This window comes from Oryza glaberrima, chromosome 8 (assembly GCF_000147395.1).
Source record: "Oryza glaberrima chromosome 8, OglaRS2, whole genome shotgun sequence".
In the NCBI taxonomy this organism is placed as follows: Eukaryota; Viridiplantae; Streptophyta; class Magnoliopsida; order Poales; family Poaceae; genus Oryza; species Oryza glaberrima.
Window position 1 is genome coordinate 21417473 of NC_068333.1, and position 68911 is coordinate 21486383.

Genomic DNA, 68911 nt, shown 5'->3' on the forward strand with positions numbered 1-68911 from the left:
CCCTTCCCCGCATCCTTCGCTCTCTTCATTTGAGAGAGAGAGAGAGAGAGAGAAACGGCGTGTCTGTCATCCCCAATCTCTCATTAGCGCCAAATTTTTCTCAGGGGAGAGCGCGACACACATTGGGGGGAACGCCAGGAGCGCACGCAAGAGGGAGGAAAACATAAATAAGCTGGTGTTAGTTTAACAAAAGGGACCACTTTTAGTTTTGGAGATAAAATTTAGGATTTCTCTTGGAAAGATATGTTTTTCGACTACCTATTTTCAGTTTAGGAAACCCGAAAATAAATTTTTGGAGAGAGATTATACGTGATTTCTTGGTGATGCTCTTAACAATGATTTTGAGAGAAAAATGAAGAGAAAGAGGGCAAAGATGGGGAGCGAGTGATGTTGAGAAGAAAAGGGACAAACAACCCAAGACAAATTTTTATTGGGTTAAGGGCTGATTAGTCCGAAAGAGATAAGGCACGAACGCTTGTGCTTTCCCTTTTTTTTTCCCTACCACACGGTTTTGTTTTCCCGTAAGCTTATACACCAAAAGTTTGTCCAATCCTGAATCCAGTTTCGATTTTGATTCGAATTCGGATTCAAATACTTTTATATAGAAAGTTTCTATACTAAAAATCTCTACATATAAGATTTACCATTATTAACTTTCTAGGACAATTTGTCTTATTGGATCAGTATAAATTTCTACACATAAGATTTACCATCCGCGCGGCTCAAACACCACTGTCAACCACTGTCAGTGCCTCGTCGCTTGCCCATATCCAATTCACACAGCCGGACCGTCTCTCACGACCATTCCTCTAAGCTCGATGATACCCCCTATCCCAATCTGGGAATCTAAACCCTATTCCATTAGGTTCTTCATAGTCACCGAAACTAGAAAGGAAAGGGTCGTCGCAGATGGAGAAGAAGGAACTGGGGTTGTCAGAGCACGGATCATAAAGCAAGTCGTAAGGGTAGAAATCTGAAAGAAAAAAGAACATTTTGTCAAATGTGATTTAGCAATCCCATTATAAATTAGCTACGGTTGATTAAGTTAGTGCGTACTCCTTCCGTACTCGTAAAAGAAGTCGTTTAGGACAGCGACACGGTCTCCAAAACACAACTTTGACTTCTTTTTTCTATAAAAATATTTATTGAAAAGTGATATATGTATACTTTTATGAAGTATTTTTCAAGATAAATCTATTTATATAATTTTTATATTTTCAAACTAAAGATCTTAAGAGTTATTTATGATTTATATTATCAAGATTTGACTTAAATATTGTTCTAAACGACTTATAAATATGGAAGAAGTACTTACCTCCCAGCCCCAGTAATCCCGGTCTAGTTTTACTCGAAGCCCAAGCTTTAATCTCACAGGCAGACAGGCGTCACCGGTCACCGCGCCCGGTTCCTTGCTAGACGGCGACTCCTCCACCGATCGCTTCGGCACCACAGTCCATCCATGGTACGCCCGGGGCCGCGCGTTGCATCTGCACGGCGAGCACCTACGCGTTTGTCACAAGCGGGGGGCAGTTTGTCTCCTTCAGCCCGCGCGCGCCCGCATCGCGTGATGAAATCCAACGCGGCGTCTCGGCCGGATGCCCTGCCCCTTCCATCCGCTGTCGGTGGCCGCACCACACCCGTCGCCGTCCTGAAAAGAATTTCGCTTCACAACCCACGCTTCTCGTCGCGTGGACGGGTCGCGAGCAACGGCAACGTGCTATTACTGCTGCTGCTAAACACAACGGCCATGGAAGCTGGCAGACTGGACAACGACGTTGCATTACAATATTTCTACAACTGCATATATGTTCAAAAGAAAAAAGGGAGGAACTATAGTACTTACTATATAATTAAGAAACAAAATAGCAGGGGAGCTGACGAGGCAATGTACAATTGTCGTGAATGCGTGTCTTCGGGCACTAGCTAGGTGGTGTGTGTTTTGCCCATTGTCCCCACGTCAATTATGTGGGCGAATAGGTACAAACGTTGGCGATCCGTAGCATAATTAGACTCACTATTCATTACGTCCTGCAAGTTGCCGTGCAGGGGACCTCCGGTTCTTCGTCCACAATCCATTCCAGTGTCGGCCATTGATTCTTTGCCTTACTCGTTGGCAAGCTAGCGCTAATTTTATGCTGTTTAATTGCGATGATTAACAAGTCAAGAGTGTGTTCTTTTGTTTCTTTTCCTAACTTTTCGTTATTGTTTTTCATGTACACGTTTTTCGCATGGTTAAACGATACAATTAATTTTTTTAAGTATTTTTCTTATGAAAATTGCTTTTCAAAAAATATTAATCAATTTTTATTTTTTAACTAATACCTAATTAATCATATGCTAATTCTCCACATGGTTTTATATCTAGGAGAAAAGAGTTTCCAACATTTTTAAAAGAACACGACCCAAGATTAAGTGATCACTTGGGATGTTCGTGGTGGTTTGGAGTCATTTTTTTTGCTCTATCAAAATTTCGACAACTTCTATAGTAGCAAACGAATGCCTTTTTTTTTTACCAAATTTATCCACACTGGTCCAAATTCTGTACTATAGGTAGTTCCAAACATTTTTGACACTATTAAAATTTTGGTACTGCAAAACTTAACTTTAAACCAAAGAAGCTCTATGAGCCAAAGTTGTTGCTGAAAATAGCTTTCTGAAATAGTACCCGCTCTAATTAAAGCGAGGGTAAGTTTGCAATGTATAATTTCTACCCCAATATTCGTCCAAGTCAACTGTTAGGAGATACCGAAATGGGGAATGGTATTTGATCATTGGTTCAAGGTTCAAGTGGAGGGGTCTTTGCGCAAACTTTTTTAAACCCAATATAATAAGCTGTTTATATCACAGTAATTGCGCTAGGAATAGGATAGGATGTCATAAAAGTGGGAAAAAAACATTTATGCCCTTTCCGATTTAAAGAAAAAATCATAGAAATTTTGGAATTTTCGTTCATTATATGATTTTTTTCATATATAGCCTTTTGAATAAAAGGAATACATCATATGAAATCCTATGGAATACCACATTTTATACAAGTTTTGGAGAAAATTTAATATGAAATAGAACCTCATGGAAAGTTTCTTTAGTCTCTTTATCTGTCATAAATTCATCTGTTTTTTCTACGGTCCAATCAAACGATCATTCATGTGTTTTGCAATATAATATTTTGCACTTACATTTCTGTCAAAATCCTTTATTTTTTTATTTCTCTGTTTACGATTTAAAATGATCCTTATAAGTTTAAAACTCATGGGACAACCTCCTCCATTTAAAAAACACAAAAGACCGAAGAACATCACCACACTGACCCTCTCCACTCTCAATATCATTCCCAAACACCATCAACTAATAAAAAAATGAGCAATTACAATATAACAAGAGGACATCAATCTGTCGGAAAAAAGAGAATAAGAAAATGACACGAAGACCTGAATTAAAATATAACAAAAGAACAAGGAATGACCAAATCACAATTTTTTTACATGACAGAATCTATAATAGAAGCAAAGGGGAGAAAATGGAAGGGCAATCCACGATATTCCGGCTTAACCCCAAGGGTACCTCCATTACAAAGCCAGCTCACCTCCCACTCTGTTTTACACTCATCATCAGTCATCACTACACGGCTCCCACTTCCCTCACTCCCACGCAGACACATCCCACACGCTAGGCACAATGCGCCACCTCCGCCTCGCCGCCGCGCTCCTCCTCGTCGTCCTCCTCCCCCTCGCCGTCTCCGCCGCCGACGGCAAGGCGGCGGCGGCGCCGGCGAAGGCGAAAGCGCCCGCGGCGCCCCCGCCAGCCCCGCCGAACATCACGGCGTCGATGGCGAAGGGCGGCTGCAAGGCGTTCGCGGCGCTGGTGGCGGCCTCGCCCGACGCGCTGTCCACGTTCCAGTCGGCCGCCGACGGCGGCATGACGGCGTTCTGCCCCACCGACGACGCCATGAGGGCGTTCGTGCCCACGTACAAGAACCTCACCGCCGACGGCAAGGCGTCGCTGCTGCTCTTCCACGCCGTCCCGGTCTACTACTCGCTGCGGAGCCTCAAGTCCAACAACGGCGTCATGAACACCCTCGCCACCGACGGCTCCGCCAAGAACTTCAACTTCACGGTGCAGAACGAGGGCGACAAGGTGACCATCAAGACGGACGCCTCCGACGGCGTCGCGCGGATCAAGGACACGGTGTACGACAAGGACCCCATCGCCATCTACGCGGTGGACACGGTGCTCGAGCCGGTGGAGCTCTTCGAGCCCGCCGAGTCCCCGGCGCCGGCGCCCGCCCCGGTCGCCGACGCGCCCAAGGCCTCCAAGTCCAAGAAGGCGTCCCACCGGCACGTGGCGGACGCGCCCGGGCCGGCCGGCGACGACGCGCCGCCCGCCGACCAGAGGAAGAGCTCCAAGAAGAACGACGCCGCCGCCGGCGCCTCGTGCCTGCGGTGGCTCGCCGCCCTGCCCGTCGCCGTCGCCGTGGCCGCCGCCTTGGCTTAGCGGCGCTCACATTTCGAGGTGGATCTGCAGGAGAGGGTGGCGGCGGCGCGCGGAGTGTCGGTGGGCGGTGTCAGTGCGTGTTCTAGTGGCGTGTGCGTGTGAGACTTGTGTTTTTTTTTCTTGGATGGAAACTGCATAAAAATTTGTTTGTTTTTCTTCTTTGTTCTTTCTTACTCCTCCATTGATGTTGTTAGCATGAAAAAGAAAAATCAAATATTGATGTGGCATGGATATTCGAACAGTTTGATCAGAATTTGGGAAACTCAAATATCCCAAATGTTCATGTACATTTTCACAGCTACTACTACTGAATTACTACATAATGTAGGGATTATACTTGTCACGCACTCACGCAAATACTCCTATGGGAACTGGAATGCTGCTGTGTTGGTGGCGCTCACCTAATTTTGTCCGATATTTAAAATGGGTTTGTTGAGCTGAGCCTGATGCAGGGCTGGCTGGAGCGTTCTGTAGCTGCAGAGGCCAAGAAACAAAGGCGTGAAAAAGCCGAACGGGTGTCGCATGATTAAATAAATCGGAATTACTAAATGGCACTTGCCGCTCTAGGAACGTACTACCTGCTGCTTGAGTTGTCGGTGGGTGTAAAGCTCCATTTCTGCACTCCTTCAGTGATTGCTCCTGAGACCACTGGATGATCTACGAGGGAGAAAATGTCTACTGTTCTGTAAACATCTCCCTGTACTATACTAGCGATAAATTTTACTACCGCAGAATGCTGTTCCGTTTTAAAAGAGAGTATCCGAAGAGAATTCGCTGCCCAATTCAGAAGGAGAGCAACACAACACACCCGAATCCAAGGCTAGCCTAGTTGTATTGCATGCAGTTAACCCAGTTATGCACGGAATGGCAGGACCACCGTGTAATAATGGTCCAGACTCCAGACTCCATCCATAGTCGTGACGGGCCTCCTCTCCCCCAGATTTAACCAACACCTTATTACAATCTCTTTCCTCGGCGCGGGACGATACGCATCGCTTTGCAACCGTGCACGCGACCGAGACCGGACCGGGCACCGGGCGCTCCTCTCGTTTCCTGGCCCATCATCCGTCACCCACGAGAAAATTCCCCACGCGCACACGTCGGTCGGTCGGTCGAACCGGCCGTGCAGCGCGCGCGGGTGGCTGCGCCGCCACCACCTCGCGGCTCTCGCGTAGTCGCGTTTTACGTACGTACGTTACCTACTCCCTCCTACCCCTACCACCAACGTCGCATGCATCATGCAAAAACACCGAAGCGAGCGCAACCGCCAAGAATAGCCGCGCCGCGCCGCGCGCGCGGCCGCCAATTTCTCCGCGCATATCGCCGGACTGTTATTTATGCCGGATCCGTAGCAAACGATTGATCACAATCCACGCATCGTGCCTCTCTCGCCACGGATCTTTTAGGCGCAGGACCAACGGACAACAACGATGGCTCGTGGCCTCGCCGTTGCGTCGCTGCTGCTGGTCGCCCTCGCCGTGGTAGCACGGCCGCCGCTCGCCCTGGCAGTGAAGGATTACCCGGCCGACGCGTCGGCGGTGGCTAAGAAATCCCCAGCCGATAAGGCTGACACGCCTACCACGGGTAAAGAATCCGTCGCTGGCAAGACCGACGTGGTCACGGTGGCTAAGAAATCTCCAGCTGGTAAGGCAGACACGTCTGCCACATGTAAGGAATACGCCGCTGCAAAGGCCGACGCGGTCACGGTGACTAAGAAATCCCCAGCCGCCAAGGCTGACACGCCTACCACGGGTAAGGAATCTGCCGCTGGCAAGGCCAACGCGGCCACGGTGGCTAAGAAATCTCCAGCTGATAAGGCAGACACGTCGGCCACTGCCACAGGTAAGGAATACGCCGCTGCCAAGGCCGACGCGGTCACGGTGGCTAAGAAATCACCAGCCGCCAAGGCTGACATGCCTGCCACGGGTAAGGAATCCATTGCCAAGGTCGACGCGGCCACGGTGGCTAAGGAATCCACCGCCGGCAAGACCGGCAAGAAGGCTGCGGCAAAGGAATCCACGGCGTCCGGCAAGACCAACACTGAGGCCGACGCGGCCACGGTGGCTAAGAAATCCCTAGCCGTTAAGGCTGGCACGCCTGCCACGGGTAAGAAATACGCCGTTACCAAGGCCGACGCAGCCACGGTGGCTAAGAAATCTCCAGCCGATAAGACGGGTAAGGAGTCTGTCGTTGCCAAGGCCGACACGGCTACGGTGACAAAGGAATCCACAGCTGGCAAGACCGGCAAGATGGTTGTGGCAAAGGAATCCACGGCGTCCCACAAGACCAGCATGGAGGCCGCAGCAAAGAAATCCACTGCTAGCAAGACCGGCATGGAGACCGCAGCAAAGGAATCCACGGCATCCGGCAAGACCGACACAGAAACCGCGGCAAAAGAATCTACAGCGCCCGGCAAGACCGACGCGACGGCCGCGGTCAAGGAATCTACAGCCGGCAAAGGCGATGCACCCGCCATGGCTGAGAAATCCGCGGCAGGTAAGGCCGAGGCATCCGCCGCGGCAAAGGAATCCCCAACAAACAAGGCCGACGCAGCGGCGGCCGGCCCTACCAGTGGAGGCTACCAATACGTCAATTTCGTCATAAAGAATCCAGTCAAAGCCAAGGAAAAATCGAGTGACCGTGCCGATGGCCTTCCTATCGATCCGACGCCCGACGGCCAGATGATGCACTAACAACCCTAAATCCCCAATGTACGATTGATTTGATTTTGATGTGTACTGCGTTTGTATTTGATTTTGTACATTTGCCACATTTGAGTTTTGTGGCGCCCAACTTGGGCAAATCAAGTGCTCGTTTCATACAGTTTTCGAAGCAAACCAACAGAAGGGGTTGTAAAGGAATATAAAGAGGGTTGTGCTTGGAGAAAGTATTCTTTAACACCTACCCATATGGTTTGCTCATACAAATATGATATAAATAGTTAGAACAAAAAATTGTATATTATGATAATACAAGTGTTGACGGAAAGTTTGCGCTCGGCCGATGGCGATGGAACTGTGTTGGAACGAACTAAGTCGACGAACACAACGACCTGGGAGATCCACTTAACTCTAGTGCAGGTCCAAAGGTTGATAAGATGTGGACGTGCCAGTCAGTTTGATCATGCAACTGACAAGATATATACAAATAGCAAATTAATTAGTCGATCGACTGACAAGCTAATGGAGTAATTTCAGCCCATGCTAGTACTAACCAATAGCAATAAGATTTTCAGCTATCGGCTATATGGTTGATGTAGAATCTGACACTGGGTATAAATAAAGACAATTGGCTAATAATAATGTAATACTTTCAATTGACGTTAATGTAGAATCTGTCAGATTTTTTGTTTTTTTGTTACGGCTAAAATATAATGAATTTGACGTTAAGATTTTAACCCTAGGTGTAATACAATTGAAAGTATGTGTATGATTTTTTATAGATTTTTTGGTGACATTTTTTAGTTTGTGTGCACGTGTGTACACGTGAGGGCATGTGTGCATAGAATATGTTGCCTAGTTAAAATGAGCTGACTCAAGCGCTATGTTAGCTAATAATGACGGAGTGGTAAATTACGAAACTTATAGTCCAATTTAAAAGAACTTTATAATAAGTCACTGTAAACGTTAGGGTTAATATGATCAATATCATTATATTGTGCCGAATTAAGAAAAATATCATTACTATTTACGATATTAACTTAGTGCCACTGAAATTTTGTATAATTAACGTTTTTCATCCAATTCTGCTAGCTCTCTCCCTCTTCCTCCCTCATATTTGGAAGGTGGTGAGGCGAGCCAATGATCTTGGATCGATGAGTGACAAGCGGCAAGTGGTAGCAGGACTGGCGAGCGACGTGACGTGGTCACCCACCACGAGGAGATCGACGGCATGTTTGAGAAGCTTGTCGGTGAGGCCACCAAGCTCGCCCGGTACAACAAGAAGCCCACCATCACCTCCAGGGAGATCCAGACCTCTGTCCGCCTCGTCCTCCTCGGTGAGCTCGCCAAGCATGCCGTCTCCGAGGGTGCCAAGGCCGTCACCAAGTTCACTAGCTCTTAGGCGCTCTAGGGTCTAATAGTTCTTGGCGATTCTCTTTCGTTGTAGCGAGTTTCTGGCAGCGATGGTAGTTGCCCTGCCTATCTCTGATTTCTATCTCGGGTGTTTAGTGTTTGTGTCTAGTGCTGGCTGAATTCTAGGGTATGTACAATCAAGGACACTCATCCTTACTAACTGAGGACACTCTCTGGGAAACTCCCTCAAAGGAGGATACCCCTAGTAGCCCAACAAATGTCTCTAACCCAAAAAAGCCCATGTAGGTATTTTACTATACCACCCCTCTTCTCCCTCTCTCTCTCTTCCCCTCATTTACTCTCGCGTGCTCGCCACCAAGGAGGAGACACGCGACGCCTCGACGCCTCCGCCGGCTCGACGCCTCTCACCCTCTCTCTCCTGTCTCGAGGCTCGGTGGCGGGCACGGCGCCGGTGGAGGAGGGCGGGGAGGACGGTGCGACGCTCCCTCCGCCCGTTGCTGTCGCGGGGTTGTCACCGAGTCATCTCCATTGCCGGAAGTTGCAGGGTCGTCGCCAGATCTAGTGCACCGCCTCTCTCTCCCTCTTCGTCCCACCTCCATCCTCGTCCTCCCTGCCTTCGGCATCACCGCGCTAGCCGCCGGCGCCTCCTCCTGCTCCTCCGGTTCAAGGGGAACGAGAGAGAAAGAGAGGGGAGAGGATGGAAGGGGAATATGGAGGTGGATAACCCGTTGCCGCAGCGCGTGGCTCGAGCCCGTCCCTTGTCCGAAAAGGAAGAGGAGACGCGTCGCCTAGGTGGGGGTCGCGTAGCGTTGTGGGGAGCCGGCTCTGGCGGAAAGGCTAACGGCGAGCGGATGGAGCAGGGCGGGGGGACGGACTGGGGATACGTATTGCTGATGCCCTAAGAAGCTCGTGGTTATGCCTGTTAAATTCCGATCTTGAATATCAATGTTGACGGTTTGCAACCTCTGGTTGCCGAACTGTTGTCATGTATCGTGTCATTTTTGTGTGGAATTTCAGATGCGGTGGTATTGAACATATGTTCAGTTTTTGTTGTTCTGGATTTGCTTCAGTGCTCGTTTCACGTCTTGTAAAGTTACTGAATCTGAATTATTCAGTTCTTACATTTTTTTTTTTGGTTTGAAGATTTTTATTTTATTTTTATGGAGTTTTACTGGTATTTGGATACAGCCACTTGCACAGTTTCGAAATTTTTATCTTGGGAACAATACTGAGATTGGGCACCGCTCATCATCAGCTAAACTGTTCAAACCAAGAGCAGAGAGATCATACTCGGTGGCTTGAGTTTGGTTTAATTCGAATTGTGGCTGCGGGGATAGGCGCTTTGTAGTTTTGGCGGGCTTTGAAAATTTTCAATTGGGTATTCGATTCCACGGGATCGTGTGGGCGGGAGCTTCAGAAATTTGGTGGGACTGAGAAAAGCCGCTTGAAAATTGAAGGGTCGAAGCGTGATCACGTTGTTTGCTTTTGGCGGGAGCCTAAATTTTGGGGAACTTGTTTACGTTTCGCAAACTGAACTTGAAAAATTGAGGTTGGAGCTTGAAAACTGAGGTTTGGTGGGATCTTGTTTTGATTTTGAGTTTGGGCGGATTGACAAGTGATACTCCTGAAATTTCAAGAAAAGAAGTGATACTCCTGGTCTACTACATTGTACTAGTACTCCCTCCGTCCAAAAAAACAGACAAACCCTAGGTTTCCGTGTAACGTTTGACTGTCCGTCTTATATGAATTCTTTTTATAATTAATATTTTCATTGTTGTTAGATGATAAAACATGATTAATACTTTATGCGTGACTTATCTTTTTAATTTTTTTATATATATTTTTTAAATAAGATAGACGGTCAAACGTTGGACACGAAAATCAGGGTTTATCTTTTTTTAGACGGAGGGAATATGACTGTAGGAGAATGTCAGAAAAAAAATCACTGGAAATATTATCAGGACACCGATGAGCGAGGGACCAACGAATTCGCAGCTGTCTTCCTTGATCTTATTTTCTGATAACCATGACAATATCCTGTTAAATTTGCTGGAATAAAATAAGCATATATTAGTATTCATCTTGGCCATTTAATTTCAGATTCCAAAATGCAAGCTATGCCTCTTGAATTGGCTTACTAAAGTCCAGCTTACACAAATGACCGAAAGTCGAAATTGGTTGATTGATTCCACCATCCTAGGCTGTGTTTAGTTCCGTGCTAAAATTAGAAGTTTAAAGAAAAAAGTTAGAAGTTTACGTGTGTAGGAAAGTTTTGATGTGATGGAAAAGTTGAAAGTTTGAAAAAAAAGTTAGGAACTAAACTCGGCCCTAATATTACTCTCTCCGTTTCACAATGTAAGTCATTCTAGCATTTTCCAAATTCATATTGATGTTAATGAATCTATACATATATATCTATCTAGATTCATTAATATTAATATAAATGTAAAAAATGTTAGAATAACTTACATTGTGAAATAGAGTAAGTACCATTCTTTTAGAAAACCTTCCGGGACTAATGACATGGCAATCTCACCTTGGAGGTTTGTGCTTTGAACTGGTTTGAGATTGCTCCGAATGAATTATGAGAATATTCTGTAAAACAAGCTTATGATGCCATTTATCATCTCACAAAATTCAACTAAAGTAACTCATACAAGGAGAAACAAGAGATTAAATTCATTTAACTACAAAATTCATTTTAGAAGCAATTTTAATCGTTATTAAGTCTGCCGGAAGTTCGAGGAGTAAACTTGACTTTTAACATGGCCCATAATTGCATCGGAAGCATGGGCTGTGGCCCATTACAAAGCAACGTCACCGTTCCGGGCAGAAAACCTGGTCCTCCCCGCCCCACACCCTCGCCACGTCACCGATCCGCGCCCAACGCATCCGTCCCGTCGGTTCCGAACCCATCGGACGCTCCCGATGTGTTCCACGTCATCGATCCGCGGCACCCCGCCTCCCACCAATCGCGCACCACCTCTCCACCGCTATAAAATCGCCAACTCGTCTTCTCCGCACAACACAATCCAATCTCCAAATCAGAAACACACTCGCCTCGCCTCCTTTCGCTCGTTTCGTCGAACACCACCACCACCACCACCGATCTCGATGGCGCCCAAGGCCGAGAAGAAGCCCGCGGAGAAGAAGCCGGCGGAGGAGAAGGCCGGCGAGAAGGCGGAGAAGGCGCCCGCGGCCGGGAAGAAGCCCAAGGCCGAGAAGCGGCTGCCGGCGTCCAAGGGGGAGAAGGGCGGCGAGGGCAAGAAGGAGCGCGGCAGGAAGAAGGCCAAGAAGAGCGTCGAGACCTACAAGATATACATCTTCAAGGTGCTCAAGCAGGTGCACCCGGACATCGGGATCTCCTCCAAGGCCATGTCAATCATGAACTCGTTCATCAACGACATCTTCGAGAAGCTCGCCGGCGAGGCCGCCAAGCTCGCCAGGTACAACAAGAAGCCCACCATCACCTCCAGGGAGATCCAGACCTCCGTCCGCCTCGTCCTCCCCGGCGAGCTCGCCAAGCACGCCGTCTCCGAGGGCACCAAGGCCGTCACCAAGTTCACCAGCTCTTAGGCGCTCTAGTGTAGTAGGTGTTTGGTGATTTTCTCTTCGTCTTCGTCGTAGCGAGTCCATGGCAGCGGTGGTAGTTGCCCTGTCGATCTCTGATTTCTTTCTCTTGTGTCTAGTGTTCCTGTCTAGTGCTTGCTGATTACTGTAAGAATCTCGTGGTTGTGCCCGTTGAGTTCTGATCTTAAAATTAATGGTGATGGTTGCAACCTCTGGTTGCTAAATTGTTACTATCATTCTTCGCGTCATTTTTGTGTGGAATTGTGGATGCTGTTTAGTTGGACAAATTTGTTTCAGTGCTACGGTTTCACGTTTTGAATGTTTGCTGCTGAATATGAATTGTTCCCTTCGTGGCATCTGGTTCTGTTTGAAGAAATTCTTTATGGAGATTTGCCGATTTTTGGAGAGAACATCCTGCTCAGTGCGAAATTTCCAGCTCAATGTGTTCAACCAAGAGCAGATTCGATTCGGTCGGTTGAGTTTGCTTTAATTCGAATTGTTGCTGCGGGGTTAGGCGCTTTGTAGTTTTGGCGGGCTCTGATAATTTTGAACTCGGTATTCGATTCCAGGGGCTCGTGGTCGGGAGCTTCAGATATTTGGCGGTACTGAGGAGGCGCTTGAAAATTGAAGGTTCGAAGAGTAATTGCGTTGTTTGCTTTTGGCGGGAGTTTAAATTTCGGGGAACTTGTTTACATTTCGCGAACTGAACTTGAAAAATTGAGGTTGGAACTTCAAACCTGAGGATTGGCGCCATCTGGTTTTGATTTTGAGTTTGGTCGGACCGATAAGTGATAGTCCTGAAATTTCAACAAAAATAAGTGATACTCCTGGCAGTATTTCCATTAATAAAAAACAAACTTGTAGTATGTCAGAGAAAAAATGATTCAAGTCGAAGTTGGTTGGTGGATTGCATCATCCGCATTACCATTCTTTTAGAAAACCTCCCAGGACTAATTGCATGTCAATCGCACCTTGGAGGTTTGAACTGGTTTGAGATTACTCCAAATGAATTTAGAATATTCTGTAAAACAAGCTTATGACGCCATTTATCATCTCACAAAATTAACCAAAGTAACTTTTACAAGAAGAAACAAGCGATTAAATTCATTTAACTACAATCCATTTTAGAAGCAATTTAAAAGCGTTATTAAGTCTGCCGGAAGTTTGAGGACTAAACTTGACTTTTAACATGGGCCTCAAATTTTACTATTTCCGCCCCATCATTGCATCGGAAGCACGGGCTTAGGCCCATTATCCCACTCCCCACCGCTTATCGCCTACTCGTCTCCTCCCCTTTGCCAATCGAACAAACAATTTCAAACGCCTCCCCGCGGGGGGCCTCCCCTCCCCTCCATGACCAAACCCTAGCCCCCCGATCGCCCCGACCTTCGCCCGCGACCGCGATGGAGGAGCTCTTCATGCAGGTCTTCGAGCGCCGGGACTGGGTGAAGGCGCAGGTGCAGGAGCAGGTGGTGTCCTACTCCGAGTCCCTCGCCTGCGCCATCCTCGCTGCCGGCCGCCGCCCGCCGCCGTGGCTCCTCCCGGCACTCGACTCCGTCCCCGCGCGCGGTAAGCCAGTCTCCTTTTCGCCGCGGGTTGCCGCCTGTTAGGTCGCTGTGTTTTTTTTTTGGGGCCTCGATTCCGTAGCGCACCCGTATTCGCGGGGAGTTTGTGCGAGTCCCATTTCGATTTTGGGCGGAGCATCTGTTGGCCCCATTTCGATTTATGTGCTGATATGCTTTGTGGGTATTCGTGTTTAAGGCGAATCGATAGAACTTCGCACCATCATGGATTCACTAACAAAGTAACAAGGGAAATGACACAGAGTGGTAGTACTAACGCTCTGAATTGCGTGTAGTAACTTGCAAGATTTTAAGCGGCTTGGGAGCTCAAATTGTAGTTGTATTAGCTTGTTTGACTTGGGTATGGTTAACCTGCTTCAGTTTACTGAATATCATGAGAAATTGTGAAGGATCGTATTTACATGATAGTGCAAAAGAAAAATGGTTAGGCCGAACGGGAATTTAAACTGCCAGTTGAATGGTTTTTTGTAAACATGGTAATGTGCTATGATTTTCATTCTCTTATCAGTGCCTCTAATCTAATCCTCCCCATTATAGGCCTTTACCCATTTGTGGCTTTCGAAACAAAAAAATAACAGTGCAGGGATTTTTTTTCTGCAGGAAATAATACAAAAATGTCATCTATAGATCTTGCTCATATGAGAAATGAAAACAGTCTGCATCATGCTCAGTCTCAAACCTATCAACGGGTCAAGCCAAAAACACATGAATTTGGTGGTTGCAAACCAGGTGGCTTGCATATTGTAAATTATGCCGGAGAAATTGATCAGTCACAGATATGTGTGTCTCAGTCTGTTGTCCAGGAGTTTAACATCGCACATTCACTAAATGAAGGACTTCCTTCTACCAGTCCTGTTGAAGTACCGCACTCTGTCATGAGTTCGCTGCTTCAAGAGGATACATCGCAACCTGTTGAATCTAATTTACAAGGAATACCTCATTCTGTCTCCAGTCCATTGCCTGAACAGATAACAATGGGTGTTTCCGAAACTAACTCTCTTACAGGGATGACTTGTATGGCTAGCCAACTTCCTGAAAATGTTTCCTTGCTGTCTCTTAAATCTATTGCTCTTGAAGGACCTGATTCTGTGTTCACTCCACTGTCTCAAAAGGAAATAGCGGATGCGGGTGATACTGTTTCTCTTATGGAGCCGATTGCTAAAACAGAATCTGTTGCAGGGCTGATTTCTATGGCTAGCCCACAGTTTGACAATGATCGATTGCAAACTAATTTGCTGGAAGGACCTGATTCAGTGCCAACTTCACTGTCTCAAGCAGATGCAAGACATACTGCTGAAACTGATTCTGTTGAAATCCTGGACCAAGAAGAAGATACTGATACACCTAGAGAATACAGTTTTCCTGATAAGAGAGTTGATGAAAACTTGAAGATTCTTGAACATCAGAGCTCAGAATGTCATGTGCGGTCTCCTCCATGTGATGGATCTTCTCTGCGACCTGATTATCTGGCCAATGCTATTTGTGAAGCTCCAAAAATGTTGTCAACGTCACAGGAGAATATGCTGAGTGACGAACAGCAGGGCTCAGAATGTCATGTGCTGTCTCCTCCATGTGATGGATCTTCTCTGCAACCTGATTATCTGGCCAGTACTGTTTGTGAAGTTCCAAAAATGTTGTCAACGCTACAGGAAAAATGTTTTGAAGCTCAGAGTGAAGCTTATGATGTTTATGTTAGAAATGACATGAATGGATCTGTGATACCAGAAAGGTTTAGTACAGAATCAGCAGAGAAACTCTTAAGAAGCCATGACGGTAATGTTTACTAATGTTTGGATTAAACATCTCATCCTCATTGAATGCCATGCTTCTTGTTTTCTTACCAAACTTTTAATTCTGCAGGGACAGAATGTAAGATATTTTCTTTTGATATTGCCATGGAAATAGATTCCGATTCATGTGAAACAGTGAGCGATAAGCAAGCCCTGGCTACGCAACCTTCTGCTCAGCACCTTTTACATAGTTCTAGATGTGGGGAGATTACATCAAAGAAATCAGATGCTCAAAGCAACAATAGTCACCAGGGAAGATCAGTTGCAGATGTAATCCAAGTACAAGGGAATTCATCTTTTGAAGGGATAGAGATTAACTGCCAATCAGATCATGCCTTGTACAGCTTGTGTAGCACAATGAGTACATCTATGGATTGTCAACCTGACATTCTTGACAAGATGGAAAATAGAGCAGACATGTCAGGGAAGCCACAACATCCAGTTCACCACTTAGATCGCCTGGGATCTAGTGAGTGCATTTCGCTTGATTTAGAACGAAGGATCGTTACAAGTAACTGGAAGAGTTCCGTGTCATATAAAGTTCATACCAGTGTAGATTCTTCCTCTCAAAGAACTATGTCTAGCCTATCAGATATCATCCACTTTAATTCACTGAGGATGAAATCTTTGTCCAGTAGCAGCAGTAGTCTAAGTGGTAATGTAGCAACTGTTCCCCAAGATTCTTTACCTAACTGCTCTGATATCTTATCAGATGGTGATGGAGAGTACACAAGGAAGGTACATTTGTATATAAAAAGTACCTTTTTATTAAAAAATTCTTTCCATTGGAAAACAAGTTTAACCTGTTCAGAGTTATATTCTAGAATTCTCAGTACTTAACATGAATACTTTAAACTGTTTTCAGTTATTAAATTCTGTTTTGAAGCATTCATATGTTTTGGTCGTGTTTGTTTGTTTCTTTTCCTGTGTTACATGGGGCTGTGCATTGTTATTTTTATTGACAAGAACTCTAAACAACTTTCGTTCTTTGTTTACAGACAAACAACTGCTCTGTATATCCTGGTGCAGATGTAAAATATGTGGCAGTAGACGACCAGATATTGAATCATACGGATTATGTTTCATCTGGGTGTGAAGTGTTGAATCCAGAAAATCATCCCAGCTCCACTCCACCAAGTACATTTCCAAGCTATGCTTCTTCAGATCAGCAAAGTCAGCAAGCCTGTGCTTCAAACTGTTCCAACAAAGAACTTGGCGAGAAATGTATTCATGATGATCCTGGACAGCCTGTCTCAGATGGTCATATTCCATTGCAAAATGGTGATAATTGTGCTGACTTCGATGAAACCGTTGAAGTGCACCAAAGCTGTGGCATTCCTATTCCAGCTAACAGTCCAACCATCAAAGAAAGGGTACTTGAGGCATATCATGATTCCACAAAGTGGGTCAACCTGAGCTCCAATCTCTCCTCGAAGTGTAAGATTAACAGTAAGATAACATCCCCGCTGAGGAGTAAGTATGAATCATTGACAGCTAGGTTTGAGAAACTTTTGGGCCCAGCCTCCCTCGTGGAGGTGGAACCTAAATGGCATTATCCAAGTTATGACACCAAAATGATGGGGGTTTTTGGTAATCAAGAGGATTGTGAAATTCCTTTGACACCATCATTTGGAAAGTATAGCCTGCAGAAGCCATCAGGAGTCTGTTATACTTCCAACTGTACAGGTTCCATAACAGATCTTGCTTGCTTCCAAATTGATGAAGATAGCAGTACTTCAGAAGCTTCCAGAAAATATATGGATGTAGGGAGGCTAGATTTGCCAACCACTACAGCTTCCAGTAGGGAGTCTGATCATCAAGCACACCTCATAATTGATCAAGCCATGCAAAACCCAAAGGAGAACCGTGCTCCTTCAATTAGGAAAGAAGTTAAAGTGACACAGTCCCTCCATGACAGAGAAAGCAAGGGAAGAATTCTGGGTAATCAAAATGAAAGTCACAAAAGTGAAGCAAATCTTGACAAAGGATGGAAACCTAGTAATATTGTCACTAGCATGACATCATTTATACCACTTGTAAAACAAAAGCAACGGCCTACAACAGTATGTGGTAAGTCTTATGTGTGTGAAATCATTTTTAGCTAAAATGTATGTTGAATCATTATGCTAATGCAATCTTGCGATAAGCTAGGATCATAAGCACAATGGCATTCAACATCACTACATTTCCTCTGTTCACATATTATGAATGTCGCATATATCTCAAAACATTTAACTTGTTGTAGTGAAAAGAGATGTTAGAGTAAAGGCGCTCGAGGTGGCTGAAGCTGTAAAGCATCGTGAACAGAAGAAACAAAATGAGCGTGAGATGCGCAAAGCAGCTGCTGAACTAGAGCGCGAGAGAGTAAAGCAAGAGAGGGAGCAAAAACTTAAACAGATGGAGCAGAAGAAGAAAACGGATGCTAGAAAGAGGCAGTGGGAAGATGATGGAAGGAAGGAAAAGGAGAAGAAAAAGAAATGCATTGAAGAACCACGTAAACAGCAAAAACAGCTGGGAGAAAGAATGCATGCTGGGAACAGTCGGGAAGATGCTAGTCAGAAGGATCCTGTGAGTAAACACCATAATTCATATTGTCTTTTTTACAATACCTTGAAATCTACATTGTTTTTCAATTGGCTTAATCATTGCAGGATGACACAGAAATCAGGAAGAATACTGTCAGAGTAGTGATAAACCAATTATTATCTGATGAAAAGACAGAATCTTTTCCTATATTAGTAACATCTGGAAGCAACAATGTAAAAGCTGTGGTTGCAGATGGGAATTCTGGAAGTTCTGGTCATCAGATTCATGGAAGATTATCTGATGATGCCGATAAGGTGCATGCTTACATTAAGTTTTGTAAGTTAATGGCAGGGACCTATTTTGTGGTTGCATATAGTAATGCTGATCATTAATATTGAATTGATGACTTGGTACTATACACTTCTGAACTTTGAGCAGTTGTTGCAACAGTTTGAATGCTGAGTAATTTCGTAAACTTTGAACTATCAAATGTTTGAAGCTTTGAATATTAATATGTTTATTTTTTTTAAAGTTGGATATTCAAAATCATTGTCAGTAAAAGTGTTTCTGTGCTGTAGCAGCTTATATCATTACTAGTGATGTAGAGTTACGAGAATTAATGGTCAAAATCGCATCTCGGAGACCATAAAACTAAAAAAACTTATAAAAGTGAAAGAACAAAGCAAGTACTGATTACTGAATCTGGATATTGTCCCCTACTCCCCTGTAGTCTGTGTTTTGGTTACTTGGAGTAATGTTTGGGTATATCCATCAGTTTCTTAACAACTGCTGGCCAAAACTACACACAACTGCAATATGGGCTGCTTTATTTGCTTTTAAATATCATATGTTGTCAGATATCATAACATATTGAAAACAATACTTCACATTTTTGGTGCACATCTGCTGCAGTCCTATGAAATGTCTCCTTATGAAGATTCTGATGAAGAGGATGGTGGTGACTTGGAGCACAAAGAGAAAGTAAGGCGCAGACAGAAACATATTCCACCATGGACTCGGTCAGTGTTCTACTACCTTCGTCCCGTAATAAGCTCATTTTTAGTTCATTCCATTTATCCCAAAATAAGTTTATTTTTAGAGTAATCATTGCATCGGAGTTTGTGAAAGTAGGAAATATTGTATTGAGAGTAGATAAAGTGAGGAATAGTTGTATTGGGATTTGATAAAGTAGGGGTATTCTAGTCTTTTTGGTTTTGTATTGGTATGTGTGGATGAGTGAAAGATGAACTTTATTTTGGGATGGAGAGAGTAGATTTATAGTCGAAGCAATCCTCTCTAAACTAGTACTCTCTCCGGCTCCATAATTCTTGACGTTTTGGACAAGATTGAGTTTAAACATTTATGACTTTGACTATCAATAATTTTTAAACTATTAGTTTAAAGATACTAGAACAACACATATAGATTTGTCTTACAAAGTACTATAATAAAAGTAAAAAATGTATTTATTTATTGTATATATTATAATAGAAAAACATAGCCAAATATATATTTTGTAGTCTGTCATTGTCCAAAACGTTAAGAATTGTGGAACCGGATGGAGAAGTACTTTTAATAGGACACGACACATTGTGCCAAACTTGTCATGGGCAGGGTTAACCTTACTGGAGAGGAGTGGTTACCACACCCTGTGGTGATAAGTCTGGTAACTAAGGTAACTGTGCGGTTATTACAGTGAACAGTGGGAAAGCTGGACGACATTTATGAAAAATTCAAAATTTTGTTTAAATTTATTTTGATTACCGGGCACTTATCGTTACTGCGCCTCCGTGGTGAGACCGGTTACTGCGGTAACTGGCAGTAAGGGAAATCCTGGTCATGGGTCAGCAGTTCTCTAGTTCTTGTTGCATCTGTTTTGCCTTTGCATTTCAATGTTAAACATGTTTAAATTTTTTAACCTTTCTAAAAAAATATGCTCCCCCTTTTCATTCATTGAAAAGGACTTAGGTTTGTGAATGTTACGTTGCTGATGATTTCCTGTTGAGGACACAATAGACTAACAAACCCGTAATTTATGTTGCTGATGAAACCAAGAATATTATGCTGTGCTTATTAGAAAGAATTGTCCACTAATGTTCCACCCCTGATTTTTTCCCCTTATTTTCAGGAAAGAAATCTTGGATGAAATACTTCTATCCAATCGGACCTTAGACCCTAGAGAAATTTTTGAACGAAAGTGCTCTTTCAGTTTATCTGACGGTAAGCTTTGGCATGATGTTTATTAGTATGTGCACATATTTATTTTAGGTATTGTTGTGATTAAATCTGTAGGTTCCTACCTTCTCTGCAGTTCTTGCACCCCCCATTCCACAACGGCGATTAAATTAGTTGGATATTTCACAACCTTGTGAAAGTGATATTCTACAACATCGCTGAGCTCCTTGTTTAGTAACAAAATGTACAGGCAAATCTCAACATTCCTACTGGTAGTGATACATGTTACTCAAGTGGCTTTTGCCTTTTGTGGCCTGTGTGTATCTTAGTTATGCAGATGGTAGAAGTCATTTTAAGATGGCTGTATCACCTTTCTTTAGGCTGAAGATCTTCGGAATGATCATATCTGTACATAATTTTGCTTCTTTCACAATAAATGATTGACCTTCTTTGATGCTCGTGCAAGCAAAGCATCCATATTGTATGCCAAAATGGCGCCCTGCTGCTATACACTAGTAAGATTTCACAGCTACTACTGTTGAAGCGATAGTGGCTTCATTATGTTTGCAGGATTCTTCATCACAATATATCTGGTTATCTGCACATTGCCCTGCCTATATGTCTGGACTAAGCTCAACCAGGAGAAACAATTGTTGGGTATAAGTTTCTGCCTATGCAGCTCGCTTGGATCTGGGGCTTGTGACATTATCCAAAAACTTCTGTAAGGCTTGTTGAAGTGTTTTATTTCCTTTTTCTGTTAATCAACAAATCATGTTCTGTCACTGATGCCCAGTGGGCAGACCATCTTTCCGATCTGGGGTTGCAAGTTGCAACCTTGTCAGCACCATGTGATGTGTATGGAGATTTAAAAAGAGAAAAGGAAAGGGACATATCTGAAGAACAAAGCTGCTGGCAGAATATCTTGTTTACTACATGTCCTGATTCCAATCCTGTTTTTAGGTCAACTATAATCTTGCCTTTTATACCTAATTGCTGTTTAAACTTGCAGTTGCCTAACATAGCGCATCACATTCTGGTGGGCTCCATATTGCTACTATCGATCTGAGTTGTAAGTTGTTAACACATTTTCCTATTACATTACATCTTGTGGCCTGTGATTCTGCATCTACTGTTGGTGCGTACTAGTCCTGCAAGTCCTTTATACTAATGAAACCTTTTTCACTTTGCAGGTGACTGATAAAAGGCTGCCGGTTTTGTCCCTCAGCTTGTTTTGCATCTAATTGGGAGTACTCACCTGCCACTGTCAATTCCAGGTAACGTCTAGTATAACCGTCATACCATTCTGATTCTTTTGTTTAGGAGAAACCATTCATAGAACAAGCCAAACATGTTTCATTGGACCCATCCTACTCAATACCATTTTGACTGGTTTAGCAAGCACGTTTTGCACTTAGGATTCTGCCATATCTCATTATCCCCTGACACTGCACATGTAGCCTCCAAAGATTAGAACAAGTACTTGGAAGGCATCTCCAATAGATGCCTTTGTACATTGAGGGGCTCCATGTGCTGGGGCTCATGGCTCCAAACCTAGATAGGCTTTGTTGTATCAAGCTTAAACTAACCACTATCTGTTTTCGCCTGCTCTAAACCATCTTATTTGGCCATTAATTATAACTCATTTGACTGTACATAATGGCTATTAGCTCTTGTATATATGCCTACCTGCTGTGGCTTAAATGGCTAAGTTTGAATGGCCAGTCAAGCATGCTGCAAACCTAGCATGGACCTGAATGACCTAACAACCCTTGAAAGATTCCTTTCGAGTTGCACTTGCTCAGCTCGCCTTGATGTAGATCCATGGACCACGTAGAGTAGAATAGCCATTTTCTCTCTGATGATAGCGATGACGGACCAGGAAAAGGTGACATAACAGTGTAGCCTAGCATTGAGCCTTTTACTCGTTGAGTGTGTCTGTGCGCGCGCGCTCCTCGTAGCCTGCCAATCGGTGCCCTAGAAACTGAACAGAAACAATTAGCCGTGTTACTGCTTGTTTCAGAAAATCAGAACTCAACTTCCCATTCCTGCTTCTTACGAGCTCCCGTTTTGGTTCTGCAAAACTGTTGTGAGTGATGAGCACTATGAACAGATCTTTGGTAGTAGTGGTGGTGGTAGTATAGTACGCATGAATAGGAGCTTTCGGAGATTTGGATGGTGATGGGATGAGCAGGGCTGCTCTGTGCTGTTTGCTGATGAGGCAACATGGCAGCTACAAAGATTCTGCAAACCTGGCCCCCCATAGATCTGGCTGTCGCAACTGTTATTGTCTCAGTACATGTACATTGATATACATATCTGAATTTTAATTACATATAGATTTTATTTGGCTAAAAGCTGGTCCATTTCATGGTGTTGAAATATGGCAGGAGCAACCAGGAAGCATCAAACAGGCAAGAAAATTATGATACTGCTTAATAACTGCTCACCATATAGTGATTACTGCTTAATAACTGCTCACCCTGTTTAGGAGAGTTTTTCGTAGCTACAATTTCTAATTCCCTTAAATAATATTACCAAATCACATTTGTGTGCTTATGTGGAGAAGAGAAGAAAAACGAGGCCCTTCGTTTCCAAAATAAGCGTAGCCATGAGTTTCTATGTCTAACTTTGATCGTTCTTTTATTTGATTTTTTTTATGATTAGTAATTTTATTATTATTAGATTATAAAACATGAATAGTATTTTATGTATGGCTTTTATTTTTAGTTTTTTTTAAAAAAATTAAATAGGACGAACGATTAAAGTTTAACACGGAAACTCATGACTGCGCTTTTTTTAAGGACAGAGTGAGTAGATTATATATAGATGATGTTTCAATTTTTGAGACTAGTAGCTGACTATACTATTAAACTTACTCTAATAGAAATTATAAGCTGAAAAATCTAGCGTTTTCATATTATTCTTACTATCTGACTATTATGTTACTAGCAGTTATTTCTCAGAATTTAGAGCTCTCAAACAAGGCTCTCAGCACAAGGCTGTTTTCTTTCGCCGAAAGCCGTTTCCATTGCATGAAAGCGGCTTTCTAGTACAGTCAAATGCTTTGCTGCTAGGGTGAAGTGAAGTCCATATCTCGGACGAAGCGGCAGGCTGTTTCAAACTTCTCGGTCCTCGTGGGTTTTGATCTCATTTTAACCGCGCTTCAAGATTGGTGCGCCCAGCTCGAGATCAACCCACCACCAACCGTCCGTCTCACACATGGAGCTGGCCCGAATTCCGATGCCCTCGCCGTGGTGCTTTGCGCGCCTCGAGATTAGCGGCGGAATTATCCGGAGCCAAAGCTGCATCGGGGGCGCGGGCCGGGGGACAGGGAGTGATTGAAGGCTGCGAAGGTTGTTTCCTGCCTCTCTCTCTCTCTCTCTCTCTCAGACTCCTACTTGGATTCCCAATCTGCCCTTGGCGAAATCAACGGCACGCAAACATCATCTCTTTTTTCTGTATCTGCTCTATTTACAGAGTTTTTGCTGGAATTGGTTAAATCCTGAACTTATTTTTGTTTCCTTCGTTTCAGATTACTCGTTATTTTAGCTTTTTTTTTTACAAAAGTACTTGTTCCGTGTGAAATCTAGACAAATAATCTGAAGAGAAGGGAGTAAATTCGTTTTTCTCCATATTGTAAAGAAAATCTGAAACCATTTGCAATGACAACAATAGGAATACTACCCCAGTACTAGTGAACAGTAAAGTAATTAGTGCTACTAACAAAGCTACAAAGATGGGCTCTGCTCTTTTAATTGGGGTCACATGAGGAGGGAAGGAGAGGAACAGAGGGTCCCTAGGGTGCTGCAGCTGCACACAAAAGTGGACATTGGGTGGGTCAAAACTGGGATTAAATTTGTGAGGGTGGTGGCCTTGATGGAAGTGAACAAGTGCAAGGGAAAAAAACAAGAAACTATCTTAGGGCTAGGGCTGGGAGACCACCACGCCACAGTAGTAGTACTCCAGTACCACTCTCTGAGCTCACTTGCTTACTTGTTTATGCACTTCTCTTCTTTACAGGAACTTGTTTGTTTTGCAGCCACCACCACCACCACCCTCCAACTGTCCAACCCCACACAGGTCAGCACAAGGCATGGGGGAGCTTAACTAGCTTTGCCTTTTGCCTTCTCCATGGCTCCATCCTGTGAGCACATATACTACTAATCCACCCCTAATCCGTTGCAGAAAGCCTTTGCTCTCTTCTTGCTTTCCTCAAATCGTTGTGTCAAGCCAGCAGCTGGAGCAGAGCAGCCATGGCTTCCTAGGCCTACCTAGACGAAGGTGCTACCTTGGTTCCTTGGTTTTCAATGCTCTGTGATGGTTTGACTGACTGACTGACTGTGATTGCCACTGCCTCCTCGTTTGCCGGCTTTTCTTTCTTGATCTGCTTATGCAATGTCGTCGCCCGTCACTTTCTAGACCTGGTCTGTTTTGTTTCCCTCGCTTTTTGTTCATCCAGTTGCTCCGGGAGTTAGTGCTCATATGATTTTTATGCGCTTTATCATGCGCACCGTTTTCTTTTTCTTCGATGGAGTGATAAAGATGGGGCTTGTGATCTTGCCGCTAGCTTTTTCCAGGTTTGCACCATTTTCCGTCGGTATTTTTCTTGTTTTTGTGGGTATTTAGAAGATCCCCTTTTGTTTTCGTTCCCTGGTATTGGCCCTCATCCCCTCTCCCTGGGAAGAGGTGGTTTCGCAGTTTGAGGTTTTCTCTGATCATGTTAATTTCTTCTCAGTTGCATTTCTTGGCTAGTTCTTAGTTCTTTTGTTTTCATGTCTGGTACGTTCATTTGATATGCTAATGCATCTCTTTTTGTGATGGATTTCAGATGCGGAGTTAGGCACGGACTCTTTTGACCAGCCTGGATGTTAAATCAGTGAACTTCCTTGGATGCTTAAAGAAAGTGGAGTGAGCTTTTCTCTAGATTTGCAGTTGTACAAGCAATATTGACCATCATGTCTGTTGAGGCGGTGAAGCAGATTGTGCCTGCACACCAGGTTAAACCTGCTGTTGATCCTGTTCATGCAAAGGCGAGCAAGGCCGGAAAAGATGGCAGGTCAGACCTTATTGCTAAGGAGATTTTAGAGGAGCAAAAGCCGGCTCATCGGCGGCAAGAGTCTTCTGAATCTATATTGGACAAGGGTCCTTCTAACGTTGGTTCAGACTCTGGTGTCTTGGATGTGCCACTAACCCCAAAAGGAGACTCTGGGGAGCTGAAAGAAATCCAAGGCTTGGATTGCAACGGGAATCAGGAGAAGAAGACGTCGCAAAAGAGCAGCACTAGCGAGAGCTTTGCTTCTGCTAAAGTTAGCGACGGGACGAATGGTCTGAGGAAGACATGTGGAAGTGGCAAGGTCAGTGATACAGCTGATTCTACTGAGAGTGGGAAGAGCAGCATGTGCCGTCCGAGCACGAGCAGCAACGTCAGTGATGAGAGCTCGTGCAGCAGCCTGAGCAGCAGCACAACGAAGCCGCACAAAGGGAGTGATTCAAGGTGGGAAGCAATCCGGATGATCAGGTCCAAGGATGGTATTCTAGGTTTGAGCCATTTTAGATTGCTCAAGAAATTGGGCTGTGGTGATATTGGTAGCGTCTACCTCTCTGAATTGAGTGGTACAAGGAGTTACTTTGCAATGAAGGTCATGGACAAGGGGTCTCTAGCAAGTCGGAAGAAGCTGCTTCGAGCGCAAACAGAGCGGGAGATCCTGCAATCTCTGGATCATCCATTTCTGCCAACACTGTATACCCACTTCGAGACAGATAAGTTCTCATGCTTGGTTATGGAGTTCTGCCCAGGAGGGGACCTGCACACTCTTCGACAAAGGCAGCCTGGAAAGCATTTCTCAGAGCAAGCAGCAAAGTATGTGACAACTACTCAAATTCCATTCATTATCAGATATAACACATACCATTTTGTCTTTGAGGTTTACAAGTATGATCATACATATAATTTATGTTCCCATCATTTCCATTTTGTGGTATCACTGCATTTATACATTCTTTTGCATGAATCCCCTTTAAATACCAGTCATAAGGCCCATAACTTCTATTGTACTATGTGACTAGAATCCTGTAATCTACAACCACTGCTTTAATATAGTTTAGAACTTTGTAAGTGCTCATGATCAATTGTTGTTTGCTAACTCATTAATTCTTTTTGGCGTCTTGAAAGGCATGGATGACTCTTCTCATTGAAACTTTTGGTGATCTCTTGGTATTTCAGGTTCTATGTGGCAGAGGTTCTTCTTGCATTAGAATACCTGCATATGCTTGGGATTATATACCGTGATCTGAAACCAGAAAATGTCCTTGTCCGGGAGGATGGGCACATAATGCTGTCTGATTTTGATCTCTCCCTTCGTTGTGCTGTAAGCCCTACTGTTGTCAAGTCCGCGAATCCTGGACTAGATGCGTTGCAGAGGAACAATCAAGCTTATTGTGTCCAGCCTGCCTGTATTCAGCCATCCTGCATCCAGCCATCATGTGTAGCTCCAACAACCTGCTTTGGTCCCCGTTTTTTCTCCTCCAAGTCTAAGTCCAAGTCCAAGAAGGAGAAGAAATCAAAGCCTGAGGTTGTCAACCAAATTAGCCCACTGCCGGAGCTCATCGCTGAGCCGACTGATGCTCGGTCCATGTCCTTTGTTGGCACTCATGAGTACTTGGCACCAGAAATCATCAAGGGAGAGGGTCACGGCAGTGCTGTGGATTGGTGGACCTTTGGCATATTCCTGTATGAACTCTTGTTCGGTAAGACCCCTTTCAAGGGATCAGGAAACCGGGCTACACTCTTCAATGTTGTTGGCCAGCCCCTGCGGTTCCCGGAATCCCCAATGGTGAGCTTCTCAGCCAGGGACCTGATAAGAGGATTGCTGGTCAAGGACCCGCAGCACCGTCTTGCCTACAAGCGTGGGGCGACGGAGATAAAGCAGCATCCATTCTTTGAGGGCGTGAATTGGGCGCTCATACGATGTGCAAGCCCTCCTGAGATACCCAAGCCAGTTGAGCTCGAGCGCCCACCAAAGCCAGCACCAGCTACTGAGAAGGTTGCGCCGGCTGCCAACCAGAAGGGCTCAGACAATTATCTAGAGTTCGAGTTCTTCTAGGTTTGCTTTCCTTTGTGTTTCTGAACAGGGTTGGTGCATGCAAGCTGATGTATGAAAGGATGGCTTAGAAATATTATGTTTAGGTTATTAGATGTATTCCGAGCAACCTTTATTTTTCATTGAACTGCTTATGATCTAATCCGTCCTTCGCATGTTGTAATTTTTAATTAAATCTAGTGATGATGCTTGAAAGGATGTGGTACCCTGTTTCACCTGGCACTATTAATTCCAGTTTTGCTTCAGAATAATTGCATGTTTGCAACTGAAGCTTCTTTGCTGTATCATGTGTGGTAGAGGGGTACTGCCGTAGAACTACACAATTGTGAACACAATGATTATTTTTGCCCATGTGAATAGAATTTGTGAATGAAAAACCTGTAACTGTGCACTATAAATTTTGCGAGCGAATTACATGTACTAGCAAGTTAGCTTATTGCAGATTTTAACTCCAAATTGGTACAGTGTTGCAGCACTCTCCTTAGCACAGCTTCATTTGCCCATGCGAAGGATATGTAAAAGTGAGTATATCAAATGTATAGACCATGAAGGTTACTCAAATCAGGCATGAAAAATCAAGCACTGCATGATCCAAGTGCCATCTCGCAAAATTCAAACGACAAATTTAATCACGAATAAGAGAGAGAGAACTTTCAATGCATCAAACCATGCACTGATAGTAGAAGTGTACATGTGCATATTCAGTATTATTTTGCCTGCTGGCTTCAATTGAACTATAAAGGTAATTCAGAACAGGGAATTTTTCTGGTTCCTATAGCACCTGAACTATGTTTTATTACATGAAATTCCTACTGAATTCCAAACGTTTCTAAAGAAGACCGAATCAGGTATCAACTTCAAATTTTGCAGCACTTTTGTGAATAGAATTTATGAACGAAAAACCATCCATGTGAATAGAATTTGTGAATGAAAAACATGTAACTATGCAATAGCACTTTTGTGAGTGAATTGCATGTACTAGCAGGTTGGCTTATTGCAGATTTTAACTGAAACTGGTACAATGTTGCAACACTCTTAGCACAGCTTCATTGCAAATGATGAAAGGTATGTAGAAGTGAGTATATCAAATATAGACCATGAAGATTACTCAAATCAGGCATGAAAAATCAACCAATGTATAATGATACCACGTGCCATCTCGCAAAATTCAAACTCCAAATTTGATCACACACAAGAGGAGAAAAAGAACTTCCAATACACAACTGATACTAGATGTGCATATTCGGTTTTATTATGCCTGCTAAGGTTCAAATGAACAATAAAGGTAATTCAGAACAGGGAATTTAAGGGGTACTAATTCAGAACCAGAGAATTTCTCTGGTTCCTACAGGAACTGAACTCTACTTTATTACTCCCTCCATCCTGAAAAAAGACAAACCCTGGTTTCCGTGTCTAGAGTTTTACCGTCCGTCTTATTTAAAAAAATTATAAAAAATATTAAAAAGACAAGTCACGCATAAAATACTAATCATGTTTTATCATCTAACAACAATGAAAATACGAATTATAAAAAAATTTTATATAAGACGGACAGTTAAAGTTGGACACGGAAACCCAGGGTTTGCCTTTTTTTGGGACAGAGGGAGTACATGTGATCCCTACTGAATTCCAAACATTTCCAAAAGGAGCCCGAATCAAGTATCAACTTCAAATTTTGCAGCAAAACATGTAGGTGTGTTTGCAATCCTAAGTTCCCAATGTGCATAGCGCGTATGGAAAACAGAACGGTCCATTAGCGCGTGATTAATTAAGTATTAACTATTTTTTTTAAAAAAATGGATCAACATGATTTTTTTAAGTAACTTTCATATAGAAACTTTTTACGAAAAACGCACCGTTTAGCAGTTTGAAAAGCATGCGCGCGGAATATGATGAAGAGGGGTTGGTAACTCAGGATTGCAAACACAGTAAAAGGGATCAGTAAAACTGATCTAAATCCGCGATACCGTGGTGCAACTCGCTCGGGAGCTTCCGCATGACGCCGACCAAGAACTCCATGAGGCAGACGGTGTGCAGGGTCGCTTTCTGACCTTTCCGCTCGTGCGCCTCGCTCACGGGCTTCACGGCGGCAAGCACATCCGCCGCCACGTCGCGGCGCCGCCGCTCGTCCTGGCTCGCCTCGCCCGCGATGCTCGCCGGCGACACGAGCGTCGGCTTGTAGCCCCAGCAGATCCGGTAGTCGCTCTTCTCCGGCGACGCGTGAGGCGGCGAGTTCAGGTGGAACACCTTCCCCGTCGCGTCGTCGTAGAGGAAGATGGAGCTCTCGTCGTGGGCCTGCAGGGCGATGAGCAGCGCGCCGCCGCAGTCCCAGACGCCGGCGACCGTCGCCGGCCAGTACCAGTCGTTGCGGAACGCGCACCGCCGCTCCCACCGGCGTTCGGTCGTGATGAGCAGCCACACGGCGTTGGTTTCCCTGTCGCCGTCGTCGACCGTCGCCACGCACACGCGCCCGGACATCTCCATGAGATACGATTTGAGGTGCGACCGCGGCTTGCCACCGGCGACGCGCTCGCCGGGCAAGGCGATGGTCTCGTCGTCGACGTCGAAGGCGAGGACCGTCTCCTTGTCGGCGTTGAGGAGGTACACCGTGCCGTCCATGTAAAGCGAGCGGCGGTGGATCATGTCGCCGTCCAGCCCGGCGAGCACCGTTCGCGGCTGCTCCGCCGCGCCGCCGCCGAGCGAGTAAACAACCAACTCGTCAGCTCGCCATAGGTAGTAAGGTGCACCGGGAACGCGTGCTATGCCGCCATTGCTGAGTCTTTTGAAGTTGGCGACGCTCTTGTGCTTGCAAAGCAGTAGCTTGTAGGTTCTTGTCCTTGGGCCGTAGCCGAAGCCCGAGATGTGATACTTCGTGTCATTGTCCGGCGAGGAAGGGACGACGGAGACTTTCCTCTCGCCGTCGGCGATAGCCGGGTTCAGGAGGAAGCCGACGGAGGGCTCCTTGTCGGCGAGGAGTACGACGCCGTTGCACGTGCCGACGTACTTGTGGTTGTCGTACTTCTGGCCGGCGAGCGCTCGCATCGGGTTGGTACCGCCTCGACGGCCGGCGGCGGCGGCGGCGCCGGCGACGTGGAAGCCATGGTAACTCAACGAGCGGTGCGGCGCCGCGTCGTAGCTCGACTGCGAGGCGAAGGCTCCGGTCGAGAAGCCGCGGGCGGCTCGCTGGTGCGCCCATCTCTCGAGGGAGTCGACGCGGCCGGCGGTGTCGCGGTGGGCGACGACGTCCGCGGTGGCGACGTAGGCGACGTGCGGGCGCGGCAGGGGCGCGCCGTGGCGGCAGTGGAGGCGGCGGAACTCCTCGCCGGTGATCAGGCGGCGATGGCGCCTCGACAGCGCCATGGACGCGACGGCGTCGCGGGCCGGCAGGCGGGCGAAGATGTTGCGGACGACGTCGTCGCAGACGCTGCCGCCCTCCGACGACGACGACGAGTCCGCGCGCGCCGCGGCGGTCGTGGTCTCTCCATCCGCGACGGCGACGGCGGCGGCGGCGGCTTCTCTCTTCCTCTTCATCGCTGCCCACGCGCCGGGATGAGCGGCGCTGATTTTGTGAGGAGACGTAAAACCGGCCAGGTACGTATATAGGTCCGGATCGGGATCGATGCGTAACGGCCGATGCCGTTGAGACGCTGACATGTGGACCCCGCGTTGATATTGGGCCCACATGTCGGTGACTCAATGGCCACCTCTGTCCGTAAGGCCGAGCGGAACGCGGACGAAAGCGTAATCCTGAACCAACACGCCGCGTACGATCGATCGGAGGCAACGCCTTGCACGGGAGGACGATCGGACGAAGCCGCGCGCGTGGATTAACGAGGGCGCGGGCGGAAACTATTTTAACATGTCATCTTATAAAAAAATTTAAAAAATATATAAACAAGATAGAGGATATGTAATATATCAATCTATAAACATACAAGTTAAATGATGTGACCATCAAATATATGCATATAACTAAACATGAGAAATATAAAACATTGTCAAAGAATACATCGGATGAATGGATGATTTACAAGATATCAAAGTCCAATAAGTTTTAGAATCCAGTTCGACCTCCGGAGATAGCATTAACTTCAAACGGACCTAGCGCCTTCATGCCAACTTCAATTTGGGTGATCTTGGACTTCGTGGAAAGCTTATCTCGCTACCTTTCAAACGCATCTGGTCTTATGTCCAAATTCATCTCGAGTCAATGGGAATCGCTAAAATAAGACAGTGCTGTTGCTGAAATCGAACTTGGGCCTTGGGCCTTGTAATAGACTAGGCCCATCTCGGAAGTGTCTCCCTCCACCTCCACGAATTAGCACTTAACCCTAGCTTTATTTTCGTCTATAAATAGCTTTGTACATCCTAAAAAACAATTGAGTTTTGTTTAGTTGAATTTTGCCAAGTGCTATTCACCTTGTCTCTAGTCCTCACTCGATTAGTCAGCAACTATTCATTCAGAGCCCCCAATAGTTTGTGTGTTGATTTGCCAGGTCGATTAGATCTACCACTTCAATCGCAACTATTCCTTTGTGCTTAATCACTTATTCGCAATATTTAGATTGCATCTTATCTTGTTCTTGCAGTGTTCTCTCGTTTGCATTGTAGGTATCATCAACCGCGCGTCACGGTTGGTACGACATTGTTTGTGGTGTAGCGATTGCACGGCATCCTGGACTTGTTCTAGTTGGTAGCCACGTCGCAAACGTCGCACTCGATCAAAGCGAGAGTTATCCCCTCACCAGAAGATCGAGCCACGAGAGAGAGCGTCATCATTAAAATTCAATTTGTACAAATTGTAACAAACAAAACCCAAATTACTATATGTATATTTACAATTAAATTTGTTATTTTTGTTACAACTTATAGAAGTTGAATTTGAACTTGCATGATTGTGAAGTGATATATTACATATTGATCTATCTTGTCAAATTTTTTTAAAAAAAATTTCGTAACCATCTAGTTGACATGCAATAAACGGGTGGACGTCCACTCGAGCTATTAGAATCCATCTCCGGGTGTGGGTCTGTTGCACGTACAGGTGGGCAATGAAATCCGATCGCGAGAAAAAAAAAGGAGCACGCGAAAGACGTAGGCACGGATGGAGGTAGGCAGAAAAACAGCAAACCGAAAAGACTGAGACCAAGTAATTCAGTCCTAGGCAGTGAATTCTTTGGACAATTCGGTTAGTCTCCTCGGTAAAAATGAAAACTGGATTAATAAAAAAAAATCTAAATACAACGTATAATCCATTAAATTCAATAGGATTAAATTGTAATTTTTACGTTCCCACTCCTTCCTTCTAGGCATGTAACACAATAAAGTTCTTTACTCAAACGTGCTTGCGATTTTCTTTTTGTTGAAATTCTATATGATTTCTTTGCATATATGAAACTGGTACTGATTTCGGTTAAGACCGAGACCGAATAAGAAGTTACTTTGTGCCGTGTTCATAGCACTTGTACTGTCAATAAGAAGTTACTAGTGACTGGACTCACATACTTGGAACTGGTTGGCTTCAGCAAAGCATGACACCTCACCAATGCATGCTAGGTGGAAATTTGGGGCTTTTACTTGCTTATTATAAATTTCAGCCAACAAGCATGACACCTAACCGACTCGGAATCAGCACCGCCGCCGTACGTGCAAACTCCGACTCCGATTCGGAGTCGGTTCTCCGCTTGCCTACATATCCCCTGCCCCTCCTCTCCTCCACTCACTGCGCCTCCCAAAGTGTTCGATCGATTGCCTCAACCACCCGCTCACTGCGCAGGCGACCTGTTCGATCACTTGCCTAGACCAGTCAACCACCACTCACCATGGTGCTGGGGAAATCCATTCGCCGCTCTAACGGCCACGCCTCGTCGTCGTCGTCCATACTGGACGGCGATGACACCAGCAGCGCTAGCGGTGGCGGCATGAGCATCTACTACCAGAAGATTAATCAGAGAGTCGCCGTTCTCGAGAAGGTCGCCGTCTCCGTGCACGAGAGCCGGGCGTCCACGCGGGAGGCGGCGCTGGCGTCGCTCGTCGGCGCGCTCGAGGGCTTCGTCCCCGCCCACTTCATCGGGTGGCACCTACGCGGTGAGATCGTTCGCGGCTGCTGCGCCTCCATCAAGAAGGGAGCCGCCGCCAAGGAGGCCCGCCTCGCGCTCCGCGCCGTCGCGCTGCTCGCCGTCACGCTCGGCCCGGGCTCCAAGAGGAGGATCTTGCCGGCGGAGACGTACAACCCGCTCGAACCCGGCCCTGGCTCGAAGAAGATCATGGCGGAGACGTTCCCGCTCGTCTCCCGGATCCTCGAGGTGTCAACCGACGCGCCCCTGGTGATCGCCGCGCTCGAGTCCCTCGCCGTCGTCGCGTTCGTCGACGTCGCCGCGGAGAACATGGACGACACGGAGGCGTGCGTGAAGGCGCTGTGGGGGCTGATCCGCCCAAGCACGGGGCCCAAGGTCGCCGGCGTGGCGTGGAAGACGAGCCCTCATGTCCTGGCCGCCGCCGTGTCGGCGTGGACGCTCGTGCTGACCACCACCGACGGCTGGAAGAAGAAGAAGGCGGCGGCGTCCTCTCCCGCCGCGTGGCGCGACACGGCGGCGCACCTCGCCTCGCTCCTCCACTCCGACAGCCGCGCCGTCCGAATGGCCGCCGGCGAGGCTCTCGCCGTCACCATCGAGATGAAGCTCCTGACCCGGGACAGCAACGGCGCCCTCATCTCCGGCGTGGCGGCCAGAGCGTCCGAGCTCGCCAACGAAGCCGCCGGAGCGGGCGTCGGCAAGGCCAACTTTGTCGAGCAGAAGGAGCTCTTCAAGAGCATCACGACGTTCCTCGCCGGCGGCAAGGCACCGGCGAGCTCGGTGCGCGCGTCGTCGTCCCACCACGGGCGGCTGACGGCGTCGACATGGACGGACATTGTCCGGCTCAACTTCCTCCGGCGATTCCTCGGCGGCGGGTTCCTGCCGCACCTCCAGGGGAAGGTGCTGATGGGGGAGGAGGCGCCGCTGATAGGGCAGGTGTTCGTCGTCAAGGAGGACGACATGGCCATGGATCACAAGAAGAAGGTGGAGAAGCAGAGGACGCTCAACAGGGAGCGCCAAATTGTCTCTGACCTCAAGCATGGATCTTCTCATGTATGAAAACTAGGAAAGGAATTTTGGGCAAAGCTGAGTCAGTGCATGTAAAGTTATGTACAAAACGATTTATGTTTGAGAATAAATTGGGCCAATTATAGAATTATGTAAGATAGTAAGGTGTGGCTAGTCATTGCTGGATTTTATTCCAGTTTTCTTGTGGGCCCATATTTAACCTAGGATTATCTTAAAATAAGGGATTAGCTATATTTATGGTGCCATATTTTTCACCAAAAAATAGTCGGCATGTATTTACATTGTAAGTCCCTAAATTACATATGTAATTTTAGTGTATTTATAATGTAAGTCCTAGAATTACATATGTAAATACTAAAATTACATACTAATTACATATGTAAGTGGTGTGTAAGTGTGGTGTAACTTGTATAAGAGAAGGTATCAGTGCAACGATCAACGCTGATCAACAAACAAGATTAGGGCTTGCTGCAATGCCGCCGTGCGTGAAAACATCCAACGACCAGCAAATACTCACGGAGCAATCGTACGGCCAGCGACACCGACTAAAATCAGCCCAAAAAACTGGCGACATATTTTTAGCAATTCCGTAAAATAATGCCTCAAGTTATTTTTTGAAAAGCATATTGTAATATAATAATAGTAGTGCAATTTAATGTAACTACTATAACTACGTTCTAACTTTTATATAATAACTTATATAATAATAAGTGAGATTAAAAACAATATAATTTTGGTGTAATTACACTATAAGATACAATTTAAAGTTTTTCGTCTAAAAAATTTACGACAATTTCTTTAGCAATTTCTATCTTCAAGATGGATCAGCATGGCCGATCAACCTAAAAAAATCTATTGAAGACTCGAACCATGGCCGGATCAACCGCTGAATCCTATAGTAACCCCAAACAACCTCTAAGAAACACAATGTAAACTTCATCATCATCTGGTCAAGAACACGGGAGTATGGTATGATGCTTCCAAGCAGTCTGAACCTGTATACACTAAAAAACCAGCATGCCGATTGGCACGCCAGCAATTTATAGACCGTGTGTATTAGCATGATACTCAATTTTGATTATACATGAAAGAAAAGGAAGAGTATAACTTCCAATTAACGCATATACATTATACCCTGCAAAATTCATAAAACTGTACATGTGCACATTGAGTGTTATATATCATGCCTGCTTCAAATGAAACAATGCAATTCAGAACGAGGTAGATTTTTCCAATTCCTTTGAAAATTAAACAACTTAAATCAAGTATTAATTGATTTCAGTTTATGCAGCAGACTGGTAAAACTGATCTAAACCCGCGATAACACGTCGCAAATTGCCGGGGAGCTTCCGCATGACACCGACCAAGAACTCCATGAAGCAGACGGTGTGCAGCGCCGCTTCCTGCCCTTTCCGCTTGTGCATCTCGTTCAGGGGCGTCACGGCGGCGAGCACATCCGCCGCGATGTCGCGGCACCGCTGCTTTTCCTGGTCGAACTCGCCGACGATGCTCGCCGGCGTCACGAGCGTCGGCTTGTAACCCCAGCAGATCCGGTAGTCACTCTTCTCCGGCGACGCGTCGGGCGGCGGGTTCAGCCGGGACACCTCGCCCGTCGCGTCGTCGTACATGAAGATGGAGCTCTCGTCGTCGGCCTGGATGACAATGAGCAGCGCGCCGCCGCAGTCCCAGACGCCGGCGACAGTCGCCGGCCAGCACCAGTCGTTGCGGAACGCGCACCGCCGCTCCCACCGGCGTTCGGTCGTGAGCAGCCACACGGCGATGAATTTTTGGTCACACATTGGCGCCCCTTAGCCTTGACCGGCCTCACACACAGGCACATACGGGACTCACACCCGTGGTCCCAAAACCGAAACATTGGCCCAACCAAGAGAAAGCCTTACTACACCCCAAAAGCTAGCTCAAGAGGTGAGGGGCTCCCCCATTTTTAAGTTGGTTCAACTCCCCCTAGATAAGCAATGTGGGACTATTCCCAACAGCACACACCAAAAGCTAGCTCAAGAGGTGAGGGGCTCCCCCATTTTTAAGTTGGTTCAACTCCCCCTAGATAAGCAATGTGGGACTATTCCCAATAGCACACACGCCCGGACATCTCCATGAGATCCGATTTGAGGTGCGACCGCGGCTTGCCACCGGCGACGCGCTCGCCGGGCAAGGCGATGGAGGTGATGGTCTCGTCGTCAACGTCGAAGGCGAGGACCGTCTCCTTGTCGGCGTTGAGGAGGTACACCGTGCCGTCCATGTAAAGCGAGCGGCGGTGGATCATGTCGCCGTCCAGCCCGGCGAGCACCGTTCGCGGCTGCTCCGCCGCGCCGCCGCCGAGCGAGTAAACTGTGGAAAAATCTAATTTGTTGTATTCTGATGTTTTCTCATATATTACATCGATCCTCTCATGGGATATATATAGGAGTACATATGGGATAGAGACTTAGAGTACAATACAAGTAAGAGTAGATTTATCTCTAGAATTCTATCTCTAGGACTGTATCTCATCTATAGGATTCTATCTCTACTTCTCTAGGATATATCTTATCTCTATAATTTGTTTTTGACTCTTATCTCTAACTAACATATTATACTTCTAACATTCCCCTCAGTCGTAACGGGAGCGAAGCGAACGATTGCGACTGTATTTGAAATCTTCTATTTCATCTCCATCGACTCACCATCATCGATTGCATCTCTGATGGATGGTCCTCCACCTGGTTCCTGCGTCTCCATATGTGTCGTCCCTTGACTCTCCTCTATTCCCTCCCGCAGTCATAGCAGGAGTGTCATGGACGATAGCGATGACACGGACACTTTGACTGGAGTTTCCGTCAATGATTTTTGTTGTAGACGTTTGTCGATGTAGCCGATCATGTAGTAGCCGTAGTCGTGGTAGTTGTTGTAGCCGCATATAGCCGAAGGCGAAAAAAAAATATTTACGCCATGGTGTGAAGACGAAACTGCAATTGTTAGCACCTTGCACCTTGTAGATGTCAGAGGATGCCATTGGAAACGTCTTGCATATGTCAGAGGACATCGTTGGCGATGAGGCCACCACTTTGGTTGGTCCTTCTGCGCCGTGTAGCGGTCATCACAATAGTGATGCCGGGTTGATACAGTCGTTGTAGTCGTAGATGACGTGATCGATGCCGTCGTCGGTGACGCGGTCGTTGCCATCGTAAAGAACGCGGTCGATGTCATCGATGAAGCGTCTTGCAGATTAATCTGTCAGAGGACGCGGGATGTCCATCCTTATGGACAAGTGGCGGCGGCGTGTTTCCCTTGTTGATGAAGACCATCTTGTTGATAAAGACCATCGGCGATGTTGCATCGGCGAAGACAATTGCGCAGTCGTACGGCTGATGATGATCAGTACTGTCGGTGTAGATGAAGTCGTGCGCGGGGAGGTCCGTGCGCCTGTGCACCGAAGTTTGACCTTCTCGTGCCTTCCCGAGGATGTGCCACACGATCCATGCATGCATGCGCATGACAATGGTCGTGGTTGTTGGCTTGCTGCTTCTGCTCATGAGGATCATGGCTTTTATGTGGCTAGCTAATGAAGATCTAATCTAATGCTAATCATTACTTAATCTAGGAATTTTTTGCACGGTGGTTGATGGATGCGCGCCCCAGGGAGACTAAAAAGATGTCATCTCCCCGGGGCGGCGCGAGCGGAAGACTAATGGAGCGACGGTAGTATCTGATACCATGTGAAAAAATCTAATTTGTTGTATTCTGATATTTTCTCGTATCCTCTCATGGGATATATATAGGAGTACATATGGGATAGAGACTTAGAGTACAATACAAATAAGAGTAGATTTATCTCTAGGATTCTATCTCTATGACTGTATCTTATCTATAGGATTCTATCTCTACTTCTGTAGGATATATCTTATCTCTATAATTTATTTTTAACTCTTATCTCTAACTAACATATTATACTTCTAACATAAACATGCAGCTCGTCAGCACGCCACAGATAGAGAGGTTCACCGGGAACGTTTCTCCTGCGGCGGCCATTGGAGTATGTTGTGAAGTTGGCCACGCACTTGTGCTTGCAAAGCAGTAGCTTGTATGTTCTGGTCATCGGGCCGTAGCCGAATCCCGATGCGTGGTAGTCGTCCGGCGAGGGAGGGACGACGACGGAGACCTCTCTCTCGCCATCGGCGACGGCGGGGTTCAGGAGGCCGGAAAAATGCTCGTCATCCTCCCCTCTGCCGGCGAGGAGAATGACGCCGTTGCACGTGCCAACGTACTTCTGGTCGCTGTACTTCTTCCCGGCGAGCGCGCGCATCGGGTTGGTGCCGACGATCGGCGGCGCCGGCGACGTTGAAGCCATCGTACCTCGACGTCGACGAGAAGCGGTCCGGCTCTGGGTCGTCGCGTAACGTTCTCGTTGCCTGCCACGTTCTTGGAGGGAGTTGATGCGGGCTAGCATGTCGCGGTGGGTGACGACGGGCGCCGTGGCGACGTAGGCGATGTGCGGGCGCGGCAGGGGCGCGCCGTGGCGGCAGTGGAGGCGGACGAAGTCCGGGCTGGTGATCAGGCGGCGGTGGTGCCTCGACAGCGCCATGGACGCGATGGCGTCGCGGGCCGGCAGGCGGGCGAAGATGTTGCGGACGACGTCGTCGCAGATGGCGGCGCCGCCGAACGACGACGACGACGTGCCCGCGCGCGACACGGCAGCCGTGATCTCTCCATCCGCCGCGGCGTCCTCTCTTTTCCTCTTCATCGTTGCCCAGTGCCCACGCGCCGTACTAAGCGGCGCTGATCGATTGTGATATTATATATCACCGACTAGCCGTGTGATCATGCGTGTGTACGAGTACGACTATGTTTCACTTAATCTCATTCTCTTCTTTACTATTATAAAAATTAAAGATGCTTTTATTGGTATTTTAAAACGTCATGCGTATTTGAGTCGGCTTTTAAGTTCGTTCGTTTTTGAAAATACAAATCCGTGTCTGAGATAGATTTTAAGCTTGTTCCTTTTGAAAGTATAAACGGAGTCATATAAGAAATCTTTTAAAAGAAATTTGCATGCTAACCTGAGATGAAATACGGACTCCTAATAAATATTCTAACTAAACTGTATAGCAATAATAAAATTTAAATAGCATTTACATGTTGTAATGCACGGGCATTTTTTCTAGTTAACTTATAAACATAAGCACAGTGATTACAATAATCTGAGTAGCACTCTAAAGTCCTGAATTCAAATCGAGGAACAAGAGGAGATCCATTAAAAGAAATCTTTCTCAGAGAGAAAATCTAAACAGTAACATCTTCATAGAAAAGAATTTCAGATCGGGTTGTTTGTGTGGCTAAGTTTCCAATTTAAATAGCTGCATATATCCGGTTAGATGTAGAAGCTTGTAAAAAGTATCATTTTCTAGAAAAAACGCATGCCCTGACCGAGATAGATAGATAAGGTGGAACAGGTTCTCACCACGTGCTTGGGCCACATCGGGATTCCTTGAAAAAGGTGGGCCGTAATGTGTTAGCCCGGAACGTGAGCATCTCTAACGTGTTGGGGGCCAGAACACTATCGATCACGGCCAGGGTGTTGGGCTGTGATGCATTAGGCAGGAAAGGAATAAGTTCACTTTGACTCCCTTAAAAGTGACCCGATATAGTTAAAACAAGGGAATAAATTAGCTCGACATTACAGAATGTTAACCATTATACATGGACAGGGGCAGATTCAATATGGGTAGAGCCATGGAGAGAAGGAGAGAGGGGAGGATAAAGAAGAGTAGAGGAGCCTGAGAGTAACTCTACAACTCTACAAGACTATCCAAACCAGTCTCTCCAAACACCCATATAATCAGCTCTTCAATTGATTTGGCAAGTCCGACTTGTTGCTCACTCGAACAGACTCTCCATTTTGAGTACATGATAGTGAAACCCATATGTTAGTCTCTCGCTTCTTTCTCCAATCCACTACCTTCAATCCTCCATCCTCCAACTCTCCACCACCCACTAGCAGCAATAGCGGTGACAAGAGGGGGAGAGAGCCAACAACAGCAGCGGTAGGTGACGAGAGGGGAAGAAGCCACTGGTGCCCGTAGCAGCACCAGCACCCGGGCGACAGTGACAACAACAACACATGGCCTAGGAGGTTGCGGTGAGGGAGGTGAGACACGACGATATCCGCGCGGCGGAAGGAGCGCTGACCTCGGCTGGCGACATTGCAGCAACGGTGGTGGTGAGCTTGCACTGCGGGAGAGGTAGAGGCACGATGGCCGGTGGTATAGAAGGAGTGCCGAACTCGGTTGGCAACGTTGTGGCGACCTCGGCCAACAGTGGAGGTGAGCTCGTGCAATGGGGAGGCATATAGGCACGGTGGCCATCGACGGTGCAGGCACGCCTTATTCCCGAGCATTCGGAGTAGTGAAGGAGGGCATCGATCGAGGCGGTAGGGGTGCAAGAGTGGTGGTGGGCTTGGGGACAACTCTTGATTAGGTGCTCCATGACTGGTGGTGGCGGCTGGCACGTACAGAGGTGATGATGTTTAGTGTGCGAGAGAGAGACTGCGGGTCCCATAGGTGGGCAGTGGTCGCAGCTGACCAAATTTGGCCAGCTTGAGCCCATGTTTGGTTAGTGTTATTTTTTGGCAAGTCAGATGACCAGATTGTTGGAGTGTATTTTTTTTTGCTTAGGATTGTAAAAATTTAGCTTAATGAGTGGGATAGAGAGGATGCTTGAGATGATCTGAGGAAGAATTAAGATAAGCCTCTTTCAAACTAATGGGCGATTTTTTTTTCAACTAACGTGCTACTCTATCCGTTATAAAATATAACAATTTTTAGCATTTAAAATTTATCTCGAAATATAACAACTTATCCCACCTACATTTTTTTTCTTAACTAATCACAACGTTACACCTTTTAATTTCTCTTCTCAACAAATCATAACTTATGTCGTGTAGGTTTATCTATTTTCTTAATGTCCATATCCAATTTTAAATTTTCTTATATTTTTAGGACGGAGATTTAGGCTGTGTTCGGCACAGCAAGTTCCTATCTCCTCTCCGTGTTCCACGCGCACGCTTTTCAAACCGCTAAATGGTCTGTTTTTTGCAAAAAGTTTCTATATGAAAGTTGCTTAAAAAAATCATATTGACCCTTTTTGAAAAAAAAAGCTAATCCTTAATTAAACACGTGCTAATATATCGTTCCGTTTTTCGAGCGAAGGGGATTGGTTCCCATCTAGCCCAAGCGAACGCAGCCAATCATTTGGCTACAACCCATCATATCCATGCCGTTTCACGGTTTCATTAGATCCTTTCATCCGTACGGGTGTGCATCTCATGTGCTTTTTGTGCCCGGGCAAGTAGCTTCTAGAATATTCTACAACGAATAGAAGGCGCCCGCCCAAGCAGGTAGTAGCTTGCTGAGCACGCCGCATTCCAGCCAGCTGTTCTTCGAGTCTCTCTATATAAACCCACACAGCACACAAGGCTCTGGTTCCGAGCAGAGACGTCACCTCCCCCATTTCGAACGCCAAACTTCTCTCCTCTCCCCTCCCCCTCTCCGCTTTCCCGTACCATGGTGAGCAGAGTTTTTGCTTGTTGATCATGAACTCGGATTCGATTTGTGGGTGTTGTGTTAGTGCTAGTCTTAGACACGTTGATTTGGATGTTTTTTTTCCCTCGATCTCGCTTGGATTTGGATTTTGGAGTAGTTCGTGGTTTTTTTTCTGGACGGATCAGTGCGATGTGCATGCGGACTGTTCGATCTTATGCGACACCTCACTCTCTCTAGATTCTGATCGAGTTTTTTCTCCTGAGAAATTGACGTGTTTGATGGTGTTTAATTCCTGCGCGTTTGGATCGGTCGGATGTGCATGCGAACTGTTCGATCTTATGCAGCAGCACCAGCACCTCGCTCTGTCCAGATTCTGATCGAGTTTTTTTTTTAATTTTCTCCGGAGAAATCGTTGTGTTTAATGTTGTTTCCTGCGCGTTTTGCTTGATGGATTTTTTCCCCTCTCTTGCAGGCAGACATGAAGCAAGAGGAGGATGAGCTAGCCGTGGATCCCGGTGTCGGTGCTGTGTGCGATCCTGTGACGAAGCTGCGGTTCGAAGCGATCGTCTGCCTCCTGGATAGGATTCCGATCACGCTGCAGCAGATCGACATGTTTGGCCAGGACGTGGCGTTCCGCACGAAGAGAATTGGCAACATAGAGGCGTTGCTCGACTTCCTCAAAGGAAGCGCGGCCGCGACATGGGGAGCGCGCGCCGGCGCCGGCGAGCCGATCGATGCGTCGTCGCCGGAGCTTCACCGTCTGGTGGAGGATGCAGAGACAGCTTACCGCGACGTCCGCGGCCTCCAACCCAGAATGGTCGTGCAAATGCCCCGCGTGTTCCACAAGGTGTGTCTCCCGAAGCTGCACCAGCTGCTGGTCATCGCGCGCCGCCTCCTCGCCCAGAACGTGGCGCTCCGCCGACTTCTCCTTCAGGTATTCTCGCAACTGCGACGCGCGAGGCTGAATCGATCCTGAGTTTGTGAATGGTTTTTTTGCAGGAGCCAGTGGGCTGTGACGTCTCTCCCATGGCGTTGGCCGAGGCCGCTGTAAGTTCGGACGACTTCGAGCGGCACGGCCGCAACAAGGTCGTCATAGACGAGTTCGGCTACGAGGACCTGCTGCGCCGCCGCCACACCGGCCACGAGTCGCAGAACGATGCGGACGACGCAGAGCAGCACGGCCGCGAGGTCAGAGAAGGCGAGTACGAGGGCCTGATCCTGATGCGCCACCGCGACACCAGCCACGAGTTGTTGCAGGATGATGCGCGCCGACGCCGCGCGGATGCAGAGGCAGAGCAGCAGGGCGGCGACGGCGAGGTCAGAGATGAGTACGAGGACTACCTGTGTCGCCAGCTCGGCGCCGTCTACAGCGGGCCCGATCAAATCTACGAGCACGACATGCGAGGTCCGGAACCAGCACACTCGCCAAACACGCCCGACCAGATCTACGTCCCCTGCGAAAGGATGCTTCCCTACCCAAGCAACTGCGACAACGCCGAGGACCGGATTCATATGGCATGTCTTGCTCTCAAGAACCTGGTAAAAGACATGGAAGGAATCTACTCTCCTCGAGGAACCTTGTGGCAGTATCTGGAGGACGTCATCTCTCTTGCGCATGCTCTGTTTCTGGAGAACACCAAGCTCCACCGGTTCACTGATCAGGCTTCGCACCAGGACTTGCCGTTGCAGCCGCCGCAGGGCTTCCCATTTCAACAGCAGCCGCAGCACGATGGCTACCAGCAGCCGGGCGTCCCGTTCCAGCAACCGCAGCAAGGTGGCTACTACGGCCACGGCCAGGGCATCATGTTTCAGCGAGGTGGCTACCTCCAGGATGTCCCGTTCCAGCACTGGCAGTGGCAGCAGGGTGGTTACGGACAAGGCTTCATGTTTCCGCAGGCTCAGCATCAAGGTGGCTACGGCCAAGGTTTCCTGTCCGAGCAGCCGCTGCCCGGTGACCCCAGCTTCATGAACATGCAGGTGAGCTATTCGATCAACTTGCTCACGGTGAATGGCATGGCAAGTCGATCGATCGGCAACCGGCCGGTAATGGATCAGTGACAGACACGTTCGTGCTTGTTGTGCATGTTCTTAGGCTCCTTACGACGGCGACGGGGGAGTCCTGTTCCAGAAGCCGCAGCACTATCACCATGGGCATGTTCCGAGCGAGAAGGGCGCTATTCAGGTGAGCCATATATATCCAGTGAACTTGCGTCACGGTACGTACACGCAAGTGCAACCAGCAACGGATTGAGAGTGAGTGCCACATTACATTGTGCATGTTAGCAGGCCAAGGGGAAGCAGAAGATGCGGGAACCAAAAACTGTCATGTGCCCGGACTGGTGCAGAACCGGACATTGCTCCTCTGGTGACGGGTGCGAATATGCTCACAGTCAAGACGAACTGCGGGTAATCGACGCCGGCCCCAAGTACAGAACAGAGCCGTGCCGTTACTGGCTAGCTGGGAAAGGGTGCTGGTATGGGGACAAATGCCGGTACAAGCATAGCACCGATTAGCTCGGGAGCCACTGTATGTCGATCCATTCTTGACAGGTACTACATATGATAGATTTGCTGATTAATTGTCATGTTCTGGTCTCACATTTTAGCAACGGGAAACACTTCTAATCACTTAGGTGAACATCCACCCTTTCTGCAACCTGTAGAAAATTTTGGCCGGTCAGGGTCATCTGTGTATTCAGAAGTACATGTTTGCAAGATTTTGTTTCTTATCTAGCTGAATATTGTCCACCTTACAGTACTAGTTGGGATCCATTTTTTTGCATTGCCTACTTTTATGGTAAATCCATAGCTCTATTGAAGTGTTGATCACGGATAATTTTTACACTGCATATATTTCCAGTCCACTACAGAGTTACAGTAGTTGTTCTGCATTGGAGTAGAGGCTGGATCGACATTACTATAGGGAATTGGCTAGATTAATAATGAGTGATGATGATCATTCCATGTGACATCAGGTCATGAATTGAGAAATAAGACATAGACACCTCTCATTATCTTTTGTGTGATTAAAAAAATCTTGAACCATGACGGCCTTCTATATATAGTACTATGTAGTAGTAGAAATGCGTTTGCACCCACTATAAATATTTGCAATTGTGTGAAGATGCAAATAGAACAAAATACTAATTCAGCTAATGGGAATGTCCAGAATGATTTGTAGGCACTAGAAAATAACCAAGAAATCTATAAATCATTTCTCGTTATCATTATATGACATTTTCTGCTGTGTAGAGATATGTCTTGTTTGTTTTGCTGTGAAACCGAATAAATTGGTCATGTTCTTTTATTGTGCCCATAATGCTCACAATATTTGGTGGGCTGACTGGTTTGGAAAGTTTTTTTAGACATAATCTGATCTGCACAAGTATATATGCAGGAGTTGTGGTCGATCTAGTCTGACATAGATGATACAGCATTGCACTCTGCAACAGATCCAGCCTTGTACAGCGTGAAGTTTTAACCTTCGAGACCTTCAGTCCAGTCGTTGCTGATTAGACCGGTAATGCTGCTTCTCTGCTTGCACCAAAAGCGAATGTTTGCCCTCAGTTTCTTTTTGATGACTGTATGGGCTGTCATGTTCCAACTTCGTTTTGTCCAACTCTCTGATACTATCAAGTTTTTGAAGTCTGGCATCGGTGATCTAGCCGAAAGTTTTCTAGTCTGAAGATTTTGCAATGCTGTGTGTCGGTTGAAATGTTTGCTTGGAGAGGAGTGTGGTAAGAAGGGATTGTCTTGGTAGCTTGGATTGAAGTATATATACTCTGCTTCCGCGGAGGGCATCGCTCGTGTTCATCTCCTATTGATCTCCCTCTCACACACGCCATTCCGGTGAAAAGAAAGCAAGAGTGTGAGTGTGTAGGTTTCTACCCTTCTGATTTCACACGCACACGCAAAAAGAGTTTCATACCCCTTAATCCATACATGTGCTTCAAATATGTGTTAATGTAAATAAATCTAGATAAAGGATAGAGAGACCAAAACGTAGAACGGAGGGAGTAGTAGGCAAGATTGATTATAGAATATACCAATAGTAGACAAGATGATTCATCTAATAAAATGCTCAGAACAAAATATTCATCCTAATAAAAAAAGATAACCAAAAGAAAAGTTTCTTCCAAAATAGTGGGCCATTGAAAATTCCTGCTGATCTCGGAGCTCCGAGATCCAACGCAAGCTGCAATTTATATTGTCAGCATTTTGAAAAAAAAAAACAATTCGTCATCAGGTCAACAAACAGCAGTCTTGCTTGTTTTGCAGTATGCAACGAACATTAAGGTGCTATTCTAATGTGTAACTTCCCAACTTCACTCCTTCATTTTTCAAGTGCATGTTTTCCGAACTGCTAAACGATGTGTTTTTGCAAAAAAATATCCACTGGAAAGTTGCTATGAAAATTATATTAATCTATTTTTTAAGTTTTACTTAATTAATTATATGCTGATAAGCAATTTCATTTTCCATGCACGGGGGAGAGGTTCACACCCTCTCCTCCTAGGCACAGCCTAAATGGATGACATCTTTGCAAATAAAAATTAAAACACCACACAAAAACAAAAAAAAAACTATCATTTATTTCTTAAAAAATCTGTAAAGGAAGCCTTACATGTCCACTATCAAAAACCTCAAATCAAAGTATTAATTAAAAATAAAAGCGTATACGTTGTTGTTTTTTAGGTCGTTTAGATTGTAATGGAACAGATTGATTAGATCCATATTAGAGAGATGAACGGTATGAGAAACGCATTGTATTTTTAGGGAAAAAACACATGACAAATATAGTAAACACAATTATACTTAAAAAAATATTTAGTGTTGGCGTGCCGCGTGCCACACAATCGTACAGAAAATTCGGCTAATTTCTGAATAATAATGAACACTCCTACTCAGGCCTGACTGTTCCATGACATTTTTTTGTGATTTATATCTATACTAGGTTATGTAGTCACAGTGCAACTCTAACCATCCTATTATATGTTATGTATATGAAAATATAATTTATTGTAAAAATGAAAATATAACTTATTACAAAAATTGTAAAGCATTAAGAGGTTTTGAAAAAAAAAATTTACTATATGAAGCATAGTGTGTGTGTATAATGCTATAAGTTCAGCTAATAGTGTAAAGTAATTAAAAATTGTAAGATCTGAATATAAACAGAATGATAGTTTTATAAATATTTTAATAAAAGGTGGAGCATATGATAAAAAATAATAATAGGAGTTGCAATGAAAATACGTTAAGAACATCATAGGTGGAATTTTGGCCACCACCTACCTCTTTGTTCTCCTCTCATATATATATATTCTATTTATCCAACGTGTGTGATATTAGCCAATTTGATTTTGTTTTATATGAATAGGTATTCAGATTTAGTATGACTATACTAAACTTGTACTCCCTCTGTCCCAGAAAGGAGGACGTTCTGCTCCCAAGCAAAAGTCCCATAATTCTTGACGCTGGCACGCACTAGGAGTATAATTTATTATGAAACACCAATTTATATATTTTTACTATATGCATGTTATGTTGTCGGATTTTTCTTATAGCACTTTTTAAATTCTAACTGTAAGACTTTGTTTATAATAATTTTATAACCTATTTATATATAAAATGATAATTTATAACAGTTACTTAATTAATTCTTAAAATTTTGATGTCATGCATTGTATTATATTTTATAATAGTTTTTAGTATATATATTTTTGTAAGTCTATATAATTTAAACTATATAAGTTTTAAAACACTGCTAACTATCAAGTCTTAGCCAAAGTATATCATAGATATGTAAGTTTTACAATGCCTGCCTATTAAATGGACTTCTTTGTAACATAAATTGTATAGAGGATCAAAACATAAAATTGTATTGATATCTGGTCCCTAGGCCAGTTCGATCGTGGTCATCTCTCTCCGTCACTCATTCATCTCGTCCGGGAGACGGCCCACGCGCTAGAATTCTCTGGAATATTTTTTTACCGATCAGATTGTACGGCTCTCTTTCTTTTTCATCTCCATCGGATGGCCCAGGTTTTCTTTCCTACGTGGACTAATGAGGTGGCTTTTCAAGATTAACCTTTCACTTATAGGGATTTGATGAAGGTAGGTTATTCGCCTGTAGTTTTTTTTTTTTCCAGAAAACAAGAGTGTTGAACAACAATGGCAAATGTACAAATAAAGTAGTAGAGTAGTCTATCGACCATATATACCAGTTAATACACAAAATCATTTTAGTGAAGAGTGATTTGGTCTAAGAAACGATAAAAAATAAAGGTGCTGCACATTTTCAAGATATAGTTAAAACAAGGAAACAAATTAGCTCGACATAACTGCATGGTTCAACTGCTTGCAATGGAAACCAGCTTGGATTTTAATTCTTTGAGCTTACAGAAAAATCTTACATGCGAGTAGATATAATACTTTAAAGCTTAAGGCAAAATCTTAAGTGGGAGTAGTAGTGATGTACAGCCACGGTAAAATTGGCAAACGAAATCTAAATAGCTAATACAAAAAGGATAAAAAAAAATTTACAATAAAACACATACCATGAAACTCGTTGGGAGTTTAATTTAGCATAGTGGCGTTCCAATTCATTCCGCCACACTGATAAGCAAAATCATCATCAAATATTTGTCCAGCAAAGCTTCCAGTTGGGTTGCAGAAATAACTATAGGCAGCAGGATAAGGAAATGGAATTTGATTCACAATTGATGATCCACGATAGAAATTGGGATTCAACTTGTATGTAGGATAGTTGCAAAAACCATTGGGAATGTTGCACATTTGTTCCGCAATGCCTCCAGTTCGGTTGCAGGAGTAAGCATATGCAGCCGGATGAGGAAAATGTGTTTGATTCACAATTGATCCATGATAGGACTTGGGGCATGTAGGATAGTTGCAAGAACCATTGGGGATGTTGCATTTTTTTCCGGCAATGCCTCCAGTTCGGTTGTAGGAGTAAGCACATGCAGCAGCAGGAGGAGGAGTTTTATTTATTAATCCACGGTAGATATTGGGGTTGATTCTGCCATCACTGTTCTTGCGTCTATCAGAAAAGTGGAAAGTGTCTTCACAGGTTGACCAAGCTGCATTTTTGGACTTGTCAATCTTCACAGTTAACTCTTGCCCATCTCTGGAGATATATTTGATGATACAATCAATGATCAGCATTCCAGCATCCACGGATCCAAATTGTTTTAGGTACTTCAAAAGCCCTCTTTCTAAAGAATCCTCTGGCAATGGGCCAATTACTACCTTAATCATATCCCCAACACGGCGTTTTCTTTCACCAATCTGACGAGTGCTCTGCTTGAGAGGCTTGTATCCTGAACTATGGCATCCCGATTGTCTTGGGTCTTCTCTTCCAACATGAACCTATGCATATACATATATGAGACACAAATTTGTTAGCCATAGAATGGTTCATCACACTGATTATATTGTTAGCCTCTCTCTAAAGAATTTTACTATTTTTAAAAAGGTATTGCCGCTCAGTTGGAAGCTATGAAATAAATCTGCGATAGTACAAAACTAGAACTGGCACAATATCGTGAAGTGGCAGCCTTCGCTCAATTTGGGTCAGACCTTGATGCTACGACTTAGGCATTACTCAATAGAGGTGGAAGCCAAGAAGGTACCATTTTTTCTAATAAATTTTACTATTTTTAAAAGGTATCAGAATGTATTATTTTTTCTCACGTAAAATTTGGTACTTCTAGTTATTATGTATCTTAAGGTACCAAAATTTTTCTAGTATAAAATTTGGTACCTAGATTTTTCTCAGGAACAAAAAAATTTCTCTTAAAGAAAAGCTATTCCTGTAGTCAAGTAATCTCCAGCAGAAGATACCAAATCATTGGCTAACACACACATATTATATATGATCATTAGGAAGTAGTGTAATAAATCAATTAGTGATATGGTTCTAAATCTATTCGTTTGTGCTGCAACTGGCATCTGTGCAAAAACACTCCGAAAATTCAAATCCAGCAATGTAAAACATGATTTGTGAGCACAACTACATATGGCGCAATAATATAAAGCAAGAAAATTAATTTGACACGCATTATTCTGCTTATATTCAGAAAGAGAGATTAATTGCGTCAAGTCGATCGGAGACGCCGACCATACCGTCTGGCCGTCGATGACCTGCTCTCGATCGGCGAGGGCGAGGCCGGCGAACTCCGGGTGGCCGAACTTGACGATGGCGAAGCGGAGGGCCGGGAGGCCGGTGAGGGTGTCGGCCTCGACCCCCGGGATGGAGACTTCGTCCACCACCCCGTAACGATCGAAGTGGCGGAGGAGGTCCGCCTCGCCGGTGCCCGCGGCGAGACCGCGGACGAACACCCTGCCGTCTTTCGGCGGCTTCCGTGGTCGAAAGTTCATGGCGAACTAGGGGGCTATAGGGTTCTCGATCTACTTTTTTTTTTTTTGGAGCTTTTGTATCCGTGTTTTCGCAGGAGTAAAAACCTGGTAGGGTGAGTAGGGTCGTGCGATGCCGTATTATACCACCTATTCTGATCTACTCCCTCCATCCCAAAATAAATTCAGTTTTACATTATTTATGTCTAACATTTGATCGTTTATCTTATTTTAAAAAATTATGGTTAGTAAATTTATGGTTAGTATTTTTATTGTTATTACGGCCTGTTTGGTTGGAGGGAGTTGGTGATGGGGAATGGGAGTTTATGATATATGGGAGTTTAAGTCTGTAGTTTGGTTGGAAGACTTGGAAATTCGAGAGGGCTTGAGATGGGGAATTAAAAGGTTGAATTCCCACCAATCTCTTACCTGGGGGAGGCCTGTTAATTCGTGAGACTTAGAGGGAATTCGATGTGAAACCAAACAAGGGATGGAGACTACAAATATAACTCCCATGACCAATCCCACCATCAACTCCCTCCTTAAAACTCTCATTCCTCTTTCCTTCTCTTGCCAAACAGACCATTAGATGATAAAACATAAATAGTACTTTATGTGTGACTATTTTTTAAAAAAAAATTCATAAATTTTTCAAACTAGAAAAAGACCCGTGCGTTACAACAGGGAAGAAAAAAGTTAAATTATGTTGTGCGTACTACGAGTACTAAATTTGTAATCAAAATTATGTCTTTGCTAGGTTGCATAATATTTTTTTCATATAATTATTTTATTACAGTTTTATAGTGATTTAGTTATTTTTTTATTTTAGATCCATCATGAATATCCATATATTTTTAGCTTTGGCCTATTTCAATTTTGAACTTTTTTTTTTGAACCTTTGGGTAGGTGTAAAGTCGTACGCATGCAAAGTCAGTAGAAGGTGAGTGGCTTGATCTCTGGATGGCATATGCAGTCAAGGCTTGCATGTCATGTGCCTGCATGCCGCGTCCCTACAGGACTCCATCACACACGAACAACGCCGAAAATACAAACGGGGCTCCCAGTCTCCCACACGGGCGACGATGAACACGCACATGAAATTGAAACGAACGACGAGGCGAGTAGTAAATCTTTAATTTTTATAATAGTAGAGATAAGACAAACGGTTAAACGTAGAATGAAATGAGAGAAAGGAAAGATGTTGTATTAGACACGGATACCCACGGCTGCACTTATTTTGGTTTAGGTAGTATTTATGAAGTTTATTTTTGGAAAATCAGATTGACGCGCATGGGAATCGGTCACGTTCATTGGGTGGCTGCTTCGTGTGCCTTCAAATCGGCCACATGTGAATTTTTTTTTATTTCCTATTCTTTTTTCAGGTCGGTATGTTAGCTGTAACGACAAAAACAGTTGTATAAAAATTTAAAAATGATTCAAACACGGGTGACGTACTAAAATTTTGATAAAAAATCTTCAATTTTATAATAGTAGAGAAGAGATAGAGAATAGTCTTAATCGAATAAACAATTCGTGAATCACATGTTTCTCCATGTGTTCCTCTCTCCGGTTTCTAGTTTGTCCTTGTAATTTGTGTAACTTAGGCAACATGATGTAAGAAAGTTTATCGGTTGTTTTTTATAAGGGCTGGTTTGGTTTGTGGTCTAAATTGGCATCGCCAATATTTGACAATTTCAACAGTGTTTGGTGTATTTTTGGTTTGAAGCTAAATTTGGCATACCTAAAGAAATAGACCATTTCAATAGTGAAATTAGGTTGCTTTGGCTTCAATCCGAACACAACTTTACCTTGCCAAGATTAACCATGCCAAAAATTACTAAAATTTGACATTGATAAAATTTGTAAGGTCAATTTTCAATCTAAACATAACTTTACCTTTCCAAAATTAGGCAAGACAAAATTTACCAAAATTTGACATTGACAAAAAATTGTAAGGTCAATTTAGATTGTAAAGCAAATCAGCCCTAAGGTACAGGCCGTAATGTGTTAGCCCAAGACGGGAGCATCTCCAACGTGGGCCGTGATGCATTTAGCAGGAAAGGGCTTCCCACCATTTCTTGGGACGGAATGGCAATTCGGGCGAACGTATTGGACCCTGAGCCCAGGAAGATTTATGATCTCCTTCTCCGAATAACGCAAGGCTGTTGCCTGTTTTTTTTTTTTTTCTAGAGAAGGGTTTTTTTTTTTTACCCGGTCTCTACATCCAACCGGATATATACGGCCATTGAAATAGAGAACTTAACCCCACAAACAACCCAATCTGAAATTCGCTCCATAAAATATTTGAACTAAGGACCTTGGGGTACTACTTAGGTCACTATAACCACTAGGCTACATGCCCTTTCGTGGTTGGTGTCTGCCTTGGTGGTTGACAGTGACAACATCATCTTCAGTAAATGGCGATCAAATCCACAACTCCACTGATGTCTGATGGTGATGCATCGATGCATGCAGATCTAATCTCTTTCCGTTCTATATTTAGATTCGTAGCTAGAAGTTGGTGTTTGCACTGGGTGTACGCTGGTTGGCGCCGCCAGTAAACATTCACGTTGCTCTGTATTTTGAAATTACACGCATTATGAAGCCTTTCTTCTTTAGAAACTGATAGTCTGAACATTTCGATGCCGTGAGCACTGTGGTTGCGCCGAATCTGCAGTGAAGCACGGGCACTTCAGAGACAGGAGCGCATGTGCTTGGCTAGAGATTCTGGTTTTCTTTAAGACCAGTTGCCTGTTGAAATCTTTGTTCGGTTCCTGATGGATAGTACTTGCCTCGTCAGAGATCTGCATTTGGTTAATGGTTACACGCCCAGTACAATGTAAGCATGCGAGTTGCAGTGATTTTTTTTTGTGTCATTTGGTTATATACTATTATGCTCAGTCCTGCAGGTTCTCTGGTCTGAAATGGCACTAAACATTTCATCATCCAATGCCATCAACTTCAAAAACACAGGGTTATCTAGCTGTCTACTGCTGCACTTGCATAATTGCCAAGCATGCTTTTTCTGTGACAAAGTGGGCTGAACTGAATCGGTGCATTTGATATACACACAGGTGGTGCACATTGATGTATGCCTGCAACTGCAAGGGCCTTCTGGTTTCAGAAAAATTTAGTACGTACTACTACTCCCGTAAATAAAGTTGATCAAGTTCGTAGCTAGAAATTGATTCTTTTGGGACATAGTAATATGTCACATGTTGAACAATATGGGACAGTTCGTCTTTAATTCTGAAAATGATCTGTTCAAGCTCGTCACATGCTACTACACGGGTAGGACATAGCAGCATGCATCATGCACCTTGCTGCTGGAAGGATATCAAATGCTGCTGTCCCTAGCTCTTGTCCTTGGAAGTTATGTGCTGCCGTGATAACAGTACACTGCTCTTTTTGCAATGCTTGCACACATTGCTCTATAGCAATTATTGTTGTTTCTTCAGAAGTGTTATACAGTTCATGTGACCTCTCTCAACTTGCCAACCCAAAACTATCTTTTCCGTTACTTCGGATCCGGTGCATAGTGCCGTGGTGTCGCTAAGAAAAAAGATGCACTTGCAGCTGACATTGCTGTAGCTGACAGCGAGCTAAGAGGGGCCAATCCAATAGAGAAAAACCCATCCGATTCAGTATGTATTCAGTGGCAGTGTCCATCTTGAGGCTGACTTGACCATGGACTTGGCGTGTCATTTGGACTGGTAGCTGTCGTAGCGACATAGCGTTATGGCATCACGCAGATTATTCGACCACAAAATGGCATGCAAATTGGGAGAAAAATTTGGTAATCTGTTCATAAAATGGTGCTAGCTGTCATATGATAGTCCCATGGCATCTTGCAAATTATATCTAGCTTGTTAGTGTCCTTCAATAAGGGCCCATTTAGTTCCCAGAAAGTTTTTCCCAAAAACATCACATCGAATCTTTAGACACATGCATGGAGTATTAAATATAGATAAAAAGAAAAACTAATTGCATAGTTATGGGGGAAATAGCGAGACGAATCTTTTGAGCCTAATTAGTCCGTGATTAGCCATAAGTGCTACAGTAATCCACGTGTGCTAATGACGGCTTAATTAGGCTCAAAAGATTCGTCTCGCGGTTTCCCGGCGAGTTCTGAAATTAGTTTTTTCATTTATATCCGAAAACTCCTTCCGACATCTGGTCAAACGTCCTATGTGACACCCAAAAATTTTCTTTTCCCCAACTAAACACGCCCTAAATTCAGGAATCTGTTCATAGTTGCATCAAGCAACCAATTACAATATCTAGTACAATGCAGATGCATCATGCTAGTATGCTAGTACTCCTACTAGCTAAGCTTGAGTTCAGAGTAGAAAGCATCCCTACTTAGTGTAATTGTATATCCATTCCACATAGCATGTGATCCTGAAGTGTTGAGTACTACGTTACAGTGACCATTGGACCACACACTAGATACCCAGAATTTAATGGCTCGGTGCCAAGTAGAGTATGCTTGGCTTGGCTAGTTGACCTGTATTTTTTTTTGTATATTCTCTATCCATCACGCACATATATGCAGTGATGTTGCGAATCAGGCACGCCCGGTAGGTGTACTGATACTGTCAAGCGCTATATATGCATTTCATACTACTATATTACTACAATATGTGCTATTTTCTTATCCAAGATTCTGAATTTGTCCAGAAATCTGTACTTCAAGACCAGCTCGATCACTATTGAGAAGATTCGAATTGGGTTTGATTCTATAGGTTGTCACTTTTTTTTTATTAAACTAACAACTGCCAATTATATTTCAATAAGCAGGAGTAAAAACCTAGACGGATCATATGAAAAAAAAAAAAACAACCCCACAATGAGAAAAGCCTCGCCGGACACTTCAAAAGCGGCCGGCCGGAACAACACCAGCTCGCTAAAAAACTGCACAAAGACGGAAACCAACACAGGGTATCGTTACCAAGCTCGCTACACAACATAGTAACTCCGACTTCCCAAACACGTGTCATCGTTGCTAAGTTTGCCACATGCCCTCGCAAGACAGCAGCTCTGACTTCACCACGGATGTGACATCGTTGCCAAGCTCGTTATCAAGATGATCAAGCAGCTTCGACCTCCCATGGTGGATTCACCACACATCCACGATAGCCAGCAATTCACCAAAAAAAAAGGCCACTAAAACACCGCTTCCTCCACACAGCCAGCGCTAGCACACCTAGAAGATTGCAAATTGTCTCGTTGCCGTCCTTACCCCCACAGGTTTTCGTGTGCAAATGACAAATCTAGTAATCTACTGCAAATCCTTTCCTACCTGACGTTGACCACCACATCAAAGAACAGTCACATCGACAGTCTCCAAGAGAAGAAACGACGCTGAAATCCAAAATCTTGGTCAGAGAATGACGCTAGTCTGTCTTCTCCCGGCCATCTGATGCCTGCTAAATCCCCATCAAAATAAAGAGAGAAAAAACATGCAAGAAATCCAAGATTCCACTTGGAAGAGTGGTCGTGGAAAATTCAGGCAGCCGTCGATGATGGATTCATGGATCAGACGACGACGAACCAGCCGTTACCACGCAATGAAGTACTACCTCCGTCCTAAAATATAGTTATTTTTAGTATAGTACATTGTTTTAAAATGAAGCTATTTTTATACCTTCACAACCATTATTTTTCGCCTACCTTCTCTTTTCAATCAATCACACACTTTTTCTAATTATTCTCACATAATTTCTTAATACCCATGCCAACCTTAAAAATACCTATATTTTGGAACGGAGGAAGTATGCAACAATGTCGCTGTATTGGGGACGGCACGAGCAAAAAGCAAAAGCTCATGATGAGGTGATCTGTAGTGCCAATCGTTCTCGTGAAATTACGAGGAATGTTGATAAGATGATAACCTTGAAGTACTCCCTCCATATACTTTTAATAGTTCTATTTCATCTTGCCACACAGATTAAAGATAAGTAATTCTACTTATTATCTATTTAAACATGCTACTAGTCATTTCTCGTAGATAAGCGATTCATTAATATTTACGTTTCTCAATACCCATGTAGCTAATCATGTGTAGAAGAATGGAGAGTCACGTATTAAATCCGATAAAGTTATTAAGATGATAAGTTGTTGGATTGAAATATGACTATCAAAAATTTATTTTTCAGAGTATAACTGTATAAGCGAGAAGACGGGCAATTGACCACAAACAGGGCGGAGCCAGAAAGAGACCATGTATATGCTCCAGGTCAAATTAAGGTACGATTTTTACTGTAGTTTCTAATGGTAGTAGAAATGATCTAGAACGTGAACTCGAGCTCAGACTCCATTTACTACTAATTTTGTCCTAAAATATAATACTTTTTTAGTGAATGAAACATATCCTAATAGTACTGAACAGTACTACTAATCTGGACAGATATATATCATAGTAGTACGATAGGATGTATCCCATCCATTCAAAGATTACTATATTTTAAGATGAAGAGAGTAACAGATCATGTTACAGATCTTTGGCACAAGAAATAAGGAGAGATTCTACTCAATCCTGGAATTGTAGTTCTTTTTGGTTCGACGGACGACAAATACAGTAGTGCATAAGTTAGCATAAATTAGCAGTTGTGACTTCTCTTCCAGTACGTGGTTCACTGAGGAGAGTCTGATGCTAGACCGTGATTCTAGCTAATGAAGTTTGCAACTGCTTAAGAAAAAAAAAACTCCAATCACTACACTGGATCAGGTCAACACTGACGGGCTCAAACCCTCAACTTTGACGGGTTCAGCTCCCGGTCAGAGATTAGTGGTCACTGATGACTTGAGTCACCTGTGACGGGTGAAGACCCGTCAGAAGTAAGAGCCACCTCAAACGGCCCCCAACTAAAACCCGTCACAGGTGAGAGTTACCTCTAACTGGTCCCAACCAAAACCCGTCACAGGTGAGAGTCACCTCAAACGGCCCAACTAATTGGGGCCGTCACTGGTGTGAAAAAAAGGGGGAAAAAAAGAGAAACACCATCCTCCTAGGTTACCATCACATTCATTTCGACCGATTGCATTTGGCATTCACAAATCAAAAAAATCGTCACAATTCTTCTTTGTTCCATCGCAGTTGTCCCAATCACAAAACAAAATCACAAGAATCTCAATCACCATAGGACTCAGAATCATCAATCACAGTAGCAACAATTGGAACAATATGAACAACACAAGACAAAATACATGGGTGAAAGAGGACTTGCTGGCAGAGGGCGGAGGCGGAGGCGCGGCTGGAGGCGTCGCCGGCAGAGGCGGCGGAGGTGGAGACCGCTGCCGCCGTCGGGCCTCGGCCGCCTCCCCTCCCGCCGTCGGCCGCCACCGCGCCACGGCTCTAGATCCATCATCCACCACCGCGCCTCCCCTCGCCCCTGCCGGATCTGGCTGCCGGGCCGCCGCTGCCGCCCCCGCCGGCTTGGCGCCGCCGCACCTCCCCTCCCGCCCCTGCCGGATCTGGCGGCTGGGCCGCCGCCGCCCTAGCCGGCCCGGCGCCGCCGCGCCTCCCCTCGCCACGGCACAGAGAAAGAGAGGAGAGATAGAGAGAAGAAGTGGAAGAGATAGAGGAGAAGTGGAGAAGAGGGAGCCGGCCAGCCTTATCTCCTCATGTGGGCCCCGCTGGGAGAGGAGACATATATATACAGTGGCAGAAGTCATCTCAAACGGGCTGGGACTTAAAAGCCGTTTGAGGTGAGTAAACCTCACCTCTGACGGGCTGTCCGGCTGCGACCCGTCACAGGTAACTAGTCACCTGTGACGTGTTAGGACTTAAACCCGTTTGAGGTGAGGTAACCTCACCTGTGACGGGTTCTATTTTTAACCCGTCACAGGTGACTAGTTACCTGTGACGGGTCGCAGCCGGATGCCTCACCGATGACGGCATCCTGTATGACCCGTTAGAGGTGACGGTCATCAGTGACCATTTCGATTGCCCGTCACAGGTATCCCGTCAGAGATATGAGGATCTGGTGTAGTGAATTCTCTGCCAAGACTGCTCTACTTCACTTACTAGTAGGGACCACCATAGTATAAGAGAAATTTTATGGTACATTGTACTGTATATTGCATGTATTTACAAGGGTAAACTAGAAATTTGATACGCTCAATTAATCCTTATATGTTGAATCCCTATATATTTGTGACGTCAAGTGTAAGTTAGGCTCACGAGAGAATAAGCGCTCACACTTTCCTCTCTCTTCAGTTCACTCTCCTCTAACTAGGATTAGAACAATATAATTTTTTTTAAAGCAATGTTGAATCACCCTATTGTACTTGCTCGAAGGCGAGCGTGTGATGATGGCATGACTCGTCCAGGGGCGGATCGAAAAAATCGCTACCGAGCCCTGAAATTAAGAAGAAAAAAAAAAGAAAATCGAAGTGGCGCGCCGGTCCGTAGGGTTTAGGGGATGAGTCGCGACATCGCGGATTCGCGGCGCACGCGATCAAAGCCGAAGCGAGCGCGACGCGCGTTGGTTGGAGTTCGCGATTCCACAATTCCGTTTCGCTGGTACCAATTTGAGTTCACGAATCATACGTGCGTGCGTAGACGGCAGACGCAGGCGGCCAGGCACAGCGCTCGCAGCGAGCAGCGTCCCCATGACCGCGACTCCGCGAGGCCGGGGCGCGACCGCTTGACGGCGCTGATGGCCGGCGCGATTGACGAGGTGGCGAGCTGGACTACTTCTCGTCATATCATCATCGTCTACAGACGAGCGACAGCGCCGACGCCGCTTCAGACCTTCAGTTCAGATTTCACCGCTTTAGAGTAAACTTAACTACTAATTTTATACGTAAACTTAGATAAGCCATATGATCTTCTTTGCTCTGATATGTAAACTTCTTTTCCCCAGTACGTAGACTTAGGAGACTTAATTAATAAGGCATCTAATTAATAAGATGCCTTACTAATATATCATATTTTTAGTCTATAAGTCTCTAATAATTAGACTTCTTTTTCCAATCTCATAATTTAAAGTCTTTAAGATGCTTTATTAATATATCATGATATATTTTTGTCTATTTTATTATCTATAATTGCATTGTTATATATTAGCGTCGTTACATTTACGGCGTTTATAAAATTGTTGTGTGACTCGGACCGCCCATACGCTAAATCCTACATACGCCACTGGACTCGTCGCCGCTAGGCTGCCCCGTCATCCTGCCCTACACTCGCGAGAGATGACGGCGAACCTGATAAATGCATTTATTTTTTCACTTTCTGTGGTGCACGTAAAAAAGAAACTCATTATCTCATTTCAGTTTGGACTACTAACATACACCACAATACCTAAATCATTCTCATTTGTCAGTGCTATAGCTTGTTGTCCATGCAAACACATTTTAGTTTTCACCCAGCCGTCCAGAGGCTGGCATGCATCACTGTCTAGCTTTGATGTGGCCACAGAACCTCATGCACCCGTGTGTAGGGATACAAGCTGGATGACCCGTAAGTCTACTTATAAATCAAATAAATGATAACCTATGGGTTATGCAAATGTGTCAACCTATAAATCCATTTATAAGTCAAATTAGTAGGTAAGCAGCGAGTCAACCCCATCAGTTACACAGTAAATAATTTTGCTTATAAGCGGGTTTGTGGGTCGGTCCGCTTGCATCTCTACCCGTGTGCACATAGCGCACCCGACAGTAATGATGCGGAGAATGAGGCCACCAGCGAGGAGAGGCTAGACCCAAACCGCCACATAGAAAGACAAATCTACCCTTATAGATTTTATACTGCAAGCTAATTAAGTAAACGATTAAATCAATATGTACCATTAAATTATTTATACTAGTAGTGTATACTATACTGATCCTAAAAGTTCTTTAAAATAATTCTACTTATTTTTCGCTGGTATGAAAGCGCAATACCACAAGAGGCCCCTAGTCTATGAATCTATTGAATTCGATGCTGACACCCACTTTGTTGGCACTTGGAAGCTTATATTTTGTAGCGAAAATGCAAAATCTTGGTTGAGGTATATACGTCTACGTTGGAATAAGACGGTATACTGACACGAGCACGATCGATGGAAGTGGCTACATTACATAGGGACCATACGTGTGTAAATCAGCGTGCTGAGAGGGCAATTTCTTTTTGTCAGACCACCACTGGATATTGCAGGGGTGATAAGCAATTCAATCTTGGCTTTTTGTGTGTGGAGATATATATTTCTCTTTCTCAATCCTTGGTTATCTTGATAAAAGTTCCACCAGGTGATTAATTCAGTCAAAAGGTGTTTCTTACAGAAAGGAAGTTACAGCAAAAAAAAGTTGGTGCCTTTTTTAGAAAAGGAAAATGTAATGCTCCATGATATTGTTAATATTATCCTCGTTCATTTTCACACTCTTCTAAAAGTGAGCTCTAGATAGATTTGCTAAGAGCATACTTTTGCAGCAGAGGCTTGTTTACCTTAGTGGGGGTAGATACATGGTGGAAACCACTATTTAGATGAAAATCATGGAAACATTGGAAACCAGTCACAATCTTCAAGTATTTCATACAGTAAGTAGCTAGTTGTTTATGTATTCACTTTCACCATAAATCAACAAATAAGTTCTTCTTTTAACAGAGAAAAAATAAAGATTTTGCAGATGCCCCACCAGCTATATTTGCCAATCTTCCCCATCATAAATGACTGGCCAATCATTCACAACTTTGAACTGGAAATGTAAAAAGAACAGATAAAAAATAAAGTTTTTTGCAGATGCCCCACAAGCTACATTTGCCAATCTTTATCTCCCCACATAAATGACTTGGCCTATCATTCATAACAGTGAATTGGCAATGTAAAAAGATGGGAGTGAAAGGGGACCAAAAGAACTGGAGAAGAAGCAGCTCTGTTGGGTGAGAACTCTGAAGTGCACCAAGCACATTCATTTGCAGCACAAGAGGGTGAGAAAACAACCCCTAACCTTTCTCCTTGTCATTTGGCAGGAACTACCAGCTACCAACTGGGCCTCTAATTCCATAGTACACTCTGCAAAGAACCTTTTTTTTTGGGAGATATATAAGCTTCCAAACTTAGGTGAAAGGTTGGCGAGGACCAGTACCAATGGAGCAACCACGGCTTGAGCTCAGCAGCCTGGAAGGTCACCGGAGTAGCGAAAATCCAGAGAGCAGAGATGAGAAAACCGGTGAGTTCGTTCAGTTCTCCACCCAAGATTCTTCTTCTTTCTTGCTGTTCAGAAAACATGGCATTGTTTGATGTTCAGAAATTCCTTTTTATGCTCAAAGATATGAGAGTGTTCGATGTTCTTGTGGTGCAGAAGAGGAGGTAGACGACTGCCCGATCGAGGAGGTGCGGCTGACGGTGCCGATCACCGACGACCCGGCATTGCCGGCGCTGACGTTCAGGACATGGCTGCTGGGGCTCATCTCCTGCGCGATGCTGGCCTTCTCCAACCAGTTCTTCGGCTACCGGCAGAATCCGCTCTATATCTCGTCGCTGTCCGTGCAGATCGTCGTCTTGCCGCTGGGCAAGCTGATGGCTGCTTGCCTCCCCAAGAAGGTGTTCAGGGTGAAGGGCACGCCATGGTCGTTCTCGCTCAACCCGGGGCCGTTCAACCTCAAGGAGCATGTGCTCATCACCATCTTCGCCAACACCGGATCCAACTCCGTCTACGCCGTCGGCATTATCACCATTGTTAAGGCCTTCTACCGCCGGGAGATTCATCCTCTTGCTGCCATGCTGCTCACCCAGACAACCCAGGTACATACATGTGACTTCGACTGACACCTGACAAATTGTGTCCTGAAAATTGTTTCCATGTTCTAGTTGGAAGTACTGATTTTCAGGTTCATAATCTTTCTGTGTTGCTGGTTTGCTGTCTTAATCTCTTTTTTCTTTTGGCTCTAATCTTTCTGTGTTTGTGGGCAGCTGATGGGATATGGTTGGGCTGGCCTCTTCAGAAAGTTTCTTGTGGACTCACCTTACATGTGGTGGCCTTCAAACTTGGTACAGGTTTCACTCTTCAGGTCTGTAATTCTGTAATTACATTCTCATTTCTCTGAAAACTAACCTGTTCTTAAGCTGTAATAATAATAATTCTGTAATTGAAGTAGTAATATGTGTGTTGAGATTTTTGATTGGTGGCTATGACAAAAAAAAATGCAGAGCTCTGCATGAGAAGGAGAAGAGGCCAAAGGGAGGGACGACGAGGCTGCAGTTCTTCCTGACCGTGCTCATCACCAGCTTCGCCTACTACATTGTGCCGAACTACCTGTTCCCGACCATCTCCACCATCTCGGTGGTGTGCCTGGTGTGGAAGAAGTCGGTGACGGCGCAGCAGATCGGCTCCGGCGTGTACGGCCTGGGCGTCGGCTCGTTCGGCCTGGACTGGGCGACGGTGGCCGGCTTCCTCGGCACGCCGCTGTCGACGCCGGCGTTCGCCATCGTCAACATCATGGCCGGCTTCTTCCTCATCGTCTACGTGATCGTGCCGGCGGCGTACTGGGCCGACGCGTACGGCGCCAAGCGGTTCCCGATCATCTCCTCCCACGTGTTCTCCGCCAACGGCAGCCGGTACGACGTCAACCAGGTGCTCGACACGGCGACGTTCGAGTTCAGCCAGGCCGGGTACGACGCCGCGGGCAAGATCAACCTGAGCATCTTCTTCGCCTTCACCTACGGCCTCAGCTTCGCCACGCTCGCCGCGACGCTGTCGCACGTCGCGCTCTTCCACGGCGGGTCGATATGGCGGCAGACCAAGGCGGCGGTGAGCGGGCAGGGCGGCGACGTGCACACCAGGCTGATGAAGCGCAACTACGCCTCGGTGCCGCAGTGGTGGTTCCAGGTGATGCTCGTCGCCGTGCTCGGCCTCTCCGTGTTCACCTGCGAGGGCTTCGGCCAGCAGCTGCAGCTCCCGTACTGGGGCGTCCTCCTCGCCGCCGGCCTCGCCTTCTTCTTCACCCTCCCCATCGGCATCATCACCGCCACCACCAATCAGGTGACTCATTCATTCCAGACTAACTCCGTAATAATTAGGATATGTTTAGAGAGCTTAAAATTCTAAGAAATAATCCGTTTATGAGTATGAAAAAAGTTATGTTTCTTAGCTCCTGCTTTCTAGTTCATATTCTAAATTCTACAATTACAAATTTTCAGAATTTGGTTGCTTTCTACTTTATTTTCTGAATTATAATTTAAACAATTTATCAGAATTCGGTTGCCTTCAGTTCATTTTCTAGATTATATAATTACAATTTATCAAAATTTAAAGAAAAAGGCTACTTATTCGGGAATACGCTAGATGCGTGTTTTTCATTAAGAGGAATAAAACATATTTTTACAGCCCAAAACTAAGAACAGCAGGGGACGGGAATACTAGATAGGAAGAGCTAAAGCCTATTCTCACAACAGAAGAAGCGACCTAAAAAACGACCTAGCTCTAGAGACGTAGCGCCGGCACTGCGGCGTTATTTTTTCAATTCTACAATTACAATTTTTTAGTATGGCCAAAAAAGAAAGGGATTATTTGAAAGAGCCTTTGATTCTAGGAGAAGAAGTAGCTACCAAAAGCTCCCTCAGAGATGTTCTTAAACTCATGAATAGTGAATTCGTGATCAATTTATGGTTCTTTTTGGTTTCTTGGACAGCAACCTGGGCTGAACGTGATCACCGAGCTGATCATCGGATACCTGTACCCGGGGAGGCCGCTCGCCAACGTCGCCTTCAAGACGTACGGCTACATCAGCATGTCCCAGGCGATCATGTTCTTGCAGGATTTCAAGCTGGGCCACTACATGAAGATCCCACCACGCTCCATGTTCATCGTCCAGGTGAGCCCCCATCGGCTGAATCCGGACATCGATTCGTCGGAGGAGAATGTGAGCGAATTCGCCCGGTTTTGTTCATGCAGCTCGTCGGGACGGTGCTGGCGTCGTCGGTGTACTTCGGGACGTCGTGGTGGCTGCTGGAGAGCGTGAGCAACATCTGCGACCCGGCGAAGCTGCCGCAGGGGAGCCCGTGGACGTGCCCCGGCGACGACGTCTTCTTCAACGCCTCCATCATCTGGGGGGTGGTCGGCCCGCTGCGGATGTTCGGCCGCCTCGGCCTGTACGCCAAGATGAACTACTTCTTCCTCGCCGGCGCGCTGGCGCCGGTGCCGGTGTGGGCGCTGTCGCGGGCGTTCCCGGGCAGGGCGTGGATCGGGCTCGTCAACATGCCGGTGCTCCTCGGCGCCACGGGGATGATGCCGCCGGCGAGGTCGGTGAACTACCTCATGTGGGGCGCCGTGGGGCTCGCCTTCAACTACGTCGTGTACCGCCGGTACAAGGGGTGGTGGGCGCGGCACAACTACGTGCTGTCCGCCGGGCTGGACGCCGGCGTGGCCTTCATGGGGATCCTCTCGTACGCCGTGCTGCAGTCGAGGGGCATCAATGGCGTCAACTGGTGGGGGCTGCAGGTGGACGACCACTGCGCCCTGGCTCGTTGCCCCACGGCGCCCGGGGTCAGCGCCCCCGGCTGCCCGGTGCAGTGAGCAGAGCAGACCATTGGCATCAATCAGCTGGGAAAACTTAGGGCAGTTAGGATTATAGGTTTATATAGCTCCTCAAGTTTATAAATGATCGTTGACCAAAAATGGCATTGGAAAAGATCAGCACACAGCACTACTGTGTAATTGTGCGTAAAACAAAAGCGCCGTATGTAACTATGTATGTAGTGATGAATAGTCTGATTATATGTCAAACGCATGTGCTTGTTCTGCAGGAATTCACACAGATTCATGACAAGTTTGCATACAACAGAAGTACGTAGGGCCTATTTATATCCCTTGGCAAAAATTTTCATGTCACATCGAATGTTTGGACATAAATAGAGTATTAAATATAAACGAAAAAATAACTAATTACACAGATTGCGTGTAAATTGCGAGACGAATCTTTTAAGCCTAATTGCTCCATGATTTGACAATATGTTGCTAGATTAAACATTTGCTAATGATGTACTAATTAGGCTTAATAAATTCATCTCGCAGTTTACAGATAGAATCTGTAATTTGTTTTGTTATTAGTCTACGTTTAATACTTTAAATGTGTATCCGTATATCCGATGTGACACGTCAAAACTTTACACCGATGAACCCCGTAATTACAAGAGAAGGAAAAATGCCAGAGCCAGAAAGTACACTGGTGTGTTCCAACTATAGGGCATAAGTATGCAAGGACAAAAGCCAAGGAAAAATGCACGGTTGAAGGTTGAGACAGCTATGGAGCCCTAAAGTACACGGTTTCCAACATTTCTCCCACACAAAGCAGAGCAGAACAATACCAGAGCAGCTTAAACTTACTTCGTAGATGATATAAAACTAACAATACCAGAATTCCGTTCATCCCAAACAAAACCATCATTACAACATCTAGTCTGATCACTACATGGTACCGATTAAAGCTTTAAGCTCAGGAGAACTAGCAAACATGTACAGAATAAATGACTTGTGCACACGCTCAATCTAATAAGGGTACTAGCATTGCTAAGATGCCCACCATATAAGAAGCTAAAAGAAGGCAATGAGGAAGTAAGATTGCTGAGAATATTATCATGGGTCGAATCCTTCAAGGGCATCTCTATCGTCCATATGGATTGTACCGGCCTGAACCACCAGCCAAATTTCCCCTGCTTCTTTCAGGTGTGCTACCAGATGCATAACCACCTAGTGCAGGATCATATGCTGCGCCGCCATACATAGCGCCACCAAAGCTAGAACTACTGAGGCCACCAAAGCTCTCATCACCACCACGCCTGTATCCACTTAAGTTCCCACCAGCGTAAGGTCCCTCAAAACCTCCTCCATATGGCCCAACACGACTAGCATAACCAAAAGAAGGCATGCCTCCAGATCCTCCTAATCCTGGATAGTAACGGCCATACTGAACGCCATATTCACCTATCCCACCATAACCACTGAGACTACCACCACCATAAACTCCATGGTTCCTATAAGGCCCAAATCCACCACTGTTGTAGTTGCTATAAGCATTGGCCAGTCCACCATAGTCATTGCCAGAAGAATGACCCCTAGAATCCCTACCATATGCTGATCTAGAGGCACTACCATGTGATGATGGTGGTGGATTTGAGGATTTCTTTGGTTCTGCTTTCTTGATCTCCACCTACAAAGCAAATGACCGAAGTTCTATCAATATAAACCTATACGTCCTTGCTACCAATTACCCGTTGAGCATCACATTCTACAACAACAGCACAGCTGTCAATTTCAACAGAAAAATGCAACTTCTTTTGGCAGACAAGTTGACAATGGTTACACAAGTTGCATTGCACCATAAAAATACAGATAACATTTGTGTAATGAAGTGCACAAGACTCACCTTTGCACCAGCAAGATCAATCATATTTCCATTTGCTAATAAATCATCTACAACCTGATCAGAACTAAAAACTATAAATCCAAAGCCTCGTGAACGCTTGGTTTGATGATCACGCATAATCTGATGGTCCACCACAGGGCCATATTTCTGGAAGAAATGCTTGAAATCATCTGATACATCATACATGTAGAAGGACCATCAGATAAAAGAAATGTCAGGAAAAAATTATATTTCATATTGACAAATACCTTCTGTCAGTGCTTGAGGAAGCCCACCAACAAATATCTTTTTAGTTTTGAAATCCTTTGATTGCATAGAATCTTTTGGAATGGTTCTCTTGATTTCAACCTGGAAAAAACAAGAGAAAAGGCAAACCCGCTTAGTTTTAAGCTGTGAACATGTGGGAACACTGGAATAGGGAACTTGTAGCACTTATAGGGAATCAATTCAAAGGCATCAAGCAACAACACACAGAGAACAAGATAAAGCAAACAAGGAAAATTATCAAGCAATAACTAACTAACAAGCACGTAATAGTGCATGTCAACAATGGAACTTTCGACAGCTGCATAGCTAAGGCAAAACCTGTTTGTGCACAGAGAAATCAAATAAATTGATAAACCAAAACAAATTGAAGCTCATACTATTAATTGTTTACAAAAATCTAGCTTATGTCAAATGCTTAGAGCTAATTGAGACAACATGTCTATAAAGATAGACAGCCTTGTAACCAATTAGCATACCTTCACAGCAAGGTAATTGAAAAAAAGAAACTTATGCACTGTGAAATCCTCATGAACAACAAAATAAAAACAGTATGATGAATGCCCATGTAGGAAAAACTACAAGTTTAATGGCATAAGATTAATTCGTCCTGACATATAACAGGTCTTTATTGTCCTCACCCCATACAAAATTAATTGACGTTTAGGACAGCCAAATTATAAAGAAAATAAGCTAAATGGTGTAATCGAAATGACAAATAAAATTGACTAAAAGATCAAGATTTTGAATGAATACACAACAGACTGATAGTTGGGCCAAGTTATCTAGAGCAGTAACACGAAAGTACAAACACTAAATGTAGTACTAGTACATACATACAAACAGTGCAGGTATGAACAATGCTCTGCAAAACTTACTTGCTTTCCATTGAATTCATGGATATCATCCATCACTCTATCCACAACGGCAGGGTTAGAATATGTAATAAAGCCAAAGCCCCTTGGCTGAGATGTGTGCTTATCCCTCATTATCACTGAATCAACTATTTCTCCATACTGGCCAAAATGCTTCACAAAATCCGCTGTTATTGAAAATAGCAAAAACCAAATTAGTATCACAAAAACAGAGCTACCACGAGAATCTATTAATCACTCAATTGACAAATATGAATATTATAACTACAGGAATCAGATTGGTTATTGAGAAAATAATAACCGTTCTAGTGCAAGCAAGAGCTAATCCATCATGCCTCATTAATTATTCTACATTGCTCAATTGCAACCTTGAACCTCATTAAGTAAAAGCAACATATCTTAAATTAAATCACATAATCGGAATTATCTCTTATGAATCAACTAACATTTTGGTTGGATATTACTAATAAATTATTATACCTAGAACAGTGCGATATCAATGGTATGGACAAAAGCGGATCAAAACTCAAAACAAATACTGTATGCATTAAGTTAACGATATCAAAACAACCAACGACCACATGATAACATTATAAAAATTGCCGACGCATGTCCCAGTATCCCACCTTCATCAGGTTCACGACACGGTAAATTCCCATACATCTACAAAAATACAACGTGGTTCACCAGCATACCTAATTAATCAGGTCAAGATTGACAATCCATTGTGGACGCACACACATTAAACTACCTACAACAACGGATCGTAATACCCCCAACGCCGTAAACGAATCGTGATGAGACCCACCAGATCCAGCACGGGACACACACAAAAAAAATCGCAGAATCTCAGCTCACACAATTAGAGAAGGAAATCAAGCAAGTTACCTTCCGTGGTGTCACGGGGCAGTCCACCGACGAAGATCTTCCTGCAAACGCAAACGCAAACGCAAACCAAACCGCACGAAATCAGAACGCCCCATGAGGGCGAGATCGATCGGAAACTCGCGGGGGGAGAAAGTGCGGGAGGGCAAAGCGGGGATTCTCTTACCCCGCGCTGCCGCTGCCTCCTCCTCCGCCCCCGCCGTGCTCCCTGGACCTCGCCTCCGCCTTCCCCATGGACGCCGCGCGC

At 45.0% G+C, this 68911-nt stretch overlaps 11 protein-coding genes and 1 pseudogene across 12 annotated transcripts in view; 8 read left to right on the forward strand and 4 right to left on the reverse strand.

Annotated features, from left to right (window-relative positions):
* The first annotated feature begins 3573 nt into the window (after positions 1-3573).
* LOC127781162 (fasciclin-like arabinogalactan protein 1) lies at positions 3574-4736 on the forward strand. Its single transcript, XM_052308075.1, has one exon. The coding sequence runs from the start codon at positions 3676-3678 to the stop codon at positions 4489-4491; it is 816 nt and encodes a 271-aa protein (XP_052164035.1). The 5' UTR covers positions 3574-3675; the 3' UTR covers positions 4492-4736.
* A 1128-nt stretch (positions 4737-5864) lies between these two features.
* LOC127781161 (uncharacterized) lies at positions 5865-7378 on the forward strand. Its single transcript, XM_052308074.1, has one exon. The coding sequence runs from the start codon at positions 5922-5924 to the stop codon at positions 7182-7184; it is 1263 nt and encodes a 420-aa protein (XP_052164034.1). The 5' UTR covers positions 5865-5921; the 3' UTR covers positions 7185-7378.
* Positions 7379-11554: 4176 nt separating this feature from the next.
* LOC127781157 (histone H2B.2) lies at positions 11555-12331 on the forward strand. Its single transcript, XM_052308070.1, has one exon. The coding sequence runs from the start codon at positions 11640-11642 to the stop codon at positions 12099-12101; it is 462 nt and encodes a 153-aa protein (XP_052164030.1). The 5' UTR covers positions 11555-11639; the 3' UTR covers positions 12102-12331.
* A 1060-nt stretch (positions 12332-13391) lies between these two features.
* On the forward strand, positions 13392-24311 carry LOC127783269 (uncharacterized). Its single transcript, XM_052310505.1, has 12 exons — positions 13392-13664; positions 14279-15451; positions 15539-16206; positions 16467-17538; positions 17714-18036; positions 18120-18308; positions 18907-19013; positions 20123-20214; positions 20740-20890; positions 21179-21238; positions 21360-23522; positions 24190-24311. The coding sequence occupies exons 1-10, from the start codon at positions 13499-13501 to the stop codon at positions 21189-21191; spliced, it is 3954 nt and encodes a 1317-aa protein (XP_052166465.1). The 5' UTR covers positions 13392-13498; the 3' UTR covers positions 21192-21238; positions 21360-23522; positions 24190-24311.
* On the forward strand, positions 24225-27648 carry LOC127783270 (serine/threonine-protein kinase D6PK-like). 2 transcript variants are annotated; one of them, XM_052310506.1, is made up of 3 exons: positions 24225-24450; positions 24998-26029; positions 26393-27648. In XM_052310506.1, the coding sequence occupies exons 2-3, from the start codon at positions 25125-25127 to the stop codon at positions 27270-27272; spliced, it is 1785 nt and encodes a 594-aa protein (XP_052166466.1). In that variant the 5' UTR covers positions 24225-24450; positions 24998-25124; the 3' UTR covers positions 27273-27648. The 2 variants fall into 2 exon arrangements, with proteins under 2 accessions (XP_052166466.1, XP_052166468.1); XM_052310508.1 differs by lacking the exon at positions 24225-24450 and adding an exon at positions 24482-24746.
* Positions 27649-28540: 892 nt separating this feature from the next.
* On the reverse strand, positions 28541-30800 carry LOC127782951 (uncharacterized). Its single transcript, XM_052310244.1, has one exon. The coding sequence runs from the start codon at positions 30798-30800 to the stop codon at positions 29208-29210; it is 1593 nt and encodes a 530-aa protein (XP_052166204.1). The 3' UTR covers positions 28541-29207.
* A 2291-nt stretch (positions 30801-33091) lies between these two features.
* Positions 33092-34428, forward strand: LOC127783349 (uncharacterized). Its single transcript, XM_052310606.1, has one exon. The coding sequence runs from the start codon at positions 33092-33094 to the stop codon at positions 34400-34402; it is 1311 nt and encodes a 436-aa protein (XP_052166566.1). The 3' UTR covers positions 34403-34428.
* Positions 34429-35655: 1227 nt separating this feature from the next.
* Positions 35656-39113, reverse strand: LOC127783117 (uncharacterized; annotated as a pseudogene).
* Positions 39114-42924: 3811 nt separating this feature from the next.
* LOC127783118 (putative zinc finger CCCH domain-containing protein 57) lies at positions 42925-44535 on the forward strand. The gene is given in 5 exon segments (XM_052310374.1): positions 42925-43887; positions 44003-44092; positions 44194-44412; positions 44415-44437; positions 44517-44535. Coding segments are annotated over 5 exon segments (1302 nt in total). The 5' UTR covers positions 42925-42936.
* Positions 44536-48252: 3717 nt separating this feature from the next.
* On the reverse strand, positions 48253-50345 carry LOC127782991 (uncharacterized). Its single transcript, XM_052310287.1, has 2 exons — positions 50056-50345; positions 48253-49299 (listed from the first exon to the last, which is right to left on the reverse strand). The coding sequence occupies exons 1-2, from the start codon at positions 50308-50310 to the stop codon at positions 48490-48492; spliced, it is 1065 nt and encodes a 354-aa protein (XP_052166247.1). The 5' UTR covers positions 50311-50345; the 3' UTR covers positions 48253-48489.
* A 10822-nt stretch (positions 50346-61167) lies between these two features.
* On the forward strand, positions 61168-65024 carry LOC127781956 (oligopeptide transporter 1-like). The gene is made up of 6 exons (XM_052309026.1): positions 61168-61446; positions 61579-62021; positions 62190-62287; positions 62427-63258; positions 63908-64090; positions 64171-65024. Exons 1-6 carry the CDS (start codon positions 61365-61367, stop codon positions 64789-64791), a joined length of 2259 nt encoding a protein of 752 aa, XP_052164986.1. The 5' UTR covers positions 61168-61364; the 3' UTR covers positions 64792-65024.
* Positions 65025-65584: 560 nt separating this feature from the next.
* Positions 65585-68911, reverse strand: part of LOC127781957 (uncharacterized) — a 3397-nt gene continuing 70 nt past the window's right edge. The window contains exons 1-6 of the mRNA XM_052309028.1: positions 68831-68911; positions 68668-68708; positions 67783-67946; positions 66889-66988; positions 66641-66810; positions 65585-66424 (exon numbers count right to left, since the gene is read on the reverse strand). The exon at positions 68831-68911 is cut by the window's right edge and continues 70 nt beyond it. Of these exons, the coding sequence (XP_052164988.1) occupies positions 65879-66424; positions 66641-66810; positions 66889-66988; positions 67783-67946; positions 68668-68708; positions 68831-68898 (1089 nt within the window). The 5' untranslated portion in view covers positions 68899-68911 and the 3' untranslated portion in view covers positions 65585-65878. The remainder of the gene's footprint in view (positions 66425-66640; positions 66811-66888; positions 66989-67782; positions 67947-68667; positions 68709-68830) is intronic.

Bases quoted from the DNA above. Each gene is read 5' to 3' on its own strand.
- LOC127781162 (XM_052308075.1), top strand. From the start codon at position 3,676: ATGCGCCACCTCCGCCTCGCCGCCGCGCTCCTCCTCGTCGTCCTCCTC.
- LOC127781161 (XM_052308074.1), top strand. From the start codon at position 5,922: ATGGCTCGTGGCCTCGCCGTTGCGTCGCTGCTGCTGGTCGCCCTCGCC.
- LOC127781157 (XM_052308070.1), top strand. From the start codon at position 11,640: ATGGCGCCCAAGGCCGAGAAGAAGCCCGCGGAGAAGAAGCCGGCGGAG.
- LOC127783269 (XM_052310505.1), top strand. From the start codon at position 13,499: ATGGAGGAGCTCTTCATGCAGGTCTTCGAGCGCCGGGACTGGGTGAAG. The intron at 13,665-14,278 runs GTAAGCCAGTCT...TTTTTTCTGCAG, and splicing joins CGACTCCGTCCCCGCGCGCG to GAAATAATACAAAAATGTCA. The intron at 19,014-20,122 runs GTCAGTGTTCTA...CCTTATTTTCAG, and splicing joins CATATTCCACCATGGACTCG to GAAAGAAATCTTGGATGAAA.
- LOC127783270 (XM_052310506.1), top strand. From the start codon at position 25,125: ATGTCTGTTGAGGCGGTGAAGCAGATTGTGCCTGCACACCAGGTTAAA. The intron at 26,030-26,392 runs GTATGTGACAAC...TTGGTATTTCAG, and splicing joins TTCTCAGAGCAAGCAGCAAA to GTTCTATGTGGCAGAGGTTC.
- LOC127782951 (XM_052310244.1), bottom strand. From the start codon at position 30,800: ATGAAGAGGAAGAGAGAAGCCGCCGCCGCCGCCGTCGCCGTCGCGGAT.
- LOC127783349 (XM_052310606.1), top strand. From the start codon at position 33,092: ATGGTGCTGGGGAAATCCATTCGCCGCTCTAACGGCCACGCCTCGTCG.
- LOC127782991 (XM_052310287.1), bottom strand. From the start codon at position 50,310: ATGAACTTTCGACCACGGAAGCCGCCGAAAGACGGCAGGGTGTTCGTC. The intron at 49,300-50,055 runs GTATGGTCGGCG...GTATATGCATAG, and splicing joins AGGTCATCGACGGCCAGACG to GTTCATGTTGGAAGAGAAGA.
- LOC127781956 (XM_052309026.1), top strand. From the start codon at position 61,365: ATGGAGCAACCACGGCTTGAGCTCAGCAGCCTGGAAGGTCACCGGAGT. The intron at 61,447-61,578 runs GTGAGTTCGTTC...CTTGTGGTGCAG, and splicing joins GAGCAGAGATGAGAAAACCG to AAGAGGAGGTAGACGACTGC. The intron at 64,091-64,170 runs GTGAGCCCCCAT...TTGTTCATGCAG, and splicing joins GCTCCATGTTCATCGTCCAG to CTCGTCGGGACGGTGCTGGC.